Genomic DNA, 72,089 nt, shown 5'->3' with positions numbered 1-72,089 from the left:
TTGGCCTGGCCCGGCCTCGCCTTGCCTTTTAACCTGGGCTTTTGGCCTGACCTTGCCTTTTGGCCTTGCCTGACCTTTTGGCCTGGACTGGACACTTAGACTGGTCTCACATTTTGGCCCAGCCTTTTGGTCTGGCCTGGCATTTTCTCCTGGCTTGGCTTTGCCTTTCGGCCTGGCCTTTTGGCCTTGCCCGGCCTCTTGGCCTGGCCTTTTGGCCTGGCCTGTGCTTTTGGCCTGTGCTGGCCTCTTGGCCTGTCCTTTTCACATGGCCTGGCCTTTTGGCCTGGACTGAACGTTTGGCCTGGCATTTTCTCCTGGTCTGGCCTTTTGGCCTGGCCTCGCCCTTTGGCCTGGTCTTTTGGCTTTGCCTTTTGGCCTGGCTTGGCCTGGCATTTTGGCCTTGCCTGGCCTCTTGGCCTGGAATGGCCTTGTTTTTTGGCCTGGTCTGGCCTGGGCCTGCCCTTTCACCTGGGCTTGCCTTTTGTCCTAGCCTCGTCTTTTGTCCTGGCCTTTTGTCCTAGACTTGCATTTTGGCCTGGCCAAACCTTTTGGCCTGGCCTTTTGACCTGGACTGGACATTTGGCTTGGTCTCAACTTTTGGCCTGGCGCACTAAACATGGAAAAGAACAACCAGTACCAGCCACCTCAAAAACGTACCAAATCGTAAAGACCACTGACACGATAAAGCAACCGAGTCAACTAATGGTCAAAAATTAACTCTAGAGGAATTAAAGTCTTAAACATAAGACCTAAATTCATAAAAACTCTAGAAGAAAACCTAGGCAATACCATTCAGGACACAGGCATGGGCAAAGACTTCCTGACTGAAACATCAAAAGCAATGGCAACAAAAGCCAAATTGACAAATGGGATTAATTAAACTAAAGGGCTTCTGTACAGAAAAAGAAACTATCATCAGGCAACCTACAGAATGGGTGAAAAATTTTGCAATCTATCCATCCAACAAAGGGCTAATATCCAGAATCTACAAAGAACTCAAACAAGTTTACAAGAGAAAAACAAACAACCTCATCAAAAAGTGGACGAAGGATATGAATGGACACTTCTCAAAAGAAGAAATTTATACAGCCAACAAACATGAAAAAAAGCTCATCATCACTGATCAACAGAGAAATGCAAATCAAAACCACAATGAGATACCATCTCATGCCAGTTAGAATGGTGATCATTAAAAAGTCAGGAAACAACAGATGCCGGAGAGGATGTGGAGAAATAGGAATGCTTTTACACTGTTGGTGGAAGTGTAAATTAGTTCAACCATTGTGAAAGACAGTGTGTTGATTCCTCAAGGATCTAGAACCAGAAATACCATTTGACCCAGTAACCCCATTATTGGGTATATACCCAAAGGATTATAAATCATTCTATTATAAAGTCACATATGCATGTATGTTTATTGCAGCACTCTTCCAGTAGTAAAGACTTAGAACCAACCCAAATGCCCATCCATTTTCTTCAATGGATGAAGAAAATGTGGCACATATACACCATGAAAAACTATGCAGACATAAAAAAGGATGAGTTCGTGTCCTTTGCAGGGACATGGAGGAAGCTGGAAACCATCATTCCCAGAAAACAAACACAGGAACAGAAAGCCAAACGCAGCATGTTCTCACTCCTAAGTGGGAGTTGAACAATGAGAACATATTGGTCACAGGGAGGAGAGCATCACACCCTGGGGCTGCCAGGGGGTGGGAGGGCAATGGGAGAGATAGCATTAGGAGAATCACCTAATGTAGATAACATGTTAACCATCTGGCTTACCAAAAATGTCTGAATAATTCTGGAATGAGAGGAAGCGCTTACCCATTTCTTACCATTAATTGGTAAAGGATAGTCATCAGTATGGAAGGATTTTTTTTCCCATTATTTCTATTTGTACAAACACCCCAGCTGATGATGTATGTGTTTGTGTAGGGGCAGGAATTGGGGCAGATGTCCGCAAACTTTTTACACAGGGGGCCAGTTCACTGTCCCTGAGACCACTGGAGGGCCGCCACATACTGTGCTCCTCTCACTGACCACCAGTGAAAGAGGTGCCCCTTCCTGAAGTGCGGTGGGGGGCCGGATAAATGGCTTCAGGAGCCCACAGGGGACGCCTGCCCTAAACCCTAACCGATAACCCCTAACTCTATCCCTAACCGTACATTAGTTTCTATGTTTGCACTGACACATCAGTGTCATTGAGTGCTGTATTGGCAGGGCTGCAGAGGTAGCCAGATTTTATATTAACATTTTTCGTACTGAGGCTGCCTGGCCTTGCGTGGGGAAAACGAGGCACGCAGGACTCAGAGCGGCTTTTGGTGTCCAGTTTTCAACACCGAGACCTTCTTACCAGTCTCTGTGACTAGTAGTCGGGACTGCAAACAGGAAAAATTTTACTCACGTGGACACGTCCCGGAGTTGTCCCAAAGAGAGGTGGTGTCCCCAGGTCTGTGCTGAAAACGCTGATCTGCCTTCAAGATGCCTGCAGGGTCGGTGCTGAGGAAAACGCAGCTCCGCCACCGCAGTGCCCCCAACCACTCCATCCTAGGGTCTGTGCTGAGGAAGACTCAGCTCCACCCACGCAGTGCCCCCAATATGGGTACTAAAGAGAAAGGGGCGCACGCACACCGGCGCGGGAGCCTCAGGAATCTGAGAAGATGGCTTCGGGCGCCCCCTGCTGGTGCCTGGGCACTGCAGGGCCCTCTTGCTCACACGCCCTCTGCTGGCAGCAAGGGACAATGCAGGGCCCTCTTTTTTTTTTTTTTGAGACAGAGTCTTGCTGTGTCGCCAACGCTGGAGCGCAGTGGCAATCTCGGCTTGCCTCCACCTCCCGGGTTCAAGCGATTCTTCTGCCTCAGCCTCCCAAGTAGCTGGGACTGCAGGCGTGTGCCAAACGCCCAGCTAATTTTTGTATTTTTAGTAGAGACAGGGTTTCACCATGTTGGCCAGGATGTTCTCGATCTCTTGACCTCGTGATCCACCTGCCTCGGTCTCCCAAGGTGCTGGGATTACAGGCGTGAGCCTCTGCGCCTGACTCCAGGTCCTCTTAATAACAATGTAGTGGTGGTATTCCCCCTGCTGGCTGCTGGGGGGCACTGTAGGGCCCTGCTGCTCACAGTATATTGGCAGCATGCCCCCTGCTGACAGCTGTGGACACTACAGGGCCCTCTTGCTCCTTGTTTGATGGCTTGCGCCCCCTATTGGCCTCCTTTTTTTTTTTTTGAGACGGAGTTTCGCTCTTGTTGCCCAGGCTGGAGTGCAATGGCGCGATCTCAGCTCACTGCAACCTCCGCCTCCTGGGTTCAGGCAATTCTCCTGCCTCAGCCTCCTGAGTAGCTGGGATTACAGGCACGCACCACCATGCCCAGCTAATTTTTTGTATTTTTAGTAGAGATGGGATTTCACCATGTTGACCAGGATGGTCTCAATCTCTTGACCTTGTGATCCATCCACCTTGGCCTCCCAAAGTGCTAGGATTACAGGCTTGAGCCACCACGTCTGGCCCTATTGGCCTCCTTCTACACCACTTAAAGTCAAAGCACCAATTATTCAGCACCCACAGATGTGGAAATTCAAACTGAAACAGAGATATTACTGGAGAAAACTGATGTCCCAGTTCTTGTCTAACTTGGAAGAACATCTCACCAAGAGGCAGTACAAAGAGAGCAGATAACTTTACTGAAAATAAATACAGTGTAGGCTGGGCACGGTGGCTCACAACTGTAATGCCAGCACGCTGGGAGGCCAAGGTGGGCAGATCATGAGGTCAGATCAAGACCATCTTGGCAAACATGGCCCAACCCCATCTCTACTAAAATACAAAAAAAAATTAGCCAGGCATGGTGGCACAGGCCCATGGTCCCAGCTACCAGCTACTTGGAAGGCTGAGGCAGGAGAATAGCTTCAACTCGGGAGTTGGAGGTTGCTTTGAGCAGAGATCATATGACTGCACTCCATCCTGGTGACAGAGAAAGACTGTCCCAAAATAACTAACTAAATAAATAAATAAAGAAGAAAAGCATGTCTTAGTGTGGACCACACGCTGGAAATACAGAACATCCAGGGCTTAAGAAATGATGATCAGAATAGCAAAACAAGGGAATTGCCTCACGTGTATAGACAATATGTGAAATCAGAAAGCTTACTCATTCTATTTGAGGATAATACTGGAATCTAGGTTGATTTTGATTTTATATATAAAACAATATGAAGTGAGAATGTTTCAAATCTCTGGATTCATATTTTAATGCTTATCACCAATTAAAAAAAAAACATTTCATATGGTTCAAATGCTTCAGATGTTATATTTTATTGCACTATGAATATGGGCCATTAACAAAAAAAAATCACTTAAAAACACACATAATTTGGTCACTATGATTTATTTGGCTACAGAATGTCTATGTGCTTAGGAATCAATCACTTCATTCGGAAATGGTCTCACAATTTTAACTGCAAGGTTTACATTTACTCACTTGGCATAAACAAAAGTCAGAACACATCAGTTTTAGAATATAATTAGAGAATTTGAAAGATCTGCTGAAATGCACACATTGAATACAGTGGTGGTGAAGGCCCCAGCCAGGCAGTGGTTGGCAAACTCACCTATGGCCCAAATCCTGCCCGCAGCCTCATCTCCCCAAAGTTCTGCTGAGACTCAGCCACGTCATCCATTCACGTTTTACCCACAGCTGGGTTGAGTCACTGAGACAGAGCCCCTGTGGTCTGAAAGCCTGAAATACTCACCATCCAGCAGCTCTTTATGGAAACCGTGCTGATCTGCCGTGGAGAACAGGGTGTTGGAGCCAAGTCCCTGAGACAGGGCAGGGACAGGGACACAGACCAGAGCACACACTGGAATCCGGCTGCTTCCAAAGGACCCAGCAGCTGACCATGGTCCCCAGGGTGGGCAGAGGGCACCAGTCAGTGTGGCCCCAGCCTGCTGAGTAGCAGTGTGGCCCCAGCCCCAGGGTAGCAGGCAGGGATGCAGCTTCAGGCCAAATGCCACAGCAGAAATTTAGATTCTGGAATCCTGTGTCCTATGAGCTGGGTGGATGCAGCCTCTCCAAGGGAGCCCGGCCTGGGTTGTGGCCGAGCAAGGCTCAGAGTGACCCCAGGATAGTGGGTGAACCCAGAGTAGTGTAAGGAAAAAGGGTAGTCCATGACTGTCCTGCTAGACTTGCAGGCACAGAGACCTGGAGGCTGCAGTAGGAGGTCCTGACCCCTTGTCCCGTCTTGGACCCAGGATCTAGGGATACAGGGAGGGCCTTGTGATGCCCAGCAAGCATGAGCCACCCCCACCCCCACCAGGAGGCCTAGAGCCATGGCCGGTGCTCCCACACTTGCTGGGTCTTCTAGGGTCTATGTGACGCTGAGGCTGGGATCGGAAATGCCATCTAGGTCCCTGCATTTGCTGGGTCTTATAGGGTCAGCATGATGCCCAGGCCGGGAGCAGAAACACCAGCTGGACCTGCTGAGGGTGGGCATCTGCAGCCAGGACGTTATAGGGTCAGTGTAACTCTGAGGCCAGCCTGGGCAGCATACTGAGACAATGTCTCTACAAAAAATTTTAAAAGTAGCCAGGTGTGCTGACACCAGGCTTTGAGAACAGCCTGGCCAACATGGTGAAAAACTGTCTCTACAAAAAATACAAAAATTAGCCGAGTATGGTGGCAAACACCTATAGTCTCGGCTACTGGGGAGGCTGAGACAGGAGAATCACTTGAACCCAGGAGGTTGCAGTGAGCTGAGATCATGCCACTACACTCCAGCCTGGGTGACAGAGCAACACTCTGTCTCAAAAAATAGCGAGCTGTGGAATAGTAGCCATGCCTGTGGTCCCAGTTACTCGAGAGGCTGAGGCAGGAAGATTGCTTGAGTGTGGAAGGTTGAGGCTTCAGCGAGCCATGTTTGCACCACTGCACTTCAGCTTGGGTGACAGAGCAAAACCCTGTATCAAACAATATATAGATTAAAATATCTATCTAGAGGCTGTCATTAGTCTTGCCATTCGTTTTTCATTCAACACTGAGATTTTGTTTTTCTTTACTAATTATCTCATATATGGACTTTTGTTCTATTAAACTATTATTTCTTTGATCTACAAATTGAGGATGATTCTTGCAGATTATCTAGCAAATAAATACATTTTGTTTTTAGAAAAACCACAATGTTAACTTGTTATATTTCATAACTGCTATGACTTTAAGGATTTGGCTGGACAGTGTCTTAGACATATTTGATAAGGGTGGACATTGGGTAAATGGTTTGGGGGAACATGATAGCAGATGAGACTGTAGGTAGATGAGACCGAGTCCAAATGGAAAGAGACATTTTTTTTCTCCCAGTTGGGGCAGGCAGTGAAGTGAAATGGGTCTGTGGATTGGACTGTCAGGTAGAAACCTTGTATTTCCTGATTTGGGAGTTACGTGGTGGTTAGCTGGGAGGCTGTCTTTCTTTGGTTAAATACATGGGAGTATTTTCTGTGGAGTTGCAGTAACTGCTGGGGAATCTTAAGAGAAGAGATGTTACACTTTACACTGCTATTGCAAGATTCCTAGAAGTATGAAATTACTGGAAAAGAAATTATAAACAACCACATCAATGCCATGTCAGTGACAACATCAAACTTCATTATAGAGGCCAAACCCCATCCAAATCCAGGTCAGTGGAAGCTGTGTACCAAGAGCCCTGGTGAGAATCTGGATGCTATATCAATATTGTAGCTGTCATATCAGCCTTACGGTGTCATCAGTATTACAGGTGTCAGATGAGTCTTAGGGGTGTCTTAGCAGTATTGTGGGTGTCATATCAGTATTGTGTGTATCATATTTGTATTGTAGGTGTCATATTGGTGTTGTAGGTGTCATATCAGTATTGGGGGTGTCCCGTCATTCTTATGGGGATCATATCACTGTTGTGGGTGTCCCATCAGTCTTACGGGCATCATATCAGTCTTACGGGTGTCATATCTGAGTCTCAGGAGTGTTATATGAATTTTGTGGTGCCATATCAGTCTTATGGATGTCATATCTGTATTGCAGGTGTCACATCAGTCATATGGAGGGTCACAGCAGTCTACAGCAGCCTTGCAGGTATCATCAGTATTGTGGGTGTCACATCAGTCTTACAGGTGTCACAGCAGTCTTGTGGGTGTCATATCAGTATTACGATATGCCATGATATGTCCGACCAGTATGAATGTCTTCTAAAAATACCCTCACAGACATACCTAGACATCGTGCTTTAATAGCTGTGTATCCCTTAATCCAGTAAAGTTTACACCTAAAATTAACCATCACAGGCTGGAAGCAGTGGCTCATGCCTGTAATCCTAGCACTTTGGGAGGCCAAGTTGGGTGGATTACCAGGTCAGGAGTTTGAGACCAGCCTGGCCAACATGGTGAAACCATCACTACTAAAAATACAAAAAATAAGGCAGGTGTGGTGGTGCATGCCTGGAATCCCAGCTACCTGGGAGGCTGAGGCAAGAGAATTGCTTGAATCCAGGAGCAGAAGTTTCAGTGAGCCAAGATTGTGCCATTGCACTCCAGCTTGGGTGACAGAGCAAGACTCCCTGAAAAAAAAAAATTAACCATCGCAGTATTTATGCCTAATGTGTGACCAAAATTTTAGAATGAAAGCTGGGCAATATAGCCAGACACCATCCCCACAAAAATATTGAAAAGGTTACTAGTCATGGTGGCATGCTTGTGTAGTTCCAGTTACTCTAGAGCAGGCATCCCCAAACTATGGCCTGCGGGCCACATGCGGCCCCCTGAGGCCATTTATCCGGCCCCCTGCCGCACTTCAGGAAGGGACACCTCTTTCATTGGTGGTCAGTGAGAGGAGCACAGTATGTGGCAGCCCTCCAACAATCTGAGGGAGAGTGAACTGGCCCCCTGTGTAAAAAGTTTGGGGATGCCTGCTCTAGAGGCTGAGGTGGGAGAATCTTTTGAGCCCAGGAGACTGAGACTGCAGAGCTAGGATTGTGCCACTGCATTCCAGCCCAGGTGACAGTGTGAGTCTCTCTCAAAAAACAATCAACAGTAATCATATTCTTGGGAATAAATTTAACCAAGGTACAAGACATGTACATGGAAAATTTTAAAACATTGCTTAAATTCAAGAAAGCATACATGAATGTAAAGATACCTCATGTTCATAAACTAGAAGACTTAACAATTTTTAATATGGTGATATTACACAAAGCCATTGACAAATTCATTGCAATTCCTGTTAAAATCCCAAAGTCCTTTTGGCAGAAATCCACAAGCTGATCCTATCATGTATATGAAATTTCAAGGGCTACAGAATAGCCAAAATAATGTCCAAAAAAAAAATAAAAAAAAAAAACTCATAAGCTCACATTTCCAAATTTCAGATCTTATCACAAAGCAACAATAATAAAAACATGATTCTGGCATAAGGATGCATGCATAGATAAATGGAACTGAATTTTGAGTCCGGAAATAAAACCATATTTATATGAGCAATTTCTTTTTTTGAGACAGGGTCTCATTCTGTTTCCCAGGCTGGAGTGCAGTGGCATGATCATGGTTCACTGCAGCCTCTATCTCCTGGGCTCAAGTGATCCTTCCACCTCAGCCTCCCAAGTAGCTGGGACTACAGGTATGCACCTAATTTTTTGATTTTTTGTACAGTTGGGGTCTTGCTGTCTTGCCTAGGCTGACCTCAAACTGCTGGACTCAAATGATACTCCCCTCTTGGCCTCCCAAAATAATGGGATTACAGGTGTCAGCTATCATGTCCAGCCTGATTTTTAAAAATGGAATTTCTTTTTCTTACCTGTCTTTTTTTGTTTGTTTTTGGAGGCATGATTTCGCTCTGTTGCCCAGGTTGTTGTGCAGTGGTGCGAACGTGGCTTATTGCAGCCTCAACCTCCTGGGCTCAAGCAATACTCCTTCCTCTGTCTCCCAAGTAACTAAGAGTACAGATATGCACCACCACACCTAGCTAATTATTAAATTATTTGTAGAGAGAGGGTTTCCCTGTGTTGCCCATACTGGCCTGAAACTCCTGGGTTCAAAAGATCCTCCCACTTCACCCCCTCAAATTCCTGGTATTACAGCTCCCACCCCCAGCCTGGAATTGTTTTCTTAATTACATTCTCATGTTGTTTGTTGCTCGTGTCTAGAAAAACAGCAGATTATTTTGTATTGACATTTTGTGTTGTAACTTTGCTGAATCTTTTTACTAGTTTTAATATTTTGGTGGGGGGTGGGGGGTTCCTCATGATTTTCTGTACCTAACATGGATCACATGATCTATGACAGTTTTACTGCTCCCTTACATATATGAATGCTCTTTATTTCTTTTTCTTTCCTATTTGTTCTGCATGGAACTTTCAGTACAGTGTCAAATACAGTGATGAAAATGAGCATTGATGCCTTGGTTCTGATCTTGGTAGTAAAGCATTGGGCCCTAACAATGGAGATAGTGCTAAAGGCCCATGGTTGTGTTTTGAAAATTCATATCCCTAGTTTTGGGGTGTTTTTATGATGAAGTTATATTGACTTTGTTGAAAGTACTTCCTGCATCTGTTAAGATTAATATGTGGGCTTTTACTTCATTCTATTTATTTGATGTTAATTTGCAGGGATAGTTTTAGTATGCAAAAACAGCTCGATTTTCTGAGAAAAGGATTTAATTATCATGGCGTGTAATCCTTTAAAAACATGCTAATATGAAATTACAGTTCTTTTATTAAGCATTATTAATTGAATAATTATACTAGACATTGATCTATACACCTTTCTGTTCTTGTGATGTCAAGTCCTAGTGTATTATTAAATTGGGGATGGGATTGGGGATGGGTATGGGTTGGTTTAGTATTTATAGTATTAAGGGTTAGAAGGTTGGAAGATAAAAATTAGCAGAAAGGAAACATACCTGAGGGATTTGCGGGAACAGTATGATGAGGTCAGGGTCAGAGTCAGGGTTTAGGGTTAGCAAGAGAGTGCCTGTAGCCTTCACCAGCAGTAAATATTACTGATTTTTTTTTTTTTTTTGAGACAGGTCCTTGCTCTGTCTCCTAGGCTGGAGTGCAGTGGTGCAGTCTTAGCTCACTGCAACCTCTGATTCATGGGTTCAAGCTATTCTTGTGCTTCAGCCTCCTAAGTAGCTGGGACCACAGGCACCAGCCACCATGCCCAACTAATTTTTTTTTTTTTTGTATTTTTAGACAAGATGGGAAACCCAATAAAAGGGGAGGTAAGGAAGGAGTGGGTAGCAGGGGTGTTTGGTTTGATGAAATGGATCCTCTCCTTCCTCTTCTCTTTGGAGTTACTGACATTTGAAATCAAATGAATGTTGCAGAGGATCAGCTTCACATATTACTGGTTCAAGCTCCATGGAAGGGTTAGGGGTGGGAGGGGATGTGAGTGTGTCCTGGCCATTGAAGTCTGAGGTGAAACACAGAACAGGATTTTACAGACGAGTGTCATAAATAGCATCATGCAGTTGGAAAATGCAAATGTAGATGCCCCAACTCCATCAAGGATGGAGCTTTTGCATACTAGAAAGGAAACCCTAACACTAGGTAGCAACATGACCATTCCAGGGAAAAAAACTCCCACAAGCCATACAGCTGGCATGCTGTCAATCAATTTAGAGTATGCCTGTGTGTGAAACCCTGAGAAAAAAGGCTAAACTCTAGGGATTAACAACTTCTGAGGTTGCAAGATGCCAGGCGGTGTAACCAGCAGAGCCAAGTGACGCAGGTGGGCTGGGTGTGCAGAAGCACCTGGTACAAGGTGGAGTAAGACATACTCAGAACTTAAGACAACTGAGCCTTGGGGTGCTGAGCCTAGGACAGGGAGCAGCAGGCTCCAGGGACTCTTCTCATCTGTGGTTCTCAGTGGATCCACTTGGCAAGCTGTTTAAAAAATCTCCCAGTAAGAGGGATGAACTCACTCCAAACCTATACAATATAGCAATTCATGGGAGGAGGGTGGGGCTGGCAGCCCCTATTTTATAAAGTTCATTCATATCAGAGATTTGTTCAAGTAGGGGGGTCAAACTTTGATGTAGAGAGGTTAAATGACTTGCCCAGTGTCAGAAGCTACTAAGGAAGAGGAGGAGATTGGGTTTGAATCTAGACCACATGTTATTAGCCATTCTACTGCCCTCTGAATGTAAGACAAATCCAGATATGAGTAAGCTCCAAAATAGACAGCACTGATTTGCAATGCCATGTGGGTCAATCAGCAAGAAACCAATGCAGAACAAAACCTGTGCATTCAGTTACCCAATCCTCCTTCCTGGGCTGCTAATAAATACAAAGGGGTGGGCAGTGGGGCACAGACACATGAGCATGGGAAGACCCACAGGAACAAGGGGTATTTCAAACCTTGAAGGATACAATCCATCCATGAGAAATCACTCCATGAGTCTGTAAGCACAACAGGCAAGGTGGTCAGATGGCGTATCCATCTCCCTGTTGTCCCAAACGTTTTTTTTTTTTTTTTGAGACAGTTTCACTCGTGTTGCCCAGGCTGGAGTGCAATGGTGCCATCTTGGCTCACTGCAACCTCTGCCTCTGAGGTTCAAGCGATTCTTGTGCTTCAGCCTCTTGAGTAGCTGGGATTACAGGCATGTGCCAGCACGCCCAGCTAATTTTTGTATTATTAGTAGAGATTGGGTTTATCCATGTTGATCAGGCTAACCTTGAACTCCCGACCTCAGGTGATCCGCCTGCCTCAGCCTCCCAAAGTGCTGAGATTATAGGCATAAGCCACCATGCCTGGCCTATTGTTCCAAACATTATCACTCTAAGGCTGACAACCTGGAAGCCACTTAAGGCTTCCCTTTCCCCTTTCATAATACAATCACAGTTTCCAGGTCAAGTCTGGAACCTAGGAATAAGCATAACAAACCTGTCATAACAAAACAGCACATATCACTAGGATACACAGACACCACCCGTGTGAAGCTCTGAAATCTATTATTTCCATCTCAGCACAATGCTGCACAAACAGTTATTCGTGTTTGCACAGGGAAACACAGACCAGGAAGGCTGTTCCTTCCATTCAAAAGCCATTTCCTGGCCCGGCACATGGCTCACGCCTGTAACCCTAACCCTAACCTCAACCTCAACCCCAACCCTTAAACCCTAACCCTAACCACTAACCCTAACTCTACCCTAACCCTAACCCTAAACATCTAACCCTAACTCCTACCCTAACCATAAACGCAACCCTAACCCTAACTCCTAACCCTAACCCCAACTGCAATTGGCTCTTTAAAAGTATACATCAATCTTTACAATGATTATAGCAAATCATCATTTCTACCCAGTTTTCTCCATCTCAGAGAGTCCCTCCAGAAAGCATCTTAACCACCTTTACCAATCTGTCACGTTTGCATAGTGGACTACTTTTGTCTTCCCATTGCCACTCCCTGCCCTTGTAATCCCTCAGTCCGCATACCACATACCATGTCCTCAATTGTGCCACACCTTCTCACAGGGCTCAGAGGAAACACTCAAATTCCTGTCCTTATGAGCTGCCCCGTCCCTCCAACACACACAATTGTGCAAGTGATTCTCCTCATTCCCCCATGAATATCTGGGCTCCAGCCAAGACTGCTCCTTCACCAGCCCTGAGAAGCCATGTTCCTCTGCCTCTGGAGGCGTTTTTTTTTTTTTTTTTTTTGAGATGGAGTCTCACTCTGTTGCCTAGGCTGGAATGCAGTCATGCAATCTCGGCTCATTGCAACCTCCTGCTTCCCAGGTTCAAGGAATTCTCTTGCCTCAGACTCCCACGTATCTCGGATTATAGGTGTGTGCCACCATGCCCGGCTGATTTTTGTATTTTTTGGTAGAGATGGGGTCTTGCCATGTTGGCCAGGCTGATGGAAGACTTTTTAAATGACCCAGACCCTCTATGGGCCTGGTATTTCTTCCCTAATCTCCCAACATACTTGGATTTGCCCACTGCACTATCTCCCAGGCAGACGATCTTCATGTTGTCATCAGCAACATATTTCACTTGGTCCAGCTCACTGGGTTTGGTTTTGTCTTCTGCCATTGGCTCCTAGCTGTAGAGACGGGTCCAGCCCAGGGTGGTGGTGGGAGGGTCTTGTCTGGGACGATCAACAAGAGGCTGCTGTTAGAGATAAGTCCCCTCAACCAAATCTCTGTCTTTCTCTTCCTGGACAGGAGAGACAATGAGCCAATGAGAGAGGGGCCCAAGAACACAGTGACACCCTTTTCCATTAATATAGGACAAATCCAAATGTGAGTAAGCTCCAAAATATATACTTGCCTGCCACATGCTGAGCCTTAAAGAGTTTTAACCTTGTACACACAAGATTCTCTTAGGGTGGTTTTCCCTATGATATCTTCCTACTGCAGGTATGTTTAAGGTCATACCTCCCAGTCCTACCTGGAGAGACAATATTCTGTATTTGCAAGTTCCTCTTTTATTTTATTTTTTTGAGATGGGGGTCTCTCTTTGTCACCCAGACTGGAGTGCCGTGGCATGATCTCGGCTCACTGCACCACCACCTCCTGGGTTCAAGTGATTCTCCTGCCTCAGCCTCTCCAGTTACTGGGATTACAGGTACCTGCCATCATGCCCAACTAATTTTTATATTTTTAGTAGAGATGGGGTTTTACTGTATTGGCCAGGCTGGTCTCAAACTCCTGACCTCAACTGATCATCTCACCTCAGCCTCCCAAAGTAATGCGATTGCAGGCATGAGTTGCCGTGCTCAGCCTGTATTTACAAGTCAACATGCAAAAGTTTCCTTACTTGTAAAACAGAGACAAAAACAGTGCCATGTCACATGGTTGATGTGAGACACCGTCTATTAGAAAGCCTGAACTCTCATGACTGAATGACACTGACCACACAGCCAAAGATGCCTGCCCCACACTTGTGACCCTTTGCCTTCTTCATGCCTCTTACCTCCCCTTCATTTTCCATCCTACTGTAATCTGTAATTGCCTCTCCCTCCCTCAACACGGGTGGTTCCTTAACCCCCTTCTCTAGGGGTGTTTCAATCTTTACTAGTTTCAAGTGTCTCCTAAATGCTGATCATGCCCCGCTGTACCTCCACCCAGACTGCTTCCCTCAGTGTCGGACTCAGATATGTTATGCAATTGCCTACCAGACTAGGAGTTGAAGAGTATGACACACAGGCATCAATAATATGTTATACACAAATACTTAAGTCCTGTACACTCCAAATGCTGCTCCTCACATTACCCATTTGCATAAGACATTCACCAGGTATCCAGTGCCAACAGCTGTGTGCAACATAATCTCTAGCTCTGTTCTGCTCTCCTCACACCTAAATATGACCTTGCAAACATTCCTGAGAATGTAACCACAGTCCAGACTCTTAGCTAGCTGGGTAAATAGAAATGATATGATGACGAGATAGCAGCAAGAAGTGAACCTTACTGAGCATTCACAATAAACAGACGTTGCACAGGGTTCAGATGATGTAAGACACAATGATGGCAGAATCTACTGTGGTCAGAGTGACGACGGAAGTATGCACACAGGTCAGGGGTAGAAAATACCAAGAGGGCCCCCAAGTTTTACTGACTGTGCCACCACCCAGCTACTGCTTCTGCACAGCCATGCACTTCACCTTGGTTATCCAGAGGCAGAATTCCTGGGAAGTGGCAGATGCTTGGTAAGCATGGTGAGGGATCAGCCTCATCCAGCTGCATGGCTCCATGCACAAGGACCCCAAGGTGGGCTGCCCGGCCTAGGCCTGAGGGACCCCACCAGGTTACGGGCTGCCCAGTGCGGCACCTGACTGGAGGGGAACAGGGAGTGCATCTGCCGCTGAGTGTGAAACTGGGGCTTCTGTTAGTGGGTGTGGTACTAAGGCTTCAGTGGGGGACACCCGCCTAGAGTGGACGGGTGGGCACGTCAGGAGTGGGGGGCACAGTTCCAGATTTCTACAGTTTGTAATTCTTTGATGGAGTAAATTTGAGCAAATTTCTCAACGTTATTTATTTATTTATATTTATTTATTTATTTTTTAATTGCATTTTAGGTTGGGGTACATGTGAAGAACATGCAAGATTGTTGCATAGGTACACACGTGCCAGTGTGATTTGCTGCCTTCCCCATTCTATCTCTCCCCAACTCACCATCCCCCACTGTCCCTCCCCTGTTCCCCGCAACAGACTCCAGTGCGTAGTGCTCCCCTCCCTTTGGCCACGTGCTCTCATTGTTCAACCCCCACCTATGGGTGAGAACATGTGGTGTTTGATTTTCTGCTCTTGTGTCAGTTTGCTGAGAATGATGGTTTCCTGGTTCATCCATATCCCTACAAAGGACACAAATTTCTCAGTTTGTCGACATTTGTTATGAATTCAGAGCTGAGACAGCCATGACTGAGCAGGAATTAGGAGAGGAAGCTGGTCCTCTCCACACAGCCTGGCAAGAACACCGGCCGTGTGCCTGTGGAGAACAGCGGTTCCTGTGGGGCAGACAGGTGTAGACCAAGTAGCTGTGAAATTTATTCTGAAGAAAATGCACAAGGAGGAAGCGAGCTGACCTTAGAGGAGGAGGGATGCCCCCCCAGGGGACGTCACATGCATGGACTTGCGAACCCCGAATATCTGAGACGGTCTCAATTTAGCAAGTTTATTTTAAATTGTTCTACTATAAGGACTCGTGCACACGAATGTTCATTGCAGCACTGTTTATGATAGCAAAGACCTGGAACCAACCCAAATGCCCATCGATGATAGACTGGACAGGGAAAATGTGGCACATATGCACCATGGAAAATTATGCAGCCATCAAAAACGATGAGTTCATGTCCTTTGTAGGGAGGAAGGGATCGAAGTCCAAGAAACTGGTTTCAAGCCAATTCCATAACCTCTATGACTCTCTCAATAAGATATTAGTAAAATTCTTACATAACTTTGTCAAGGTTAATTTATAGGTTAAATTTTTTTTTTTTTTTTTTTTTTTTTTTTTTTTTAGACGGAGTTTTGCTCGTTACCAGGCTGGAGTGCAATGGTGCGATCTTGGCTCACCAGAACCTCTGCTTCCTGGGTTCAGGCAATTTTCCTGCCTCAGCCTCCTGGGTAGCTAGGACTACAGGCACGCACCACCATGCCCAGCTAATTTTTTGTATTTTTAGTAGAGACGGGGTTTCACCATGTTGACCAGGATGGTCTCGATCTCTTGACCTCGTGATCCACCCACCTCGGCCTCCCAAAGTGCTGGGATTACAGGCTTGAGCCACCGCGCCTGGCCTTAAGTTAAATCTTATATGTCTTAATGGCTCATCCAATTCAATTAAGCCTTCAAGATGCTACATCCCCTATTGTAGAACTACTGACCTTCTATGACCACACTCTTATACTTATTTTCATAATTAGTTCTCCGGTCCTGTATATTATCTCCCTAATACTGACAACAAAACATACTAGCACCATAGATACCCAAGAAATTGAGACTGTATAAACTGTTTTTTCCATTACCCTAATTTTAATTGCCCTTCCATATCTATGTATTATGTATATAACTGATGACAACCTTTCTCTCACTGTCAAAGCAATTGGCCACCAATGATATTGAGGTTATTAGGATACCGACTAAGAAGAGTTAGGCTTCGATACTTGCATAATTCCAACAGCAGACTAAAACCAGGAGAACTTCAATTCATCGAAGTTGGTAACGTGACAATCCTCTCAATAGAAATCCTTATCCACATATTAATCTCATCTGAAAATTTCCTGCACTCATAAACTATCTGATTAGGCCTCAAAACAGATGCAGTCCCTGGACACTTACATCAAACTACCTTATCTGCCGCACAACCAGGCCTTTACAATGGACAATACTCAAAAATTTGTGGATTTAACCAGTTTTATACTTACTGTTCTAGAATTAACTCCCTGAGAATGGGGTGAAACGTGATCCATGTCTATTCTACACTGTAATATCACTATTAAGCTAATCTAGCGTTAGATACCTTTTAAATTAAAGACTGAGGGGGTCTGCAACTTTCTGTAGTGAATACCTCAACTAGATGCTTCCACATGAGCCACTGTCATTCTGCCAATAATTATAACTTTATTTTTCATTATTCAGTTAAATTATCAAATTTCATTTATTACATTCCTCCTGTACCAAAAACAATAAAAATGCAAAAACATAAAACCCCCTGAGAATTAAAATGAACAAAAATCTATTCACCTCTTTTATTACCCCCAAAATCTAAGCCTACCCATAGTAATATTAATCATTTTATTCCCCACCATACTATTTCCAACCTCCAGTCATTTAATCAGTAACCGGTTAACTTCCACTCAACAATGACTAATACAACTTGTGCTAAAACAAATAATAATTCATAATGTTAACAGGCAAACCTGATCCCTTATACTGATCTCCCTAATTCTCTCTACTGCTTCAACCAGCCTCCTCAGGCTCCTACCCCATCCATCTTCACCAACTACCCAAGTATCAATAAATCTCGGTATAGCAATCCCCCTACGAGCTGGCGCAGTAATTACAGGCTTCTGATTTAAGACAAAAGCTTCCTGAGCTCTCCTTCTGCCACAAGGCACACCCATTCCACTTATCCCTATGTTAGTGATCACTGAAACTAGTAGCCTGCTCATTCAACCAATGACACTAGCTGTGTGATTAACTGCCAACATTACAGCCAGACACCTACTAGTGCATTTAATTGGGAGAAGCCACAATAGTACTATCAACCATCAGTTTTCCCACAGTTTCAGTCACTTTCATTATTCGAATCCTACTGACCATTCTCAAATTCACTGTAACCCTTATTCAGGCTTATGTTTTTACACTACTAGTAAGCCTTTACATACACGAAAATACATAATGAGGCACCAAACACATGCCTACCGTATAGCCGACCCCAGCCCCTGACCACTAACAGGAGCTCTCTCAGCCCTCCTCATAACATCTGGCCTGGCCATGTGATTTCACTTTAACTCTATCATCCTTTTAACCCTAGGCTGACTGACCAACACACTGACAATATACCAATGATGACGTGACATTATCGGAGAAAGTACATTCCGAGGCCACCACACATTCATCATCCAAAAAGGCCTCCAATATGGAATAATTCTATTTATTACCTAAGAAGTATTCTTTTTTTGCTGGCTTCTTCTGAGCATTCTACCTCTCTAGACTAGCCCTGACTCCAAAATTAGGAGGGTATTGACCCCCAACAGGAACTTTTCCCCTCAATCCCTTAGAAGTCCCCCTCCTAAATACATCTGTATTACTCCCATCAGGAATTTCAATTATTTGAGTCCACCACAGCTTAACGCAAGGTAATTGAAAACAAATACGTCAAGCACTACCAATCACAATTGCTTTAAATATTTACTTTGCCCTCCTACAAACCTCAGAATATTCTGAGGCCCCCTTTACTATCTCTGAGGGGATCAACAGCTGAACATTTCTTTATAACCACAGGCTTTCACGGATGTCACATTATTGGATCGACATTTCTCACTATCTGCCTCCTCCGCCAATTAAAATTCCACTTTACAGATCACCACTTTGGTTTTGAAGCTGCTGCCAGCACCTTCTACTTCGTAGATGTAATATGACTATTCTTACAGGTCTCTATCTATTGATGAGGTTCATACTCTTTTAGTATAAACAGTGCCACTGACTTGTGGTCAATTAGTCTCAGTAATGCCCTAAAGAGATTGATTAACCTAACACTAGCCCTAGTGACCGACACCTTACTGGCCTTCCTACTAATAATAATTGCCTCTTGACTCCCACAATTTAATCCAATCCCTATGAATGAGGATTTGACCCAATAGCCTCTGCCCGCCTCCCTTTTTCCATGAAATTCTTTCTAGTGGCCATCACGTTCCTACTCTTTGACTTAGAAACTGCTCTACTACTGCCTCTGCCATGAGCCCTTTAAACAATCAACCTAAAACTAATCATCAGTACAGCTCTTATACTAGTGACCATTGTATTCCTAGACTTGACCTATGAATAAGCCCAAAAAGGATTAGACTGAATTGGATTTTAAGTCAAAATAAATGATTTTGACTCATTAGATTAAGGTAGACCATAATTATCAAATGCCTTCTATTTATATCAACATTAGCATACACCATATCATTGCTAGGAGTATTGGTCTATCGATCCCACCTAATATCATCCCTGGTATGCCTAGAAGGCACAATACTATCAATGTTTACCATAAATACTCTTATAACTTTAAACATACATTTTGCTCTAGCATCCATAATACCCATTATCCTCCTACTATTTGCTGCCTGTGAGGCTGCAGTGGGCCTCACATTACTAGTTTCAATATCCAATATATATGGCCCAGATTACATACAAGATCAAAATTACTTCAATGCTAAAATTTATTATTCCAATAATTATACTATTACCAATGACATGATGCTCTAAAAATTCTGTAATCTGAATCCACATGGTTACCCAGTCTATTCATCAGCCTACTATTTTTTAATAAATTCAACAATAACTCACCCAACTTCTCATTAATCTTCTCTTCTGACCCACTGATGTCGCCCCTCCTAATTTTAATAGTCTTATTGCTGCCTCTTATAATCCTAGCAAGCCAATTTCAGCTGTCCAATGAATCACTCCCTAGAAAAAGCTCTGTATTTCTGTACTGATCTTCCTACAGACTTTTTAAATATAACATTTATAGCCACAGAACTATATTTTATATCCTCTTTGAAGCCTATGTGTCAGGATACTCCTCAGTAGCCATTGCTGTAGTATAGCCAAAAACAACCATTATGCCACCCAAATAAATCAAAAAGATTATCGGCCCCACAAAACAACCACCAAAATTCAACATAATACTACAACCTACAGCACCACTAATAATTAGTCCCAGACCTCCGTAGATAGGAGAAAGTTTCAAAGAGAAACCTACAAACTCTACAACCAAAATAATACTTAATAAAAACATAGTATATGCCACTATAGTCCTACATGGACTATAACGATAACTAATGACATGAAAAATCATCATTGTATGTCAATTGTAAGAACATTAATGACCAATGCTTTCAAAACACACCAATAAAAATTATTAATCAATCATTCATTGACCTTCCCACACCATCTAACATTGCTACATGATGAAATTTTGGGTCACTTCTTGGTGCCTGCCTAACCTTCTAGATTATTACAGGGTTATTTTTAGCCAGGCACTACACATCAGAAACTTCAACTGCCTTCCTTTCAGTCACTCATATCTGCCAAGATGTAAACTATGGTTGATTGTTCAACTATCTTCATGCTAGCAGCACTTCAATATTTTTCATCTGCCTATTCTTACAAATCGGCCAAGTCTCGTACTACAGATCATTTGCATTCCTAGAGACCTGAAACTTGGCCATAGGGACAACATTCATAGGCTATATGCTCCCATGAGGCCAGATATCATTCTGAGGTGCTACAGTAATTACAAATTTACTGTCAACCATCCCATATATTAGAACTGACCTTATACAATGAATCCAATAAGAATTCTCAGTTGACAAAGCCACGCTTACACAATTTTTCCCTTTCCCTTTCATCTTTACCTTCATTATCACAGCTCTAGTAGCTGTTCACCTCTTATTCCTACATGAAACAGGACCTAACAACCCTTCAGGAGTTTCACCAGATGCTAACAAAATTATTTTCCACTCTTACTATACAACTAAACATATCTTAGGTTTAACTTTTCTCTTCCTCTTAATAATTCTATTACTATTATTGCCTGACGTTCTGGGTGACCCAGAAAACTACACCTCAGCTAACTCCCCGAACACCCCACCCCACATTATGGTACTTTTGAATGGTACTTTTTGTTTGCCTACGAAATCTTATGATCCATCCCTAATAAACTGGGAGGTGTACTAGCCGTTGTATTCTCCATTCTCATTGTGGCAGTTATTCCTGTACTTCACACGTCCAAACAACAAGGCATAATATTCCAACCATTGAGTCAATGTTTATGCCGAATCTTAATAAGCGACCTATTTACACTCACATGAACTGGGGGACAGCCAATTGAATACACTTTTATTATCCTTGGCCAAACAGCATCTATCATATACTTATCTACTATCCTCACCCTTATACTACTCACCAGCCTAATTGAAAACAAGCCACACAAATGAAGATGCCATTGTAATATAATTAATTATTCTGGTCTTGTAAACCAGAAATGGAAGGTCCCTCCCCAGGACAACTCAGAGAAAAAGCATCACACTTCACCGTCAGTACCCAAAGCTGAAATTCTAATTAAACTATTCCCTGAATTCTTTCTCAGCACAGACCTTGACTACCATGTCAGTATTAGTTAATTAGCACTAGTCACCACCAGCAACTGTCACTGGCAAAAGCTGTCATAGTGGGAGATGCTACCACCAGCCCCATTGCCATATATGGGTGGATTGATTACAGAAACAAAGTTGTAGTTAGTTGGGACAAATACATTCTTGTGCTCTATACCACAGCTGGATGACTCTGGTTAACAAAACACTGTATTTTTTAAAAAGCTAGAAAGCAATTCGAATGTTTTCACAACAGAGAAATAATACCTATATGAGGGAACAGATAGGCTAAGTACCCTGATTTGATCATTACTAAAAACATACATCTATCAAAATGTTACAGAGGAAAAAAAGGCCAAGCATGCTCTCTAATTATATATTTTATTATACATGGAAATGTAAGAAATGTAAATATATAATGCTAATGTTCACATGGAACCACAAATGGCCCTGAGTATCTAAGGAATCCTGAGAAACCACACTTAACATGTTAAGCCCTTTACTCCCTGTATATGCTAATCACAACACAACGTGGGGCACTTACATACTCTGTCAACAGTATCAAACTTCCTTTATATGAGTAACCACATTATACTAATACATCTAGAGCCTGTCCTCCTGTTAACCAGAGACCCTAAAATTATTTTGGGGTTTGCACACTGTAGCTATAGTTTAACCAAAACATTAGATTTGAGGATCTAACAATATAAGCCTGCAACTTCTTATCTAATGAGAAAGTATTCGAGAGCTGCTAACTCATGCCCCCATGTTTAACAAGATGGCTTTCTCAACTTTTAAAGGGTAAGAGTCATCCACCGGTCTTAGGAACCAAAAACATTGGTGCAACTCCAAATAAAAGTAACACACATGTATTCTTCCACTACTACAATAGCCCTAGTCTCCTTAATCTTACCAATTACTGTTAACCAACACCTACAAAAAAGTCTCATACCCAAATTACGTAAAAGCATCTGTCGCATGTGCCTTCATCATTAGCCCCACAACATTTATATGCACAGACCAAGAAGTCATTATCTCCAGCTGACACTGAATGACAATCCAGACCCTCAAACTCTCGCTAAACTTTAAACTAGACTACTCCTAGTGACCAAAACTAAGTTGGAGGACTCACAATCCATGATATGCGACTGTACTCCAGCCTGGGTGAGAGAATGAGACTGTCTCAAAAGAAGTTTAGAAAATTTGAGGGAATCATAAAAGTGATAACTGGTTGTTACCAAACATGTATACAGAAAAAAAGCAATACTAAGTAGCATAAAAATACATATCCAAACTAATATTGAGTAAAGAACTTGAATAGAAATATCTGTGAAGAGGACATAAAATTGACCTACAGATAAAGGTCCTCAATGTTACTATTCATCAAAAAATATGTACTTCAAAACCACACTCAGATGTCATTTCACTCTTATTGAAATGAATGTTACTAAAAAGATTTTTAAAGATTTTTGAGACAGGGACTCTGTCACTCAGGCTTGAGTGCATGATCATGGCTCCCTGCAGCCTTGACCTCCTCAGCACAAGTGATCCTCTTACTTCTGCCTCCTGAATAGCTGGCACTAAAGGCACACACTGCCACACCTGGCTAATTTTTTGTATTTTTTGTACAGATAAGGTTTTGTCACGTTGCATAGGCTGGTCTCAAATTCTTTGGCTCAAGTGCTCTGCCCACCTCAGCCTCCCAAAGTGCTTGTATTATAGGCATAAACCACCATGCCTGGACATAAAAAGTCAGGCATGGCTACATCAAAGAGAAAAGTTTTTGCAAGACAAAAAAGAAAAAAAAAATGAATGAAGGAGAATGGTTGGGAGAACGTTTTGGGGAATCACATATTGGCTAAGAGGGTATTATGGAAAATGTGCTACACGTTAACGGTATTAAGTAGCAACAACAACAACAACAAAAATGCAAACGATCCACCCAAAACTGAGCAGAGACCCTGAATAGACTTTTCTGCATAGAGGACATTAAACCACACAGAAGCTCCCTTCCCCCAGTCAGGTGGCCATGACTGGAGGGACAGAATTAGACACACACTGTGGTGGATGGAGAAAAGTGGTCTCTATATCCTGATGGCTTGTAATCTCAGCAGTTTTGGAAGCCAAGGTGGGAGAATTGCTTTCAGCTCAGGAGTTCGAGATTAGCATGGACAACATGACGAAACCCCAGCTCTACAAAAAATACAAAAAACAATAGCTGGACATGGTGGCACAGGCCCAGCTACTTGGCAGACAGACTGGAGAATCCCTTGAGCCCAGAAAGTGGAGGCTGGAAAGAATTGAGTTCTGCCCCTGTGCTCCAGCCTGGGCAACAGGGCCAGACCGTATCTCCAAAAACACTGTAAAAGGTTAAAAAAAAATCACCAGGCCGGGCGCGGTGGCTCAAGCCTGTAATCCCAGCACTTTGGGAGGCCGAGGCGGGTGGATCACGAGGTCAAGAGATCGAGACCATCCTGGTCAACATGGTGAAACCCCGTTTCTACTAAAAATACAAAAATTAGCTGGGCATGGTGGCGCACGCCTGTAGTCCCAGCTACTAGGGAGGCTGAGGCAGGAGAATTGCTTGAACCCAGGGGGCGGAGGTTGCGGTGAGCCGAGATCGCGCCATTGCACTCCAGCCTGGGTAACAAGAGCAAAACCCCGTCTCAAAAACAAACAAACAAACAAACAAACAAACAAACAAAAATCACCAAACCCTGGAGGTGGCTGGGATCCTTTCCTTGCACCTGAGGCTTGGATGCAAGGCCGGCCCCAACAGCCCACCTGGGCCGCACTTGCCCTTCCCCCCACAGCCAGGGCTTTCGTCCCTCTCCATCTACACGGGGAGTTTCCCTCAGAAACAGCCCTAAAGCCTCCTACACTTTCCAACCTTGAAAGCTCTCGGGGAATGAGCCCTACTGTAAAATTAATACTAAGATGGCAAGAGACAAGAAAAGGAGAACCTAACAGGAATACATAGAACATTCCAGAAACGAAAGCTTCTGTACTCACCATGAAGGAAAAACGCCCCAAAGAAGCCACACTGAGGCCCTGTCCTCACTCAGGACCAGCTACAGGTTTTTCATCCTGAGGGTGCAGCCTCAAGTCATCCCGAAGCTGCCGTGGCGCCCACAGCTCCTGAGGAAACCAGAACTCTTCTCTTCACTGCAGACGCTCCAGACAATGCCAGACTAGGTCAGGCCACGCACGCCACGTTGCGGCTGCAGGGAGAACACGCATGCGCACGCTGTGGGGGCAGAAAAGTCGGTTTGGTGCCCCCTGTCCGTCACAGTGCTCAGCACAGGAGCAGCCACCTCCCGAGAGCAGCCACCACTGGTAGTCAACACCTCCAGCAGATGCTGCCAGCCAGAGCCGCCACCTTGGGAGCAGCCCCAGCCGGGAGCCACCACCTCTGGAGCCACCACTGCAGGAGCAGCAGGAGCAGCGGCAGCTCTGACATGAGCTGGGCTGCCTGGGACCCTTGGCTCTGTGCCTGGCTAGACCCTGGAGGCACCGAGGGAGCCCACGTGGCCAGCGGGACAGCCGGGACGTGCTGGCTCTTTCTGCAGGGGGGGTCGCTGGAGGGTAGGGCATGGGAGTGGAGCCAGGAGCACAGACAGCGTGGAAAGACAGGCTAAATCTGTGCAGGATCTCACTGTTCACTCTCTCTCAAGCCACTCACACGGGAAATACAGCTGTCATGGTCAGGGCCAGCACTGTGGAGATGACCCCATGATGAGGAATCAAGAAGGCTAGCAACATTGTAAATTTGGAAGTGGATCCCACCAAGTCCCAGTCAGATCTTCCAATGAGACTGCAGCCCCTGTCCATGAATTTACATGTACTTCTTGTGATCTTGAGCAAAACGCATCCAGCTAAGCCATGCCTGCATCCCTGCCTCACACTAACCTGTAAGATAATTTTCATTGCTTTAAGGTGCAAAACTTTGGGGTAACATTTTATACAATATACAGATTTGTTTATTCTACATATGTAGGCATAGATTCTCAACTCAATGAAATTATTCTTAAAATCTCAATTTGTATATTCAAAAAAGTGTTTTCAAATTTAACAATATTCCCTTTATTATATGCCATTTAAACTCATAACTTATATAAATAACAGTATGAGTATTTTTATCAGGTTACTTTAAATTACCACTTTGGAAGGACATGTAAATAAAAGTTTCTTTTGTCGCCAAGATATAAACCATGCAAATGTGATTTAACATGTAAAATCGTAGAAAATATGCTAAATTACAAATTGAACAACTGTAATCAAAGGAGATAAGACTTTCCTTTCCTATAGTATCTACTTTCACCTACAGTTAATATCTCACAAGCAGAAAAGCCTCTCAACCACCAAAAGACTCTGAAACTTAATGAACAATTTTCAACTATTGGACATCATTGGGCTTAGCTGAAAATTTTTAAGTGTTTCATGAAATATTAACATTCATGTTCACTAGAAAATGAGAAATGGAGTTTGGTAAATTGTTAGTAGGTGTCCTCTAATATCCTTGCCTATATTTATGTGTTGGAGAAGGGGATATATTTATGGTTATGCTAGCCTAATATTAATAGTATCAATGATAAGAATAAAACTATGTATTATTGAGCTGCTATATTGTTCCAGATATGACAGTAGAACCTTTATGAATAATTTACTATAAAACCCATGAAGTAACCCTGATACATTGGAAATATCTGTATTTTAGGCATAGTAAAAACCAGGCTAAGAGATATGCAATGACTTAGCCAAAGTTGGACACTTGCTGCGTGTCAGACAAATGGTTCAATTAGTTCACTCTGACTTCGAATTCATTACTCTCATGATTTTTTTTCTCTTCACAGTTGATGGTGATTTTTATATTAATATCAATTTATATTATAATGTATTTAGTATAGTAAAATGTATATTAAAATATAAACTAATACAATATAATATATTATTAAAATATTTATATTATAATGTAGCATATATGTATTATATGATAATAAATTTTATATTATAAATATAACAAATTACAAATATAAACTATATATTATAAGTGATATTTATACAAACTATATATTGTAATTTATTTAATATATCAAAATGCATAATTAATAAATTCATAGAAATGTACATTAATGCCATAAACTTCTATTATCAATAGTATGTTATTAATAATGTTTATTAATATAAGCATCTATTATTAACATAAATTTCACCAGCATCTGTGAAGAGAAGACATCATAAGACAGCAATGGTAAGGAGGGTCCATGACCCTCGTTTTCCCCAGTGATGACAGGCATGAGGATGAGAGGTCCTGGACTGAGTGTTCGAGTGCCCACATTACCCCTGTGTGTGGAGATGTAACTGGGTGTATGGGAGGCAGCCCCTCCCCACCAAGCTTCCTTCTAAACATCACAGTGTGCTGAGTGCTGCAAGGGAACATGAAATAAATTGGGAATTAATTGCAAAGGAACTTGGAGGATGTTGGACCATGATTTCCAGGGGGAGGGACCCCACCGGTCATTTTTAAGGTTATGAAATTCTTTCTGTTTGGCCCAGTGTTAGACACTGGTTCAGTTTGGGTAAGGATCAGGAATGCTGCACATTTTGTTCCATATGGTATAGCTACAGTCAGCTTCTGGGTGTTTAAATAGATAGTTTTATAGGTTAAAATACTGTATATACATGAATCTAGACCTTCTGTCTATTCACTTATGTGTGTGCATGTGTACATGCACACACACTATGTATGCAATACTATATACATATGTGTATGTGTGTGTGTGTAAATAGATAATATTTGAACTGCGAAGTGTAAAAGATATGTGTAGCAGTTATAAATTTAGTAACTCTAGGCCTTAAATTGATGCTTCATTCTCTGATCCATAAAACTGGAGCTGGACAAGTTTGAAATACGTTTCTTTTGCCAGCTGGCATAATATTTAGCTTTGTCAGTAGCATGCTCTGAAGAGATCGGGTCGGGGAAAGAGGTTTTTTCTTCGTGGATCCTGTGTGCTTATTCACCAGGCTCATGGAGAATATGATTTTTCTCCAGCACTAGCTGCACAGTTTTCTCCAGTGCTCAATGCTTTCAGAATGTAGTTTTCTCAGTGTGTTGCTTTCAAGCCTTGACTCAGGCAGAAGCTGAATGGCAGAAAGGTCAGAAAGTTGAGGACTGTCCCAGCTAGGGACATTACTCTCCTGTGTTCTTTTCTCAGTCAGGGACCACACCAGGCTGTCCTTTCAGCAAACTAGCCACCTGACCTCTGGGCACAGATGTCCAGAGCCACAGTGACCTAAGCCATAAACAGAATTTTGTTTTCTGAAGAGGAAGGCCAATATAACTTCAAATTTCAAAAATTCTAGTAGCAGTGCCCAACTCTTTCTGCCTGCCTACCTACAATCTTTAGCTCACTTGTGCCCAAGGTGTGTTCATGCTGTCCAGGGATGGTGGGTCAGCTTCAGTTTGTGCAACCCAGAAAACTCCTCTGCCACATGGTGATCTGTACCCATACCTTGTACAGCAAGGCCTGAAGTTCCCTTCCAAATTTTACCTGCCTGAGGTACTGTCCCTAAACCCTAAGGTTCAGTTTGGAGTATATCTTCCATTTCTAGAGTTCCTTACCAACATAGTTTAATGATTCATTTTTTCTTCTTCTCTTTTTTTTCCTTGTTGAGTCAGGGTCTCCCTCTGTCACCCAGGCTGGAATGCACTGGCACAATCTTGGCTCACTGTAACCTCCACCTCCTGAACTCAAGCAATTCTCACCTGTCAACCTCCCAAGTGCATGCTGTAACCACAGGCATGCACCATCTCACCCAGTTAATTTTTTGCATTTTTGGTAGAGGTGGGATTTTGCCATTTTACCCAGGCTGGTTTCAAACTCCTGAGCACAAGTGATCTATTGGCCTTGAGCTCCCAAAGTTCTGGGATTAAAAGTGTGAGCAGCCACACTTGGTTGATTCTTTATGTAACAGATTCTACCCATGAAAATAATTGTTGTTTCTGTCCCTGATTAGACCCAACTTTATACCAAGAGTGGTCCCAGAAGACAAACCTATAAGTATGGGCTTTGAGGTTTAGTTTGCTCATATCATTGCTCATGGTCATGGCTCAGAGCTCCTGCCTAATGGAAGATGAGATACTGGTCGTTCAGATTGTGCAGTGGCATCTCATTTAATCAAGCCATGTGAATCACCTGTGGTTGATTGTGGGGATGTGCCACCCTGTATCATGGGCTTTGGGGTCATCTGGGGGCTACACTTGATCGTATGTCAGTGATGATGGCCACGGAGCCAGCTGGTTTACTCTGAGTGTGACTTATGTAGTGATAATAGCAAGCTTAGCCCTCTCTCAGCTTAGATGATGGTCTAAAACCAAAGGCTTCCATGAATCCCCAAATATCTCATTTTTCAAAGCCAAAGGATGGATATTGGATATTGCTGACAATTAAACAGCGGTTTTCTGAATTGCAAAATAATTTAATTCACAGTCTCAATGTGGAGTCCTCAAAGGACAGGTATTGCCTCGTTCCTCATCTTGGGGTAAAAGCATCAACTCTTTCATCATTAAATGTGATGCTAGCTGCATATTTCTTTAAAGATGTTCTTTATCAGGTTGAGTAAGTTACATTCTGTTCCTAGTTGGCTGAGAGCTTGTATCATGAATGGGTATTGAATATCGTCAAATGATGGTTCTGTATCAACTGATATAATTATTCCATTTTCTTTAAATTATTAACACAGTAGATGGCATTGATTGGTTTTCAAATATGAGACTAGCTTTACATAACTGGCATGAGGGTAAGTTGTTAGCTTTTAATAGAGTAAAATCAAATTCCTGACCTCACACACAAATTATAGAAGACTGTTGTGGAGACAAACCCAAAACACTGAAGATGAGTTTGAATTAAAAATGAAAAGCAATGGAGGGACCTATGAAGAGAGAGGTGTTAAAGGACTCTGCATACAAGAACACTAGAAAACTAAGAGTTTATTTAAAAATTATTAACTTGAGGAAGACCATAATATAAATATGTTAAAACAATAAATGAAGGTCTAGAGATGATCACAAATCAATTAAATGGTTTACAAAAATAAAAAGATAAGAGCCAAATGATAATGAATATCTAGTTAATAAAATGAAAAACACAGCTGAAATTGAAAAAACAATAAATGTACCTGAAAATAAACAGTTGTAGAAAATTTGCCAAAGAAGTAAACTTTATAAAAGAATAAAATGGGAACTTTAGCACTTACAAATGTCACTATTGAAATTCAGAACTCAGTGGATGGGTTAAATATTAATGAGTACATTAGACAGAACTTGATATAATGGACATGTACAGAAAGAAAAGTGTACCCATTCCTTGCCAAATGCATATCCTTTCTGTGTATATGTAGAACATATACAAAAATTGGACTAATGCTGGGCTAGAAATTTAGCCTCCACATTTCAAAGAAATAAAAACATAAAGTGTATTTTCTATAAAAGCTAGACTTCATTACAAAGAGGCACCTAAAAACATCCATATGCTTGAAATTTGTGAAACACCAATCTAACTAATCCAATGTTGAAAAATAAAAACAACAGATATTAGAAAACATGAATTGAAAGTTAAATAATAATAAATCAAGGTTTGTGAGATTATTTAGAGGGATATTAAAAAGAACAATAGCTGAAAAACGCAATCTAAGCATCCAACTGTGTAAGTGAGAAAGAGAAAAGCTAAACAAGGAAGAAAAGATTAAGAAAAAATGTTAAGAGCAGAAACTAATTAAGTAGAAAGCGGTTCTGACACTGACACAAAGTGCTTCTTGGAAAGACTCCAAAATTAATAACATAGTAGCATTTTGAAAATTCTCCTTATGACCTAAAAACCTTCTATCAAGGGGCATGGCAGGTCTAGGCAGGAAGGAAGAGAACCTGACCTGCACCCCATCATACATGGGGTCACACACCCTCACCTCATTCTGTTTTCCATCCAAAGCATTTATTTTCAAGTTCCTTATTAAGAGATAAAGATGATGTACCCAATTATTTGTGAGGTTGTAAACTTATGAGTTAGAACACTTCCCCAATTTAAAATAACTAGTTGTATGAACATCTACTTCATTCCTCTAACATTAAGGAGCAGACACTACAGGACTGAAGACATTTTCTTAGCCCACAGTCTATGCCCAGAGCACTTTTCATACTCCTGGTTTCAGAAGCTATAAAGTAAAACTTTTTAAAACTATCTCTAGTCATTGTATCATTCAATAGCATGACTTCAACCACCACCAAAACAAAAGAGCTAAGGGAAAATATGAAATCAGTACATTAATAAAGCTTATAGGAATAAAAATATTCTATTTTTTCAAACCTGATAAGTGATGATGTTCAAATTAGTATAATTTTTAAAACAAAGGGAACTTTTCTGAAGCCGCTTAACTGATATACAGCTAAGAAAAGCTGATATTCAATTCCACAGAAGCTGTCAACAAATGAATATTGTTAGTAAGATGTACAAACCAGATCATTCGGGGTTTTGTAGCTTTAGGTCTTCCAATAGACTGTGCAGAAAGTTAGGATTATGGTGTTCTGAAAATGTAACCACTATAAACTTTAATGTAACCCCTATGAACTTGTAGATCTTGTGGTAGCTGTGACATTTGTCGCATCTGTGACATTTAGGTGCATATGCTGCAGACAAAAAAGTATCATATGCCCATTAATACACACCCACTTACACACATAGATCCACGTATATAAATATGCAAATGAACATGCACGTAATTACAAACAAGAGCTTCCACAGAAACATTCACATACATGCATGTAAACATAGACATACATACACACCGACTTACACATATATCCATGCATGTGTACACATACCTATACTTAATCATACATGCACATACTCATACACATGAGTAAGCACACACATGTATACACATACATGTGCATACTCAACCACTCGCATACTCCATAGATGTTCAATAAATAATTTTTAAAATTGAGTTTTTGAAAATGCAAAAACGTCTAAAGAAATAAAAATCAAATGCAATACATAAATGTTCATATAGATGACTAAGATTTTTGCAAAATAAATGTTCTTGAACATATTGTAATTGTTACAAACAGCACACCAATATAAACCTCAGGTGTTCTCCTTCATGAATATGTTCTATTTCATCCCTGCCTCTTTTTCTAACCTCCTGCTGCCCCGATTCTCTTGTCTCTCCTCTTGTGATACCTCAGTCTGAACTGAAAGTAGCAGAAGTTTAATGCTGAAAATCGCTATCACATTATAGACTCATTGAAATTTTCACCCTTTCACAGCCTTTGAAAGCCTGAAACTCTCCTAGGAATTTTGGTTATTTTCTAAGGATTTTTACTTAAGAACCTCTTTCATCCTCATAATTTTCACATATAATAACTTTTCTACTCTCATTAACCCAGAAGTAGAACTTTATTTTATACTTAATTTTGTGAAATTTTAATATTTTAGTTGTTTTGACTTCCATTAACTTTTACTATCTTTCCACAGGGAATGACACAAAATGTCAAACATATTATTTAAAATTCATAAAACTATGTTTAGCAATAATACAAATAATCACACCTCTAAATGTTACTTCTATATTAGAATCATAATTCTGAGTTATGAAAGATACACAAAGACTTATAAAGCTTGCTATCACACACACACGCATACACACACACACACACACACACACACACACACTCAAAAACACTTTGACAAACTTTCATTATTTTCCAGTCCAAGAATTCAGCATTTCCTCATTTTAGTGGTCTTGATACTACTTCTTCTTATTCTGCCCAAAATACAGTCCCTGCTTCTCTGAGTTTTAAAATATGTGTGCCTCACCTGTGAGGCTGGAGTCAGTGGGACTGAGCTGATGACCAGCTGCTTGTGGTGGAGAGCAGAACTAAGCACCCCATGCCTGGCTTCTTTCTAAGAGGTGCTGAAAATGGGTTGCTGGCGACACAGGAGACTAACAGGACTAACCCTTGGAGAGCTCAGGACTAGCTCTAGCTCTCCAAGGGCTAACGGGAGCCAGGTAACATCTGTGTTCCATGGGGAAAGAATAGAAAATGGACCCAGGTGTGTCTTTGACAGGTTGCACAGGGGCAGTTGGAAGCAGGGATCTGGAAGGCCAGGAGAATGCAGGGATCCAGGGATGAGTGTTTGCGGAGGGGCTGCGCTTCAGCATCCTCCTCCCACACTGCCCCCACCCCCACCCAGCTCAGGAGCCCTTCCTGAGGAGAAGGCTACAGCTCTGTGCTGCTGGCCTGGGCCCCCAGTCCCTAGTCCCAGAGGGGATGCCCAGGGCTCAGTTACACAAGGCCAGCAGTGTCATTCAATAAAGAACCTCCTGTCTCCTCCGAAAAGCTTTACTGACCCATGGCTGAGCCCCAACTTTACTACCTCCATGATGAATTTCATCCTCATCCTCTGCGTAGCCTGGAACTCCTCACTCTGTTAGTCCCCTGCACCGAATAATCCACCCTCACCACCTCCTCTCTGAAGAAGAACAGCAGGAAGGTAAGGAGTCTTATGGAGAATGGCTCAGAGAATAATTCTTAGGGAGAATAATTATTTTATTCTTGCTCTCATTTTCACTTTTCCAAATCAACTAGATTTCTAGTTGAAATCACATCATCCCTCTAGGGACAGGCAGGGAAGGCAAAGGTTAGAGTGAGCATAGGATTTTCATCTCAAGCTCTCAGACCATCTGTGGGTCAGGGGAAAATGAAGCACTGGGACTTGGTAGGGTGAGGTCTCTGTGGGAGGACAGGGTCTGAGCCCAGGCGCATCAGTCACCTTCCCAGGGCAGGTGCCTTAGGGCCCAGCCTGTGTGTGGGATGATCTTGGGGCTGTGCTGAGCCCAAGACCCTCCCAGCAGAGACTGGAGCTGTCTCTGGCTTCCTCGGAAACAGAACCCTCCCTGCCATCTCAGCAGAGCCTGCAGGCCTGAGTCTGCATGTTTCTTGAGCAGAGGAACAGGGACTGAGGACATCCAGAGTGGACTTTATGTAGAAAATCCCTGTTTGCATTTTTCAAAGAAGGAAAACATAAACTATGATTCAGTTTTAATATGAGTAGAAAGAGCTACAAGAAGACAGAGCTCCAAGGGCTAGATAGAGACAATCGTGTCATTCATGAGCACCGCCTGTCTGGAGCTTGTCTAGGAAGACAGGAGGAAGAACTGGTCTCAGCCCCTCATTCTTTCTTGTTTCTCAAGTTCAAATGGAGCTCAGATCAAGGGTCAGGATCAGAAATAATAGCAGCATGCTGAAAGGTAAGGCTCTGCCCATCGCAGGCCCCCCAAGATGTGACATAGCTTTGCCTGTTGCTAGGGAGTCATGTTGAGAGGCCTGAGTAGGAAGCTCGCAGGAAGCAAAAAACATGGGATCTTTCTCAGATTCCCTGCTGTAATGAAGCCATGGGTAGACAGGGCAGAAAATGGGTGTAGCACAGTGGGGAGGCAGGGGAGGTGGGCAGGAGGGGACCAATGACAACCTGAGTGTGCAGCAGTGGCCTCCGGCTCCACGTGGACAGCTGTCTCTCTCAGCTAAGGCTGACTCCACTTTGCAATCGCCCATCCTTTCTCTCCATGAGGTGGTTGTGAGGACCATGAGGGGTGTCTGTGGAAGACCTTTGTCAGTGACATAGTGCTTCCCACTGCCTGCCTGGCCATCACTGTCCAGACCATGTGGCCTTGGACACAGCTGTGTGAACTCCAGGGTGAAATCCCCCATGAGCTGCACCGAGGTGATGTCTGCTCAGCCTCTGTGAGACCTCCAGGCCCCTCCCTCACCACCACAGCCCAGTCTTCTGCTTTCTACCAGCAGAAATATCCTGAGGGTGCTGGAGGAAGTTCAGAACCTGACTCCCCTCTGCAAAGGTGAGGCGCCTTCTCCTTCCATCCCATGTTCTCCTTCTTACCAGGGGCTAGGACGCAACTCGTGGCCTAGGCCTGACCTGGGAGTGAGGGACCATGGAAAAGGACACATGTGACTAAAGCCCTGGGGCCAGGGATAGGCAGAGCTCTGTGAAGTCAGCAGTGGAGGATTTGGAGTCCATGGGCAGCAGGTGCCCAGCCCTCCTGGCCTCCCAGACCCGCTGCTCATGGCTGCAGCTTGCACCTCCTGTCTCCTTTCTTGAGTGTCTTGAAGCCCTGGTGAGAGCAGCTTTCATCAGCCCTTAAGACCCCCGATGTGAGGAGTAAAAACCAGTGCCTGCCAGAGCCCAGCAGCCACGTGAGGAGTGTGTGAGAGATGCTTCTCCAGCCCGCGTGACCTCATAGACTTCCCCGGTCCTCTGGCCTCCACACTGTCTGCAGGTCCCGTTGGGTGCTGTCATCCCTGGATGCCTCTTGGACAGAAGAGCCTCTGCTTTCCCTAGAACACCTTCAACCTGGCCACGTATGCTTTCCCCCTTGACAGGCCCCCAGTCCTGTGGTCTCGCTTCTACCTGCCTCCACCCAACTCTAGCCTGACTGGTCCTCACAGTGACAGGATGGCACACCCACTGGGTACTGTCCCTCAGAGCTTGTCTCCACACAACAGCCGGCCATTGCCTTCTCCGGTCCCAGTGATCCTGGGCCTCCATTGCTCCAGTGACCCTATCTCAAACCTCTCCTGGTGGCAAGAGGTTGCCGGAGCCAGGTGCATCTCTGCCTTTGTGACAGTGACAATCCCAGCTGCAGCGTATTTCTCTGGGGAGACCGCACACACAGGCAGATGAGGTGGTTGCCCTACTTTCCTCAACCCTGATTTCCAGGAGACACACATCACCAAGACAGCAGGGATGAAGATGTGGAAGGAGAAGGAGAGAAGCGGTCAGACAGGCCCTGGTGTTCTCTGAGAAATACGATGAAGACAGTGGGTGATGAGGGGCCACCACAGTCCCACAACCTTTCAGGAGCACAACAGCCCAGCTAGAGCCACTGGCTGGTCCTCAGCAGCTGTCTGATGCCACTGCCTTGGGGGACCATTTACAGGTAGCTGGCTATTCTAGGGCCACCCCTCTCTGCACAGTGAGTCCCTGAGGCTATGGCCTGGGTTTCTAGGAAGGCTTCATCCCCCAAATCACACTCTGTTTCATTCAATGAATCCTCTAATTTTTTTCCAGTTCAGACTCTAAAGTACCTGCAGAGCCTTCCCAGGCCTGGCCCTGGCCCCACATGTAGCCCAACCCCAACCTTTGACTCCAACCTGGCCCTGGACTCTGGCACAGAGTTCTCTCTCCCAAATCTACTCTACTCTTCCCTATCCTGGGTTAGGGGCGGTGGAGTACCTTGCCCTACATCCCAGGAGAAGCCACAGTCTCTCATCCTCACTGAAAATCAACATCTGGAATGGCCTTTGCTCAAGCCACTACAGTGGAGCCATGTTTTCCCCTCTCTAAACCTCTCGGGTGGTCTTTAGACATCCCACTCCCCACCTTCCTCAGACAGTCCGCTTCCCAGAGCCCAAATTCAGCTCCATCCTTCTCGGGGATGCCATCAAGCTGAACACAGGAGCAACAGCAGCAGTCAAAGGAATTTCACCAAAGACGCACAGCTGTGCAGCCCTCCCTGCAGAGTCCAGGCACTGGCACCTGATGCAGCCTCAGGGGGAAGTCCCAGAGAGGTGGCAGCATCAGGAAGATGTCTTTCCCTCCAAGCCTTCTGAATTTTCCAGGGAGAGAAACAAGGATGTGCAGAAGATGGGGTCCAGGAGCTCTGAAATGTTCTCTGGGGAGGGCTCCGTAAGCTTCAAACTAGAACAGGGGAAGAGTCAGGATGGAGGGCTGGAGAGGGTCCCAGAAGATCCAAGGGGAAGCTTAGGAAGGACATTAGTGACGGTTCTGCAGAATGACGATGAGAAGTCAGAAGGGGACTTCAGCAGGCCCTGAAGTATTAGCAAGTTTCTCATTCAGGGGCCCAAACTAGAAGCATCTGGAAAGCAACCTGCAAGTCCATTTGGGCGGGAAGGTGAGGAGGTCAGTGAAGGTGTGGTTCCCATGAGTGTGCCTCTCTCCTGGCTCACTGCCAGCCATGCTGCTCCCAAGCCTTACAGTCACGGCAGACCCAGAAACCCAGCATCCGGGAGGGCTCAGAAATCTCATGTGGATGCCTCACAGCAGCTGTATTTCCTCCATCCCTATACCTAACAGATGCTGGAAGCCCATATTAAAAGGTTTCAAGCAATGCACAGGTGGGGTCCAAGCCGCCAGTCCCTGGAGCCCCTAATTCTTCAGGCAGGTGAGGCTCAACCCCCACCCCCCCACACTCCATGTTTCCCTCCTTGGCTATCTGCCAATCTGGGGCTGACTCCTTCACAGCCCAGGTTGCCAAATTTCTGGGAGAACAGCCTTAGAAACTAGAACAAGAGAAAGGCCAGAATGGAGGGCTCCTAGTCTAGGAGGGAAAGAATGACAAAAATGTCAGTCCCCACCCTAGACAGTCCTCTTCTTGTCCCCTCACCTATGAGAGGGACCCTACCTGGTGACAATCGCAGGTGCTCAGTTGCTCCTCGGACTGGACAGGAGGTCAGGTGGCCTTCTCAGTTCCTCACATGCAGCCCTGCAGGGGGAATTTGGAGAGCCAGCCTAGAGCTGCATCTGAGTCCAGCAATGGCCAGGAACCAGCTATGGGAGGAGACTGAAACCCGTGTGGTGGCAGAGCTGTGCTGGAGTTCAGCCCAGGGTCCTGATCTGCAAGGGATGAAGACACCATGAAGCCAGTGGAGGCCAAGGAGGAGAAACTCTCTCCCTGGGAGGTTACCTCGGGATCCAGTGTGATCACAATTGCCCAAAGTGTTCATATGAATCTGAGGAGTATGGGGTCTGTAGAGACCAGCAAGTCTCCAACTCTCTAGAACTTCTGTTGCTTTGGTTCCAGGAAAGCAATGCCAGAAAGCACAGCTTGTTCCTAAGTGTGAGCTCACAGTGGAGGCAAGAGTCAGGGAAGTAGCCTCCAGGCTGTGCCTCTGGCATCCTCCTCCAGGACTGTGCCAGGATTTGGCTCACTCTGGCCTCCTTGGTTTCCACTACCTTGACCTTTATGCAGCTGTAGGAGATGGTCTGCAGGGGCCTCACAGGGCTGAATTCCTCTTGGGCTCGTGAAGCCACCGGCCTGTGGCTTCAAAGTCTGCTACAGAGACCTGCTCCCATGGAAGTGAGGGACCAACGTGGGACAGCTGGAACTTACGGGACCAAAAGGGAAGGCCCCACAGAAGAGTCAGACCAAGGTGCTTGGCCCTACTGATGGCAGTTCCCCTGGCAGGAGGCCCAGACCAAGGGAGTTGGGACATAGGTGTGCAGGACTCAGGACAGCCCCTGCCAGAGAACAGAGGGGCACCTCCAGAAAGCCACTTCTAGAAACACATCAGTCATAACCTGGAGTCTCTTAACCCCAAGAAAAAAGGCACAGAGCAGAAAGGTCCCCTGCAAAAAGGCAAGCCCTGCTCAGCCACTGCCCAGAGCCAGGGCCCAGACACAGGAAGACTGTGCACACTAGGGCTGCTGAAGCCCAGGCAGCCATCACCCTTGCTGGACAAATCCTGGAGGATGAATTGAGGCCTTGGCATGGATGTGGTCCTTCACTGTTAAATTGGCTCAAAAGGAACTCCAAGCCCAGGCAGATGGGTGTTCTTGCTACCATAGAGCCCATCCCATCCAGAACAAAAGAGAAACCTCAGAGAGATGGCCTGCAGTCACCAAGACACCCCCATGGGCCACAGCTATTCTGTTAAAAGGAGGATCAGGGACAGCGACAGCAATTGTGCTTTGCTGCCAGGGAGGCTGTTTGCCTGGCCAGCGCCTGACAGCCTAGGCCATGGGTGGCAAATGTCCCAGGCCACCTTCACCATTATACAGAACACTGCTCCAAAGCTGATGCACATCTGGGCAACCCGATCATGATTCTAATGCCTTTCCTGGTGGGAAAAGTTTTCTCCCAGACAATATTGGTCTGTCCTGTGCAGAGAAAATCTGTTTTGTCTCAGGTTAGCACGTCCTCTTTGTGCTCAAAGCTTATTCTTACCAATTCATGTTTTCTTTCCAAATATATCTCTTTTTCCTGAGGAGAAATGGTAGCTTCCAACTGTGCTGTGCTGGGGCTTAGGGAAAGGGTCAGCATCCCCTTTTCATTCTGGAAGTGCGGCTTCCAGAAGCTCCAGGGCATGGAAGAGGCTGACAGGGTGTCACAGACGCACCCTACCCCAGGTTCACTCACGGCACCTGGTTTCTAAGTGAGTCATGACAGAGAGCCTTCTGGACATATCAGGACACAAGCCCTAAGGGACCAACCCAGGGATTTGGCTTACCCTGGCCTCTTTGGTTTTCACTACCCTGACCTTTGTGCAGCTGTAGGGCATGGTCTGCAGGGACCTCACAGGGCTGAATTTCTCTTGGGCTCAGGAAGGTCCCAGCCAAGCAGCCTCACAGTCCTCAAATAACCTTGGAAGTTTGGGGTGTGTCCTGTGCTGGCCCTGGTTCAGAAGTGGGAGAAACCGTGCCCTCTGAAACTCAAGGTGGGAACAGAGGAGGCTGCCATGGACCCTTCTCTGCCTGCTGAGGTCTGGGATGGACATGCACCCCACCAACCCTCTTGGCTCAGCCTTGATGACACCACAGCGTCCCCTCCAGCCTCTCTTACGTCACTCTCCAGGACAGGACTTTTCACCCTGCAGTGGAGGGGCACCCAGGGACTGATACCCACCCTGTGCAGAAGCCATCTGAACAGGCCCAAGGGCTGTCAGGGTGGGGTGTAGGAGAAGAATCAGGGAAGATGAAGCCAGGGCCAAGGCCAGCGGCAGAAGCAGGAAAGAAATGGGCCCAAGGCCCCCCATCCCTGCAGATAGAGGGTGGAGGTGGGGCTCCTCTCTCCCAGAGCAACCCCAGGCCTCCCGCTGTGGTCCCCTGTCCCGGCTGCTGTGGCTGCTTTTCCTCAGCACAGAGGCCACCACAGAGGGCTAGTGCCTCACTCCTGAAGGTTCACTTCCTCAGGGAGGATCCACAGCCACCCGCCTGGGCTTGGGAGCCTTGGAGAGGATGCAGGGCGAGGGGAGACAGTTGTCACCAGGGTCCTGTGGCCTGGTGACCATTCCAGGTGTGTGGGGCCAGCAGGGGATGAGTTCTCGAGGAACCTATAGGTGCATGTGGCCTTTTCCTTCTGGATTCTCTAGAAGCCCGTAATAGATCCTTGGGGCATACTCTCTTGTCTGCTTCAGACGTAGGAAATGCCAGAGGCAATCAGTGAGGGAAATGTCGGTCATTTCAAAGACCCCAGCGAAAGCCAGCCTGGAAATGAGGCATAAATGAAAGACAAATTAGAAAGAAAGATTTCTCATCTCCATTTTTAAGTATATGCTAAGAAAAACACATTAGGGCTTATTATATAAAAGGCTACACTTCAGAAAATCTTGGATATGTGACCGAAATCCCATTGTCTAAAACAATTGATATAAGTTGTAGCATAGTTAGGAGCACTAAATGTAAATGTTCAGGAAGATCTCTTCAAGGACATTCAATTTTATTCTTTGAGCATGGATTGGGATGTCAATTTGTTGACACATTTAGCAGATTAGTATAGAATTTTGTTTACTTGTTTAAGTTGCACTCTCTCTCTCTCGCTCGCTCTCTCTATATGTGTATGTGTATATACATATACACATACACATATATCTCTTTCTGACTATCCTTGGAACTTAGAAGAATGGCTAAGAACTGTAACTTGTGGTGACCAGTGCAGTAAGCAGCATAGCATCAGGTTACAATGTAATTGAATCAGTTGATCTTCCACAATAATTTAGGAGACAGACCATTTCATTTGAATATTAAAGGATAGGTAACTTCAAAAAGACCTATTATTTATTTCTAAGTTATTTTCTTTACATACCCTCTACTCTAGCTGAGATGGTAAGAGCTATTTATTTATTTATTTATTCACCTCTTACTGTATTTATTATTATTATTATTATTATTATTATTATTATTATACTTTAAGTTCTGGGGTACATGTGCAGAATGTGCAGGTTTGTTACATAGGGTATACACGTGCCATGGTGGTTTGCTGCATCCATCACCCCATCCTCTACATTAGGTATTTCTCCTAATGCTATCCCTCCCCTCTCCCCCAAATCCCTGCTATTCTTCCTCTAGCCCCTGACTTACAAATCAAAACCACATTGAGATACCATCTCACACCAGTTAGAATGGTGATCATTAAAAAATCTGGAGACAACAGATGCTGGAGAGGATGTGGAGAAATAGGAACACTTTTACATTGTTGGTGGGAGTGTAAATTAGTTCAACCATTGTGGAAGACAGGGTGGCAATTCCTCAAGGATCTGGAAATAGAAATTCCATTTGACCCAGCAGTCCCATTGCTGACTATATTTTTAATGCCAAGTCACTGAGATTGAGTCCTCTTAATTAAATCATGTCGATACTACCCATGGTTCCGTGTTGTCGGAGCTGAGTCCTGAGCTGCATTATTTCAGCTGCCTGAGAGTGTGAGTCACTGCAAACTTTCAGTGAAAAGGGCCATCACTGTGCTTTTGAAGGCTCATGTAGACTTAGGCACTGATAGCATCTCTTTGGCTTTTGCAAAGTTTGGTTCTTCAACTCCAAATGCACCTTCTCCTCTACAGAAAGAACTAGTAAATATTGACACTATGAATCTCAGCACCATTTTGACCCTGTTTACCCCCAAGTTTATCTTCTCTAGGAAGCTAAAACAGTGAATAAGTTATTGACAAATTATGTTACTGCATCAATATAAGGATTGAAAAAAATAGAAGAGCTTCCTATAATTTTTGTAACAAGAACTTTTTCTTGCTCTCTGCCTCTTCTTGCCCTAGTTCTTATTTTTACTCTGCTTCAAGAACCACCTACTGATAAGGATAATGACCACACCACTGGAAGAAGGGTAAACAGCATGTGGCTTCATTCTAGAACTCTTTGATGTTTCTTGAAATAAGTTTGTTCTGATATGAACTAATAGTCAACGTGTCAAATGGGCCTGCTATCACACAGATGATCTCAACTGCTAACTGTACCTCTAAGAGCCAAGTTATGATGTGGATTCTCTGATCATCTCTAAAAATAAAGCATTCAAGAGACAAACATTGTTTTCCACTTATCTTCCTGGAACAGAATTTTCACCAACACCTACTGATCCACACTATACTTATCCTTACTCCCACTTTATAGTTAAAACAAAAGCAGATCTAAGACTTCTGTTTCTGGGAAGATAAACAGACTTTCAACCTTATTCATCTTGCTAAGTCTAAATAAAATCCCTGAAAATTGTATATAAATAAAGCATAAGAAAAATCTGAAAGGTAGAAAGAAGACAGACCACCTATGATTGGCATCCTAGAAATAACATAATAGCTGTTCCTCTCAGTTTTTTTTTTCTTTACATGTCCAGACTTAGAGCTGAAGAAACTGGCATCCTCTAAACACAAACAGGTGCAGACGAAAATGTTCCAATAAAAGCCTGCCCTGTCTAGATGAAAGTTGAGGACAAAGATAGTCCAGCAGTACAGAAAACTTCTAGATAATAACCATTCTACTCCAACCAAACACTACAGTAAGAAGTGTGACTCTACATCCACCCAGCATAGCACAGATTGGGTAGAAAGCCTAGCCTGCAACTTTCACAAGTATACAACAGAGACACACACACACACGAGCATTCCCATACACCAATAAAAGACTTGGAGAGAGCCAAATCAAAAATAAACTGCCATTCACAATTGCTACAAAGAGAATAAAATACCTAGGAATACAACTAACAAAGGATGTAAAGGACCTCTTCAAGGCAAACTGCAAACCACTGCTCAAGGAAATAAGAAAGGACACAAACAGATGGAGAAACATTCCATGCTCACGGTTAGGAAGGATCAGTATGGTGAAAATGGTCATACTGCCCAAAGTAATTTACAGATTCAACACTATCCCCATCAAGCAACCTGTGACCCTCTTCACAGAACTGGAAAAAATCACCTTAAACTTCATATGGAACCAAAAGAGAGCCCACATAGCCAAGACAATACTAAGCAAAAAGAATAAAGCTGGAGGCATCATGCTACCTGACTTCAAACTATGCTACAAGTCTACAGTAATCAAAACAGCATGGTACTGGTACAAAAACAGAGATATAGACCAACGGAACAGAACAGACACCTCAGAAGTAATGCCACACATCTACAACCAGCTGCTCTTTGACAACCTGACAAAAACAAGCAATAGGGAAAGCATTCCCTATTTAATAAATGGTGTTGGGAAAACTGGCTAGCCATATGCAGAAAGCTGAAATTGGACCCTTCCTTAACACCTTATATAAAAAAAATTAACTCCAGGTGGATTAAAGATTTAAACATAAGATCTAACATCATAAAAAGCCTAGAAGAAAACTGAGGCAATACCATTTAGGACATAGGCATAGACAAGATCTTCATGACTGAAACACCAAAAGCAATGGCAACAAAAGCCAAAATAGAAAAAATGGGATCTAATTAAACTTAAGAGCTTCTGCACAGCAAAAGAAACTATTATTAGAATGAACCAGCAACCAAAGAATGGGAAAAACGGACAAAGGGCTAATATCCAGAATCTACACAGAACTTAAACAAATTTACAAGAAAAAAACAACCCCATTAAAAAGTGGGTGAAGGATATGAACAGACCCTTTTCAAAAGAAGACATTTATGCAGCTAACAAATATATGAAATGATCTTTGGAAAAAGGCAAGGGAAGTAGGGGGGGAAACTATCAACCAAATATTGCATAACTGGTAAAACTGTCCTTCAAGAATGGATAATTTGAAACATCTCCAGATACAGAAACGCTATTGAAAACATGCAAATTAATCCACAATAAAATACCATTCCACATCTACCAGGATGCTTATAAGTTAAAATACAATAACAATAATAAATACAATAAGAATTATAGAAGATGTAGAGAACTGGAACCCCTGTACATTGCTAGTAGGAATGTCAAATGTTGCAACCACTGTGGAAATCAATACGTGGTTGCAAAGAAAGTCATGCATAGGATTACTACAGAAACTAACAATTCCACTCATAGAAATATACTTAAAAGGATTTTAAACAGGAACTCAAACAAATGCTTATGTATGCTCATAAGAGCATTATTAAAAATAGCCGAAGGTAAGAAACACTCATAAACAGATGAATTAATAAATGAAATATGGTATAAAGAAACAGTGAAATATTATTCGGCCAAAAAAGAAAAGAAATCTGATCAAAGCTACAACATGAGTAAGCCTTAAAAACATTATGCTAATAGAAATAAGCCAGACTCAGACAAATATTGTATGTTTATACATATAGGAAAAACCTGAAATAGGCAAATTCATAGTGACAGAAGGTAATTTAGAGGTCTCCAAGGGATGGGGATAAGGATAGGGAGTTACTGCTTAATGGGTAGAGATGACATTTGGGGCAATTTTTCTAAAGTTTCAGAAGTAATAGTCATTATTGCACAACAATGCAAATGTATCTAATACCAGTGAAATGTTCATTTATCTCCAAAAAGCAATGTGTACCAAAAGACACAGTCAACAGCACTATAGGTAAATCCAGAGAGAATTTAAGAAATGTTAAAGTTGTCCGGAAATGGTAGTAAAAATGAAAAGGAGGAAAAAAGTAGAAAGAATAAACAGAAAATAAAATAAAAATGGCAGAAGTAAGTCTTAACACCACAACAATGATTTACAAGTGGGTTTAAAAACATAATTCAGCTATATGAAGCTCAACTAAGGAAAAATCACTTCCAATGTAATGATTCAGGTAGCTTAAAAGCTAAAAAAAGAAAAAATATGTATACAAACATTAATCAAAAGAAATCAGGAGTGACTATATTAAATCAGATAAAGAAAACATGCAATTGATGAAAATTGTCAGAGACATAGAGTGGCAATACGCAATTATGAAAAAGATCAGTCCACTAAAATGTATAACATTCATAATTCTGTATGCATTAAATAACATAGCTATTACATATATAAGGCAAAAATAATAATAAACCTGAAAAAAGAGTCAATGCCACTAAATTGGAAACTTCAACATTCAACAACTGAAAGAAAAAGTAGACAGAAAATTAGCAAGATACAGAAAAACTCAACAACACTCTCAACCAACCATATTTAATTAATATATACAGAAAACATTCTATCTTACAACAGCAGAATACACATTATTTTCAAGTGCCCGTGAAACATACACTAAGATACACAACATCCAGAGCCATACAGCAAACCTACCAAAAACTTAAAAAAGAGCTTATCTTTCAACTGCAAAAAACTTAATGTAGAAAATAATAGAAATACAAAAGAAAAATCTCTAAACACTTGGTGTAGAAGTTACCTTCTATGGCAAAAAGAAACTTATGGATGTAATTAGCCTAATGATATTGAGATGATAATATTTTTACTTATTATATAGGTGAAGCATAAATGTAACTACAGGTGTTGTTATAAAAAGGGAGCAGAGAGAGAGTTAACTCTGTAAGAAGAACAATGTAACAACAGGAGCAAAGTCTGAAGTTATGTGGCCATAAATACATGCCAGCAGACACCAAAAAAGTGTATGAAGAAAGGAAAAAATTCTTCCATGGAAACTTCAGGTCTGCTCACATGTTGAATTTAGTCCCAAAGACAGTTCGGATTTCTGGACTCCAGCATTATAAGATAATACATTTCTGTGGTAAGCTACTAAGATTTGGAATTTTTTGCAGCAAGAAACAGAAACTAATATACAAGAAAATGTAAACAAATGAAAAACACTCTAAGTAAGCTATGAGTGAAAGAGCAAGTCTCAAGAAAAATTTTAACAATGCATTGAATGAAAATAAAAATACAGCATAAAATTTGTGAGACAAAACTAAAGCAGTGCTGAGATGGAAAATGATAGCATTGCATGCATGCAATGGGAAGAAAAGTCTCAAGTCAACAATCTAAGGCTCCACCTCAAGAACCTAGAAAAAATAGGTCAAAATTTTTTTGTCTAGATTTTGATTAGATTTATCTAATGTAGGCAGAATAATGGAAATAATGAATATAAAGGGCAGAAATCAGTTAAATTAAAAACAGAAAAACAGTAACAAAAATAAATAAAGCAAAAAGCTGGTTCCTTGAAAATGTCAATAAAATTAACAAAACTGTAGCAAAATTGACAAGAAAGAAAATGGGACACACAAATTTACAAGACTAAGAATGAAGTGAGAAAACACTACAGAATGCGTAGACATCAAAATTATGATAGAAAATGCTGCAATCTACTCTAAACACATAAATTTGGCAACTTAGATAAAATGGGCAAATTTCTTAAAAAACACAAATTGTCACATCTCATCCAATTTGAAATTTAAATAGATATTTTAAGCATTCTTACAATTATTAAATAATTTGAATTGAAAATAAACTGTCAATAAAGAAATCTCCAGACCCATATTGCCTTATTGGAGAATTGTATGAAATGTTCAGAAACAGTTAACACCATTTTGTACTATCACTTCCCTAAAATGGAATAGAATGGGGTATATTACAATTCATTTTATGGAGCTAGTATTTAAAATCAGAAAAAAACACAAAAGAAACAAAAAGCCCTACAAACGAATATCTCTCATGACTATAGTTCCCAATTATGGTTAATAAAATATTAGCAAGTGAAATTCAGTATTATATATAAAGAATAATACTGTACCATGACCAAGTGGGTTTTCGTTCCAGGGATACACAGGTAATTCTATATTTATATGTCATCCATGTCATCCACAAATGACTAAAAAAAAAAAAATATATATCAACCAATGCAGAATAAACATTTGAAAACATTTAACACCAATTTATAGGAAAAATTCTCAACAAATTAAGTATGAAGGAGAACTTCCTCAACTTAAGAAGGTGTGCTATGGACTAGATTATGTCTCCCCAAAATTTAAATATTGAACTCTTTATCTCCAGTGTGACTGTATGTGAAGATGGAACTTTTATGTGGTAATTAAGGTTAAGTGAGGTCGTACAAGTGGTTCTACTTGGGTAGGACTAGTGTTCTTCCAAGAAAATACACCACAGAGAGCTTCCTTGCTTTCTCTTCACACGCATGCTCCATGGAAAGGCCTTATGAGGATGTGGCAGCAAGATGGCTGTTTGCCAACCAGGAAGAGAGCCCTCCCCAGATTCCAGGCATGCTGCCATTCTGTTCTCAGACTTTCAGCCTCCACAGCTGTAAAAATAAGAATCTGTTGTTGAACTTGCTCAGCTTATGACATTTTCTTCTGGTAGCTCAAGCTGACTAGTACAAAGAGCACTGAGAAAAATAATACAGCTAACATTATAGTTAGTCGTGAAAGACTAAGTGCTTTCCTTTTAAGATTGTGAGCAAGGTAAGAATGTCCAGTCTCACCCTTTTAACATCGTGCTGGAAGTTCTAGCAAGTGCGGTAAAACAAGAAAAGAAAACAAAAGGACTATAGATCGAAATGGTAGAAATAAAACTGTGCCCCTTTGCAGAATTATAAGATTTCTGAGGAAGAAAATTACAATAAATCTACAAAAATGTTTTAAATTATTGAGTTCAGCAAAGTTGAAGTTTTGTTTTTGTTTTTTCATGGCTCCTGTTTTGTTGCCTTGTAGCATCCGGAGCATCTGACTGTCCCGGGGTCTAATAACTTAAGGTGTCGAGAACAGGTCAGGGCAAGGGGCTGCAGAGGAGGGGCTGGGCCCAGTGGCTACGAAATACACCCCCGCCCTGCAACAAGCAGCCCGGAGGAGCCCAGCCCGGGCTGGTGTGGGAGGGGGCGGGCAGGGGGTCTGGGGAAGAGGGCACCCCACCCACCTCGGAGAGACAGAGCCACGGGCAGCACCACCAATGGAAACGGCAGAGACAGGACAAAGAGCCAGGAGGACACACGGAGGGGATGGGGGGAAAAGGGGATGGGGGGATGGGGGCATCAGGGAGAAAAAGGCAGGTGGGGCCGGCCAAGGCACGGAGCCCCCGCTGGGCTGGGCTGGGCTGGGCAGGGCAGGGCACGGCAGGGCCACCAGGGGCCCCAGGTCCGGAAGCCAGGCCCAGCCGAGGTCCTGAGCCACAGGACGCAGCAGCGCGTCTCGCGCGTGTGGGGGTCTCTGAAGCGCAGCCTCTGTTCGGGCCGGCGCTTCTCCAGGTAGGTCAGCTGCTCGCTGTGGATGGCTCCTCGGCGCTTCTGGCGGAGGAGCGGGATGGCGTCCCCGTATTTCGTCCCACGCTCGAGGAGGGCCAGCGCCACCAGGACTGGAGCCCGGCCCGGGCCCCAGCGCAGCGCACAGCCGCGCAGCCGCCGGGGCTCGCGGAGCGCGGCCCTGCCCAGACTCAGCCGTCTCAGCCCGTCTCCCACGACCTCGCCGGGCGGGGGCGCCCCACCGCCAAACGGCCGGTCCGCAACCGCGGCGAGTCCTCCTCCAGCGGCGCTGCGTCCTGGGCCGCTTCGCGCACGCGCACCGCGGTGGGGGCCCCACATTCTTCAGGTCCTCAGTGAGGGCGCTGAGGGGGGCGCTGGGGGGGGGGGGTTGTGGGTGATGAGGAAGCGCGTGTGTTTGTGGCTCACCTCCGCTGGGGCCGGGCAGTTTATCCGAGCCGGGGCGCCTCCCAACGCCGGCCACACAGGGCAGAAAGGGGCTGCAGAGAAGGCTGGGGACACAGACCCGACAAGTCCCCGCGGCCCCCCAAAATAAGGAGAACGAGATCCCTGTGCTTGTCCAAGAGAAAGAGATCTTTTAAAAAACCCGCCCCACACCCCGCAAATATTGTGCAAATAACTTGGGCGTGGGGGAGGAAGCTGCCTGGAGTTTGGATAATCAAAAAAGAAAATCCAACTCTTAAAAAAGCAAAGGAACAAAACAGCCCCCCAAAGTGCTGTGGGCAACTCCAAACTCCTGTTTCTCAGAGCTGGATATCATAAAGGGGCAAAACGTAAAAAGAACTACCAAAAAAGCTCAGCAAAGAAAACTTAAAAACCCAAAGTAAATCCAGCCACCAAGCAGTGTCCAGAGCTGGATCCCACGCTGGGGGCGCCCTCTCCAAGTCCTGCCTTAGTCCTGGGTGGGCTAAAGCATGGACGCTAGTACTAGGTGAGAAGGTCTCCCCCACGCCTGAGGAGCCCTGGTTTCAGCCCTCACAGCTTCATGAATTGCATAGCCTGTTGCCTTTGACTAGGGGCCTGCGTGGCCTCCTTAGCTCTAGGGGCCCCTTTGGGCTCTTGATTCTCCCTGAAGGAGGGATGCATTTCTCTCCCACTCTTCCTGTACCCACATCTGGGGGAAGCTGAGGACGGAGAAACAGCCACAGCTCTCTTCCAGGACTGTCCTCTCTGCCCCAAGCTTTGAGGAAGAGCATCCCCTCCCTCCTTTCCCTGGCCACTGCAAAAAAAAAAAAAAAAAAAAAAAAAAAAAGTTTTTTTTTTAAACCCCTTCTGTTGAATGGTTGCAAACACAAACTTGAGTTCTAATAAAGAATTGCATTTCAAAAAAAAAAAAAAAAAAAAAACTATAGCATACCCATAAATGAAATACCACCAAGAAGTAAAAATGAATGAAGTATTGATACACACAACTATGTGAATGAATCTCAAAAAAAAATTCTGAATGAAATAAGTCAAACAACAACAAGAAGAAAGGTTACACTGTGTAGTTCATTTATACAAAATTCTAGGAAACATAAACTAATAGATAAGACCAGGAAGTCAATCAGTGGTTTATTTGGGATGGGAGAGTCAGTATCCATTTTAGGGGAGCAAACATACACCAAAACCTATTAAATGGCACATTTTAAACATGTAAAGTTTATTTTGTATCGATTTTTTCTTAATATAGCAGTTAACAAAAAGATAATAAGATTAGCAATAAGATAATAATAATAAAACATTCTTAAAATGATATCAACAGAGAAATGTAAAGATCCTAGTGGCTTTGAAGGGTCGAGTACAAGGGAAGTGGGTGTGCCTATGAAAGGGTGGAATGAGAGGTCCTCATGATGTCGCAAATGTTCTGCGCCTTTACTATGTCAGTGGCATTCTGCTGGTGGGGATACTGCACTACAGGTTGTCAAGTTTTTCACATTGGGGAAGCTGCATAGGAGTAAAAGGATCTCTCCATATTGCTTCTTTCAACTAGATGTGATTCAATAATTCCCTCAATATAAACACTTTAATTTAAAAAAAATCCAGCTTCAGTTATGTAAGATGCATAAGTCCTAGAGATCTAATATAATAGCATGAGGACTATAGTTAATAATACTGTGCTGTATGCTTAAAATTTTCTGAGAGTGGATGCTAAGTGTTTTCACCACACAGAGAAACAGTAACTATATGAAGAGATGGATATGTTGATCAGTTTGACTGTAGTGATGAACTCACTAGGAATATGTCAGGGTCCTCCAGAGAACCAATAGTGTAGTGTGAATATGAGGAGATTTATTATAGAAATTGGCTTACATAATTATGGGGGCCAAGGAGTGCCACAATATGCTCTCTGCTACTTGGAGACCCAGGAAAGCTGTTGTGTAATTCAACCAAAGCTTTCTTTAAAAAAAAAATAATAATAATTATATAGATATGTATTTTTAAAATTTATTTATTTTACTTTAAGTGCATACTATATCTGGCATTCCTCCCCATGTTATCCCTCCCCACCCTCCCCTTCTCCCCACCCCCCACTGTCTCTTCCCTACCACCCCCAGCTGCCCCAAGTGTGTGAAGCTCTTCTCCCTGAGTCTACGTGTTCTCGTTCAACACCCACTTATGAGTGAGAACATATGGTGTTTGGCTTTCTGTTCTTGTGTCAGTTTGCTGAGAATGATGGTTTCCTCAACCCAAGCTTTCTAATTGTTGGGGGAAAATCTGGGAGTCAATCATACACCAAGCTGGGGGCCAATGCTAAGGGTAATTTGCAGCCTGGCTACTGTGCATGCCCCTCATGGAGACCTGTCCCATTTTGAAAAAATTTTGATTTTCTAACTCTGCATTCACTCTCTTTTCTCCTCCCTGGCTCCTGGATTTATTCATAGGGATTGAACTGCAGAGGCAAGAAGCAGCAGTTCTTTGGCGATCAGTGAGATCTATTGAAATTCTAAAACTTCAAGGGAGTTTGAGTGGGCCAACCCTCACACACTCACTATACGCTCACACCTGCTTGCACCTGTACACTCTTCCTGGCCTGTTGCTGGGTCAGCTAACCAAACTTCACCTCTGGGCAGGCCTCACTGGTACCATCCCTATCCCTGGTCTCAGACCTTCTGGCCTGGGTGGGCCTGACCTCACTGGGCCACACCCTCCACCCTAGGCCTGAGGTTAGAGCAGGGGCCTCCATCTGGAGGGCTAATCTGAGTCCTCACAGCTTGAGCCTGCGCCAGTGGTCTCTGATTCTGGTTGTGGCCAGGGGGGTCCACCTCTTGTCACTGTCTGGCTGGCTGTGTCGTCACTGCACTCTGAGAGTCAGTCCTCACTGCAGTCCCCACTGTTCCCTGCCTCCTAGTCTGGGAGCCTTCTCTCTGTCAGAACCATCTGCAGCCACAGGGAGAAAACGTGTGAAGGTGTGGGGAAAAGACGGTAAACTTCTGTCCTAACTGCTGTTCTAGTACCTGCCTAAAGTCACTGGAGCCCAAATTACTTCATACATTTTAAAACCAATTTTGAGCTAGCCGAGTAATTATTGTAATGCATTGTTCAATTAGTCAGGAGGGCTGGGTCCTCCTTTCCCCCCAAAAAGACAAAAACAAGAACCTCAAACACTACAAAGTGTATCTTCATAACTATCTGTTGTTTCCTGCAGACGATCAGCTGTCACTGAATTCTCAACTTTATTTTGTTGTGTTGCTAAGACTAATTTTCTTTGTCTTTTTTTTTTTCTTTCCTTCTTTCTTTTTCTTTCTTTTTTTCTTTTTTTGTGAGACAGTCTCACTCTGTTTCCCAGGAAGGGGTACAGTGGTACAATCTCAGCTCACTGCAACCTCCGCCTCCTGTGTTCAAGCAATTCTCCTGCCTCAGCCTCCCAAGTACCTGGGACTATAGGCACCCACCACCACGGACCTGGCTAATTTTTGCATTTTTAGTAGAGAAAGGGTTTCATTATATTGGTCAGGCTGGTCTGGAACTCCTGACCTTGTGATCCACCGGACTTGGCCTCTCAATGTGCTGGAATTACAGGCATGAGCCACCGTCCTGGGCAAGACTAATTTTCTAATTAAGGCACATGTGTGACGCCAAGCAGGCTTGCCTGACTTTGTGGAAGTCTCTGGTCCTGCTTTGTCTAACAATCTTGAATGTGCTGGACAAGCAACTGTCAGAAGTGACAGCTGACAGGATTGTGGAATAGGCATGTGGGGAGCCAGTGAACTCAATCCTACCTCTGCAGGAAGGGTCCAGCCCACCAGGACCCCTGCCTGCATGCCGGAATCTGGCCCTTCCTCCCCAACCTGGTGCAGCTCTGACACCCCAGGGAGAAGGCTGCAGAGAGAGCGCTGGTGGCTCCTGTCCTGCTCTGCCAGGGAGGCTGCCCAGGAGACAGTAGCAGGCTCAGTGGTGGGTGCTCCAGGTTCTGGGCCAGGTGGAAGCTGGGACTGCAGGGAGCAAGGGTGAGGAAGGTGGTGGTGCTCGTGTAAGTGTACAGGTGCACACGTGTGTGTGTGTGTGTGTGTGTGTGTGTGTGTGTGTGCAGGTGTTGGTTTCTCTGCATTTACTCTCGCATGCTAACTTTCAACCTCCCCAAACAAAAACTGTAACTCTCTGCAAAGTGATATACCTGGGGGTCTTCACTAAAGATGCAGGCTCAGACCCGGCCTCCTCGCCTGGGCTCCAGGTGCAAATGGGGAGGGGCAGTGCTGAGATGCTGGGGGAGTTCACTTAGAGAGGCTGGGCTGGTGGAGAGGGAATGTTCTCACATTTTAAACAGCGAGGGAGGACACTTCACACTGAACTTCCTTCCTGAGCTTCCTCTTGTTTTTCCTGTGGCTCACACACATCTCACAGACTATGCCTTTAGGAATTAAGACATCCCTCAGGTCCTTAAACTATCAATGCTGCTGTGTGTGCACATGTGTGCATGTTTGTACACAAGTGAGTGTGTGCTTGTGAAAGTGTTCATGTGCATGCATGTGTGTGTGACCTGTGCCTAGGTGCTGGTTTCTTCTTTACCCTTTATGCTCCCATGCTAATTTTCCACCTCCAAAAATAAAAACTGTAACTCTCTGCAAAGTGATAGACCCGGTCATTGTATAAGCTATGTCTTTATTTTTCTTTTGCTAATTATGTGTTTTAGAAACATCTAATGACCACCTAGAATCTGCCTAAAATGGTGCTAGGTAGTGGTAATTAAGTCATACACAGTACATTCACTCAACATGTTTTTTACAATCTTGTTGGGGAGCCATACATATATATATATATATATATATATATATACACAATACAAATATAAATGAGCATTTCCAATTATAAATGCTCATTTATATTTGTATTATATATGTTTCTTTGATGAAGAGAACCAGGTGCTGAGCAAAAGAGAGGATTACAGGGCAGATCTAAATTAGTCTATGGGAAGAAGTTGGTCAGGGAAAGCCCTTTCTGAAGAAGTAATATCTTACCCACTGAGTTAGCCAACATTGAATAAATATTTATTAAGCATTCACTGCTCTTGGTGTTGTGTTGCAGGCACAACATTAAACTAAAAGCACAAAATTACGTGTCCTCATGGACTTGCATTTTAATTAGGAGAGACAGATAATAAACCAAATAGATAAGTCATCTATGACACATAGCAGATGGTGGCCAGTGCTAAAGAGATTGTGATATGTTTATCAATGTTATCATTTCTTGTTCTTCCATTATTAAAAAAATCCCTCATTTGTAGTGTTTGTCAATTTCTGTGGTGTAAATGTCCCTACTGTGGTCAAACTGAAACTGCCAACATATATTAAAAGAAAAAAACTCAGAGTCTAAAATTTTCAGAAAATGCTAACAATTACCTCTTGTGCGGTGGTGGGAGCTGGCTTCAGCACTCCACTAGAGAGAACAGACAGTGACTAGGGAGGGCAATAGAAATTTTGGATACTTTGACTAGCATTTTCACATTTTCCCCTCACCCCAGGTGCTTAAACATGTTAGTATTCTCTGATTTTATGATTTCAACTTTTCTAGACTCCACATATAAGTGAGATCATACAGTATCTGCCTTTCTGTGCCTGGCCTATTTCACTTTGTAAAATATTCCCTAGGTTCATTCATGTTGTAGCAAATGTCAGCATGTCTTTCTCTTTTAAGAAAAACTATTGCATATGCTGTGTATAGAGGCCACATGTTTTCATCCACTCATTCTCTGAGAAACACTTAGACTGTTCCTTCATCTTGGCTACTGTGAATAGTGCTTCAATGGTCATTGGGGGCAGATGTCTATTTGACAGACTAATTTCATTTCTTTTAGAGACATACACAGTAGTGACATGCTGGATCTAATGATTATTCTATTTTTAATTTTTTGAAAAACTTTCACACTGCTTTATATAATGATTGTATTAATTTCCATTCCCACCAACAGTGTCTGAAGTTTCCCTCTTTTCACATGGTTCCTCACACTTGCTACCTTTTGTCTTTTTCATCACAGCCACTCTAACAGGTGTGAGGTTATATTCTACTTTGACTTTCATTTGTATTTTTCTGATGATTAGTGATGTTTAGCGATTTTTCATGTATTTGGTGTCATTTTATGTTTTCATTTGAGAAATAAAACTGCAAATTTAATGAGGTGGTCAGGGAAAGCATCACTGCACAGGTAAGAGGTGAGCCACAATTGGAAGGAGATAAAGGAGCAAGTCCTGAGGGCACCTGAGGAAAATGTGTTCTGGGCGTTCTCAAGCAGATGTGACCTCCAGCACCACACACTGTAAAGCCACTTTCCCTTGAAAGTGTGATGGGTATAGTGACTTGCTTTTAACCAAATGGATGTGGCAAAAGCCATGGGATGTCCCTTTTATGATTAGGTTAAAATAGATTTGACATTTTTCTTTCTAGCAGACTCTCTCACTTTCACACTTTGGTAAAGAAAATTTACACATTGGAAAGGTCCTGTGACAAGTAATGGAGAGGAGTCTCTGGCCAACACTCAGTAAGGACATGAAGCCCTAAGCCCTACATTCAGCCCACAAGGAACTGAGTCCTGCCCACAACAACATGAGCCTGAAAGTATATCCTTCCCCAACTGGGCCTTCAAATGAGCCCCAACATGTTGGGACTTTGACTGCAGGCTTGGGAGAGACCCTGAGTCAGAGAGTCAAAGTAAACCATTCTCAGGTTCCTTACCTGGGGAAGCTGTGAGTTAAGAAATGTGTGCAATGTGAAGCTGCTACATTTGCTGTGATTTCTCACTGGTGATAGGAAGGCATGCACAGTCTGCAGAAAGAGCAAAGGCAAAGACCCCAAGGCATGACTGTGCTGGTTACTTTAGCATGGTTGGAGCAGAGCAATGGAGAGAAGAGAGAGAAGGGATGAGATGGGAGAGGGAACCAAGCTGACATTTGAGAGTAGTCAAAGCATCCAGGGAATTGTGAGGGAAAGGGGCACAAGGCATGTGCTTTCTTCTCCTCACACCATTTATGCCTCTAGTCCTGAGCTCCAGGGCTGGGAGGGGAGAGTTAGGATCCCCTGTGCATTCCGCACTGTGAGACTGGAAGACTGGAATCAGCAGTCAAGTGCCGCAGAGCCAGACCCAAGCCTGTGCTGACAGGCTCGACATCTTGAATCCATGGATGGGGATGGCCTTCACAGTGGAGGAAGCAGACCGACTGTAGAGCACAATGCCTGCACTGCTGCCTCAGCTGCTCTGGTCACCAGCCGTGTGACTCTGGTCAAATGGCTGTCTCTGTGAAGCACAGACGACCCCACAGTAAATGTGAACAGCAATGCCAGCCTTCTTCCGCATTTCTTAAGAGGATCAAATGGAATTGATGCAAACATATTTAAGCACTCCAAAGGGCTAAAACATTCTAAAATCTTCTCATTTTCAAGTCCCAGGACCCTGAAATCCAAACATGAAAGTCTCCTTGGGCTGCCCAAAGCAGAGAAGACATTTCTGAAAAGTATCTGGGTTGAGGGAGAAGCTGGGTGTCGCTGGGGGCTCTCCGCATGAGGCAGTTGGCTCATGAGGTTCTGTGTGTGAATTCATACTCAACAGCTGCTTTTAGATTCCACTGAGGATGGAGCCGGAGAGAACAGATTGAAATGACAGCAAGTAAAGTGTCGGTGAAACAACCACAAGAAGGCAGGGGACCTGGGAGAGACCAGCAGGAGCACTCCTAAGAGGGAGAAAGCAACTTTCTTTGAAGCAGAGAAAGAGGTAAAAAATAGCCAAATGCCACGTCTTAGCCAAGGATTCCTGAAGCAAGAGAAGAAAACAAAAGGAAGAATTTAGTTTTTTAAGGCTCATTTTAATTTGATTATATTTTGCTATCGATTTAATGACAATTTATGGATTACTTTTATGGATTATCAGAATTAACTCAAGTTGGAGAGAAAGATGCAGTTGGAATGGGGTTTTGAAAAGTGTTCACTTCCAAGGGCAGGGAAGGTGCGAGCCTTGTCTGACAGGCATATTCTGTGACATCCTGAGAGCAGGAGAGTGCCTTCCCTCCACAAACTCTCTCTGTGCTACATAAGCCTTTCCTGGGAGCTGGGCAGCAGGTGGGGAGCTCTCCCTAAACTTCTCCACAGTGTTTCTATGGAAACCATCAGCTCTCTGGCAGATTCCCTAATGGCCTGGGGGGTCATTAGAGCCTCTCAATATTGTGTTTTCTACAAACCTTACATCCCTCTCCCTGGAAGGAGGGGCCCATGGATGATTTTCCAGGTGGTGCTTTTCCCTACTGTAAAGTGGAAGCTGCACCTCAGCAGCCTCGCTCTGCACATGCTAGGCTCTGCCAGAATTTTGAGAAATGGTTTGCAGAGATCCCCTAACCCAAACCCAGGGATGACAGAGTTAGTTTCCAGCCTACTCCAGAGGACAATGCACTCAAAGCAAGAACGCCAGTGAGGAACCCAGCCTGGAGGCCAGAGAAATGTACTATCAGGGGCAGACTGGATAACAAGATCAAGAATCTGAGCTGCATATTGTACTGTAGAAACTCTGCATGGTTTACAAGAGAGCAGAAGTAGCCGATGAAAACACTCTTAGGTTTAAGCAATTCAGGAGGCGAGTGGAAGAGAAATCAAAGAAAAGGTTGTAGATTATATTGGTGTGATGATGGGTGGGGTGCCCAAGATTGTGACTCAGATATCTTACAGTATGACAATTTTGTGACTGCCCCAAATCAAATGAAATAGACTGAAGTCAGTTCATACCTTGTGCAGGGTTCAACTCTCATCCAAATAACCTTGGAATGAAAACAACAACAAAAAATTATCAACCAAAAGAGCAGGCACTAGAAACCTGGCTTTACCCTCTCTCACTGAAAACCAAAACTAGTGATTATCTAGTCACAAGCGATTACCAGAAATATCTCAGAATACAAAACTGAGGCTATGCCCATCCCTGAGACAACAGAGAGGTAAAATCTCTCAAGCAGAGAGTGGCAGAAGAGACCTCTAGACAGGTTGCTGCTCCCACAGGCTGACAGGCATTGCATAGAACGGTCCCCTGGACTCACAGTTTCTGCACTGGAAAAAATGGAATCCAGCTGGTAGCCAGCTTCCTCACCTTCTTGGGTTCCTATGCAGGAAAGCCACTCCTTTCTCAACCTGCAGGAAGCACCCTCAATGCCTGTAGGGCGAGAATTTCTGATGGCAGCTAGAGAAGAACAGCAGGCGTGGGCTATCACCACCAGGGCAGAGCTCTCTGGCTGCTCCTCATCTCGCCCACAGGCCAGAGAGGCTGGCAGTGGCCCTGTACCGCAGGAGACACACCGCCAGGGTGGGCGCTTTCAGCAGGAAGCCCTGGCCAGCCTCCCCCCACTGCCCAGAAATCCCCTAGGGGACCGCCCCTCTCCATCTGGAAAAGGCTATGCTGAGCCTCAGCAAGCCTGGGCTTCGGGCTCCATCTAGTGCTGAGAGGAAGGCAGCAGTCTTGGTGTGAGGGAGCTTAAAAATCAGGACCCCTAGACAGACATACTACAGCAAAATCAACACAAATCGGACAGGGAAGACCGAAAGAGACAACAAAGGCCAATGAAATATCCAGTGCAAATACACAGACGCACATCTGTAAGAAATCAGAATAGACATGAAACGGACAAGGCAAGGTGTCAGCGACAGCCTAACTAGGTGGTGATACGCGAGCTCTTAAAGTATCAGAAAAGCTATTAAAAAAACTCGGCAAGCTCCAAGACAATACATAAAGCAAATGAAGCAATTTGTCAGAGAAATTTAAGGAAGAGATTACAATAATAATAATATTCAGCAGCAATTGTGGAGCTAAGAAAGACACTGGATAGGGCTGGGTACGGTGGCTCATGCCTGTGATACCAGCACTTTGGGAGGCCGAGGCGGGAGGATCTCGAGGTCAAGAGATTAAGACCAACCTGGTCAACATGGTGAAACTCTGTCTCTACTAAAAATGCAAAATTAGCTGGGCTTGGTGGCATGTGCCTGTAGTCCCGGCTACTCGGGAGGCTGAGGCAGGAGAATTGTCTGAACCAGGGAGGTGGAGGTTGCAGTGAGCCAAGATTGTGCCACTGCACTCCAGCCTGGTACCTGGCAACAGACCGAGGTTCTATCTCAAAAAAAAAAAAAAAAAAAAAAAAAAGGAAGACACTGGGCAAACTGAAAAATGCGTTATAGGGTCAACCGCATAACTGGTCAAGCAGAAGAATCAGTGAACTTAAAGGCACCCTATGTGACAATACACAGAGGATTAAAAAGAATGAAAAGGAGTGAGAAATGTTTATGAGATTTAGAGAATAGCCTCAAAAAGGCCAATCTAGGAGTCATTGGCCTTTAAAGGGGCTGAAGAAATGGCAAAGCTTAAAAAGCTGATTCAAAGAAATAGTAACAGAAAACTTCCCAAACTAGAGAAACATAAGCAGCCAGGTACAGGAAGGTCAACATCATCAAACAGATTAAGCCCAAATAAGACTACACTAAGATAAAGAATAATAAAACTACCCCCTTAGCACAGTGAGCAGCTCTGTGCAAACCTACCCACAAAGGCCTAGCAGCTGAGACACTGAAAGAGAAGGCTGACAAATTCAGTTTCTCAGAAAGAAATGTTTAATACAAACTTGACAAAAGAAGTAATGTCTCAGGCAGTCACAGAATGGTGGATCCCTGGACCCAGCCTCCAGAATTATCCTCTGTATAGCAAACTTTCAGTGCGCAACATGTGTGGCTAGCCATGCTTCAGACTTTCTTACTGAAATGCATAATCACGGAGGAGGTTACAAAAAAACCTTTAAGAGAGTCATTTATGCTACAGGCAGTGTTTTTCTAGAGGGGGTACCTATGCTAAAGGCAGTGTTTCTTTGGAGGGATATCTATGCTACAGGAAGTTTTTCTAGGAGATAATTATGCTACGGGAAGAGTTTTTCTGGGGGTATTTATGTTATAGGCAGTGTTTCTCTAGAGGGGGTATCTATGCTATGGGAAGAGTTTTTCTGGGGGTATTTATGCTACAGGAGAAATTTTTCTTGGGGGTGTTTATGTGACAGGCAGTGTTTCTCTCAGGAGGGTGTCTATGCTACCAGCAGTGTTTCTTTTGGAAGGTCATCTCTGCTGCAGGCATTGCTTGAAGACATTTGTGGGGAACACCTGGGTTTGCCAGAGTCAAACATTGGTCATCACATTGGTTTTATTTATCACTTTCCATTGCACATCAGGTAACCAAGGAAGGGCTCTCTCAACAAGGGAAACCTAAGCAGATAGCAGAAATAAAATGAGGCCAGGTCTACACCTGTAATCCCAGCACTTTGGGAGGCCAAAGCAGGTGGATCATTTGAGGTCAGGAGTTCAAGACAAACCTGACCAACATGGCAAAACCTTGTCTCTACTAAAAAAAATACAAACTGTAAGCCAGGCCTGGTGGCATACTCTTGTAATCAGGAAGCTGAGAAGAGAAATTGCTTGAACCCAGGAAGTGAATATTGCAGTGAGCTGAGATCAGGCCATTGTACTCCAGCTTGGGCAACAGAGTGAGATTTTGTCTCAGTAAATTAGTAAATAAATAAATAATAAAAATAAAATGAGAATGAGGGTGAGCTTTGCAGATACCTGGGAGAAGAGAGTCCCAGGCAGAAAGGACCATAAAGTACAAAAGCCCTGATATGTTTTGTCTTGTTGCTTCATAACGGATTGATGGGTGGGAAATGGGAGAGACACAGGTGCACAGTGAAAACACAGGTGTGGGACTGTGCAGGCATAAACTCTGCTAGTTACATGAGCATGCACCTCCCAGATCCCAGCAGGCAGGGCTCAGCAGACAGCCTCTTCAGTGACCGCATGAAGACGCATTTCCTAAGAGCTTATCTGCTCACTAGTTCCTTCCGAACAGAGTCTGAAGAAAGGCAGGGTTTCCCCTCCCTGGAGGCTGCATGATCAAGATCCTCCCTATCTGGAGGACCAGAACTCAGCTGCCTCATCCCTAGCAGGCTCACTCTCCTAACATTTCTGGTGTGCTTCCTGGAGCCTGAAGGTGCAAGACCTGGGGCCTTGGGCAGGGTCCTGCTCTGCAGACTGAAGCAGGCTCAGCCCTCCTTCTCTGGTCTTCTCCACTCAGCTCTGCACCAACCCCTCCCCATGCTTAAGAAGGTAGGGACCTGCTTCCCTCAAGCAGGCAAGGGCATTTGAGAGGTGGTGTTGCATTATATACAGTCCAAGCACACCTCAGGAGAGCAGCCGGGAACTGTAAGGAGAAGAGAAGTGGGTTTTTGTCCTGGCATTTTTGTTGACATGTGAGCATGGAGTTAGCTCAGAGAGTGAGGAGCATGTGGAGCAGCAATGCTGGCTGAACCAGTGGGGATTCCAAGTGCTGGCCTGTGGTCACCTCCCTGGGGACCAGCTCCCACACATGTAAGAAGACTGCAGGGTTTGTGGCAAAGGCTTTGCTTCCCAGCTCTGCCTCATGCCAGGGTTTGGAAGTGGGCATAGTCAGAGACAATTTCCCACACACACGCAGGGCTAGCGGTCAGTGTGGGTGGCATCTGACAGGATAGGCTGATGAACCTGCCTCGAGAGGATGTGACCTGCCTGGTGCCATGTAGTTGCAGCCAGGCCTTGGCATCAGAGCACTGATCAAGGGCTGGAATCTGCCCCTCCTGAGGAAGAGCCCAGCTGAGCTCAGTGATGGTCAAGGTGGGTGGGAGTGGGTTCTCAGTCTACTCATTGTCTCTGGGGCTTTCTGCTTGCTGTGTTGTGATGGTGCACGCTTGTGGTCCCAGCTCCTCAGGTGGCTGAGGTGGGAGGACTGCTTGAGCCTGGGAGGTCGAGGCTGCGGTGAGCTAAGATTGCCCCACTGCACTCCAGCCTGGGTGACAGAGCAAGACCCTGTGTCAGCATAAAGAAAACCAACAAATAAAAAAAGAAAAACAAATTGTACCTGCTTTGACTTGGATTCATTATTTTTGACCATTTTTTTTTACCATATTGATTATATTCATGTCCCTCCTTCTTGCATCCTCCCTAATAGGGCTTGAAGAAACTTACTATAGCACCTATAATACACTTGATGGAAACAGAAAAAGGAAGAAAAACTCAGCACCATGGAAAAAAGGAGAGAGCATTACCATATCTTCTGTCTGTGAGGACAGCTCCACTCTACCAGATGCCAGTTGTCTCTGAGCTCCCTAAATATTTACAAGCACCAAGATTCATGTGCGGTGCCCACCTGAGGGAACTCCCGAGGCAGTATCTGGAGGTTTTAGAGGTTTCTGAACTAGACTCTTGTTCTCTTTCTTCACAATAAGTAGGAAAGATTAGTTCAAGCCATACCTGCTAAAGCAGAATGTAATCATGGATATAATCATGACTTCATCACAATCACAATTTACAGCCAATTTCGGTAAATTTTCAGAAATAATGAGAACAGCCATTGTGACACCAGCTTCCAATGGCAGTCAGTGTAGTGCCCGGAGCTGGCTAGTGAGGGTAAGGGAGCTGCCCCTCACTGCATGGGCTTGAGGGAGAGTCTCACACTCACAGTGTCAGACTGTGACAATGAGTTTGCCCACTGGCTCAGTCCCTGTGAGGCTACTGGGCCAGCCAGGCCATCCAGGGGCATCTCCCTCCTTCCCTAGTGCCTCATGAATCTCCTAAAGAGAAAAAACAGGCTGTTTCCCATGGGAGGCTTTCCTGCAGGGCAGGGAGCTCTTCATCTCCTTCCTCTATTGTGGAAGGCCATCTACTGGCAGAATTCCCTCTTCTTTATGAAACTCATCTTTTCTCTTAAGGCCTTCAACTGATTGGATGAGGCCCACCCAAATTGCAAAAGCTAGTCTACTTTACTCAAATATAGTGATTTAAAGCTTACTCTTATGTAAAATATCTCTTCACCATGACATATAGTGAAGTGCTGACAAAATATTTGGTTATGATGACCTGGCCAAGTAGACACATCAAAGTAATCATCGTGATGAGACACACAGAATTCAAGAAAAGATAGAGAATGTACATGGACACAGGGAGGGGAGCATCACACACTGGGGTCTGTCAGGGGAAATAGGGGAGGGACGGTGGGGGATGGGGAGTTGGGGAGAGATAGCATGGGGAGAAATGCCAGATACAGGTGATGGGGAGGAAGGCAGCAAATCACACTGCCATGTGTGTATGTATGCAACAATCTTGCCTGCTCTTCACAGGTACCCCAAAACCTAAAATGCAATTTAAAAAAATAGAGAACGTAAAAGAATCTATAGATCACAGCAAAACTTGATAGGAGCCAAATAGAAAAAGGCAAATGGGGGAAACACAGAGAAGGAGAATTTTTATTACATGGTGGTGACAATGTTGGAAACAAAAAATTAACACAAGAAAAATCTGTTCAATACTTAGGAAGGAAGAAAAATGGTAAGATTTCACAAGGAATGAAAATCACCATTCCTGGTTTGTTTCTGTTTTCTCCTTCTCTCTAGCCTGGCCATTTGATCACTTCCTTCTTCCACGATAAATTCCTTTCCCCACTCTAACCCTCAGCTGTGCCCCCTACATGACTCTGCACACCCTCACCCTGTCCCTGCTGGCTGCTGCCCAGTGATAAAACGGCCCTTGGCCAGCCCCAATCAGCCAGCTGGTACGGCTAACCTGGCATAAAGTGACAAGTAGGACAGGACTCTCAGCTTCACACATTTTATTTTTCACTCTGTTTTAAATCGCCAGTGTTCCTTCCACACCTATAAATAATAATATTATTTTGAAGACAATAATAATATTATCATTATTTTAAAAATTATAAAGAGGCAAGGCTATGAACAGCGTTTCAAATTTCCTTGTTCCGGGTTGACAGATGACCCCTGCAGCTGGGCTAGAGGAAATGGGTCCACACTAGAGAAAGAACCAAGATCTCGGCTGTGTCGGGAATCCAGTCTCCCGGGCACCTGCCAGGGTGATGCCTTCTACCTCAGTCGTGCCCTGAGTGGGTCAGGTCACGTTAGACCTCTTAGTAGATGTTGCTTCTTTACTTCTCCCCACTCGAATAGTGCTCTTCGAGGGACCTTACTCACCATCTGCTCCAGTGGCTGAAATCCCACATACTCAACGTGCATTTTGGGGAACCCTAAAGGTTTTCTGGCCTCTACTCAAATGCATATATGCTGGGTAGAAATTACGTTTTACACCTTAATCAGCCCGAACCTGAAACATGAAAGCATGATGGAGAATAGGACGAAATTGTGTCCTGCAGCTTGGAGTAAGTTACTTTTTGAAGAAAGTGCAAAAAAGAAGCACCTAAATAGGCTTCGGGGAATGTTGGAAGGGGGACCTAGAACCTCACTGCCCAGTGTGACTGTCACCACTCATCTGTCACTATCGAGCACTGAAAGTGTTCAGTCTAAATTGAGACATCCTGTCAGTGGAAAACATATGTGGGGTTTTGAAGATTTAGAAGAAAAAATATATAAAACAGTGCATTAATGATTTTTGTGTTGATTACCTGTTTAAATATCAGTTTGGATATATTAGATTAAATAAAACACTTTAAAATCAATTTCACCTATTTCTTTATACCTTTTAGAGTATGGCTACTAGAAAATTTAGAATTATGTAAAAAGTTCTTATTATATATATATGTCTTTCTATATATGTGTGCGTGTGTGTGTGTGTGTATATATATATATATATATACTCTCTCTTTCTATATATATGTGTGTGTGTGTGTATATACATATATATATACACATATATATATATATATATATATATATATATATATATACACATATATATATATATGGAGAGAGAGAGAGAGAGAGAGAGAGTCTCACACTGTCACCCAGGCTGGAGTGCAATGGTGTGATCTCCACACATTGCAACCTCCGCCTCCCGGGTTCAAGCAATTCTCCTCCCTCAACCTCCTGAATAGCTGGGATTACAGGCACTGGCCATCACACTTGGATAATTTTTTGTATTTTTAGTAGAGACAGGTTTTCACTATGTTGGCCAGGCTGGTCTCGAACTCCTGACCTTATGAACTGCCCACCTTGGCCTCTCAAAATGCTGGGATTATAGGCTTGAGTCACCACGCCGGATCAACATTTTTGTATTTCTACTAGACAATGTAGTTCTAGAAAATACAATGACCAAATTCCATGAAAATTTCATCTGGCTAGCCATTTGGCAGTAAATATAGAAAGGTTTTTATTCATCCATCTGTCCTCCTATTCATTTATCTATCCGTCCATCCAACATCCATCCATTCATTCATCTGTCTATGCATCGAAGTTTATAAGCCACCTTCAAATATGTCCAGGGAAGACATTGCAGCTGAATTTGGCATTAACAAGGTTTCAATACCTCAAGAAGGAAAAGGAGATGGAGAAAAAAGTGACAGTGGGGGTAGCAAAGGAGGCAGTAAGAAAGAGTGGTAATGAACAAGGGTAAGATAAATAAAGATAAGATCCATTGAGATTCTCACGGATGTCAGCCTTTGCTGCATTCTTCCATGTCTTCTCAGTTCATTATTTTCAGATCCTAATTGGTTATAACATATTTTATAACCTTTTACAGCTCAGTGATAATTGGTGGTATATCCTTTCCTCAATGGCACCAAAGGTTTCTAACAGTTATATACGCATTTGGCAGCATGTAAAGAAAACTTTGCTTACGGAGACTTGGGAAATAAGGTTTTGTTTTTCCAAGCAGCTGCTGGTGTTGGATCTAATGTTAGGGATAAATAGCTCTGTGACTTGATTAGCATTTTTCTGATTTCTTCAGCCTGATGTTTACAAGATGGCAGCTGCTGCTCCAACCTTACCTTCCTGGAAGAAATCAGGAGGAGTGGCATGTGTTTCAACTCTTTATTTGATTAGAAACAGCCAACCAAATGTGCACTTTTATTTCATTGTCTAGACTGTGAAAGAGGTGGCTTTGTTTTTATTCTCCACAGTGGATTGCAGAGGATAAAATGTACATGGGAATCCCAGCTGGGTCAGGCAATGACAGTGTTTCCCAGAATGGCAGGGTAGGATAACTGGAGCTCAGGACTTCTCCAACTCCGCTTCTTTCCTCACGCAGTGTCCTGCTGTGAGCTCATGAATGTGTTCTCTGCAGTGGTGTCTGTTACTGCCCACAGATTTTACTCCATTGAAGAAGACTGTAGACCTTAGGTTTAATTATGTCACTGAGAAGCAGCATGGTCAATAATAGCCATATTGAGTTGAGAATCAGGAGACCTAGTTTTTTTGTTGTTGTTTTTTTTTTTTTTTTTTTTTTTTTTTAGATGAAGTCTGGCTCTGTCACCAGGCTGAAGTGCAGTGGCACAATCTCAGCTCACTGCAACCTCTACCTCCTGAGCTCAAGTGATTCTTCCACCTCAGCCTCCCAAGTAGCTGGGACCACAGGTGCGTGCCACCATGCCCAGCTAATTTTTGTATTTTTAGTAGAGACAGGGTTTCATCATTTTGGCCAGGATGGTCTCGATCTCTTGACCTCGTGATCCACCCACCTCAGCCTCCCAAAGTGCTGGGATTACAGGTGAGAGCCACCGCACCTGACCGAGACCTAGTTTTAAGTCAGAATCAGATGTATAAATGTTTTGTCTTATCTTAGCTTTTCCTGTAAAATTGGAACAATTATGGCTACTCTTATCACAGAGAATTTTGTGAGATGTACCCTGTCATTGGTGAAATTCAGTATGAGTTCTATTAATTGAAATAAGACTAATATCACTAATATATCAAATGCAAATATTTGAATAGCATATTGGGGATTAAAAACAGCTTTAACAAACACTACCTAACTTCAACCTTGTTATAGGCATATTCAGCTCATTATAGAACAAAATTATCTTGCTATTAAGCTGCACACTATGTGACAAAAGTTTGCCAAAGTTATCAAAATTTCCTCATGCATATTTAAATAACTTCAGTTACATATATATATGTATGTATATATATATTCTCTTTTACGGCAGCATAATATATATTCTCTTTTTTCCCCAGATTTTAAAATTTTTATTATATTTTTATTGCATTTTAAGTTTTGGGGTACATGTGAAGAACATGCAAGATTGTTGCATAGGTACACATGTGGCAGTGTGATTTGCTGCCTTCCTCTCCATCACGTATATCTGGCATTTCTCCCCATGCTATTTCTCCCCAACTGCCCACTCCCACTGTCCCTCCCCTATTCTCCCCTCCACAGACTCCATGTAGCCATAAAAAATGATGAGTTCATGTCTTTTGTAGGGACATGGATAAACCTGGAAACCATCATTCTCAGCAAACTGACACGAGAACAGAAAATCAAACACCCCAAGTTCTCACTCATAGGCAGGTGTTGAACAATGAGAACACATGGACACAGGGAAGGGAGTATATATTCTCTTTTACAGAAATTTGCCTCTCACTCACAGCATCCACAGAGTTCCCAATTATAGTTCCTTTCTCTCTATTAAACCCTCCGGCCACAGTTCCCACAGTAAAATGTGGCCTCCTACTCCCGTCCCTCCCCTCACCAGCCTCTGCCTGTGCAGTAAATGGGGAAGGTCTGCAGTGGAAGGGATGAGAGCCAGTGAGACAGGAGACCCGCGCCTCCTCCTGGGTGGGCCGGGACTGAGTTCGTGAGCTGGTCAGAGGCCGCAGCTCAAAGGCTGGGCTCTGGTCACAGGCCACCTTCCAGGTGCCCAGGAGGAAGCTGTGGGCTTGTGTGTGCCGAGGAGGGACCTAAAACAGAGAAGAGAGGTCGCCTTGACAGTGCTATGGCACACATGACAGAGTCTGGGACAGACCTTACAGATATTGTGTTTATTGCAAAATTAAATAATACAGACTTTTAAAAAATTCTTTTAAATATGCGAAGCACATTATTCCATTCCCAAGCTGGAAGCCAAAGTGAATTCAAAAACAAATACCCTGTTCTTAACACACGATTAGTCATGTGGAATGACATTCCAAGCCAGAGCCAGGAAACTATTCCTCCAGTGATGACAGAATGTCTTTGTAAAGAGTTACTTATTTCAGACTCAAGTATTATAAGTATTTTCAGAATGTGTCTCAAACAAGGACACTGGGGATGGGCCTCAGAGAGTGCAAGAGGGAACTGTGCCAGGCCTGGGAGGAGCTGCTCATGAACACAGGAAGGGTGTGGGGTGGGGGTAGGCAGCGGACCCAGAGTTCTCACTGGTAGCATATTTTATGGCACAGCTGGGCACAGAAATAAAGAACGTGTATTATTTTCTTCTCTCTAATTCTCACATCTTTTCTGCTCCACTCTCTCTCTCTCTTTTTAAGCTTTCTCCTCTTCCTCTTTATTTCTCTTTCTTTATTCTCTGTCTCTCCCATATTCTCTTTTTAGTCTCTCTTTTCTCCCTTTTCTCTCATCATATAGAGAAAGAGATGTTGGAAAGGTGGCTCATGCCTATTATTCCAACGATTTGGGAGGCTGAGGTCAGAGAATAACTTGAGCCCAGGGGTTGGAGACCAGCTTGGGCAACAAAGCAAGACCTTGTCTTTGCATACAATAATTTTTAAATGTTAGCTGGGCATGGTGGTACACACCTGTAATTTCAGCTACTTGGGATGCTGAGGCAGGAGGATGGCTTGAGTCCAAGAATTCAAGGCTGCAGTGAGCTATGACCGTGCCACTGTACTTCAGCCTGTGTGAAAGAGAGAGGCCCTGTCTCAAAACATAAATAAAACATGAAACAAAGGGCTTCCTGCTGTCGTGTGTGTTTCCCTGTCACCGAATGGTATACCTGTGTTGGAGTCCAGCAAGAGCAGCTGAGAATGTCTGAAATGCTTCAAACAGAAGAGAAGGTTAGAAAGAAAACGTCACGAGCTTAGTTCTATGGAGACCTTATTGGATCCTCCAAGATGGCGAACTGTTTCTCTGTGAAATGATAACTGTGTCTGGAGGAGTGAAGGCGGGAGTGACTGGTCCATGTCCCCATCTTGTCAGCAGGCAATAGCTCAGGCAGCATCAGAATGGGGCAAGCTTCTGGTTTACCATGACTTCTCTATGTGTGTAGCCTCATTTGGAGAATCAGAAGGAACTTAAGTGCTAACATCCCATGTGCTGAGAACCTTGTGAGGACACACACTACTGCTGGAACCTGGTGGCAGCCAGCCTCCAAGGTGACACCAGTGACCCTCCTTCCTGACCCCCATGCCCTGGTGTCTCTCCTTCCTCATCAAATGGGACTCAACCCTGTGAATAATAGAATACCGTGGAGAGGACTCTAAGGCTGGGTCATAACAGGCACTGCCATCTTCCCTTGACCTTTCTTGGGTTGGTGGCTCAGGGGAGCTGTCTGCCATGCCCTGGTGGGAATGAGTCAACACTGCCTCACTAGCCATGTAAGAAACCACATTGAGGGAGGTTCCTACAGCCCCAGTCAGACTCAAAGCACCCCTCCCAGGAAGGGGAAACTCTTATAATTTCACAATTCAGAATATTTCCCATATGGAACCTAGAGAGAAATATTTGCCTAAAGTCTTTCAGTGAGTTGGTGGCTAAGACTTAGTATACCCATGGAGGGGGTTTCTCTAGAGTAAAGAGGACATTCATCCATTCAGCATATATTTTAGGAGCCCATTATGTACCAGGCACTGCAGTAGGCACCTGAGTTTTCCAGATAATAGAAATGGAGACAGTCTCTTCCATTGTGGAACTTACAGTCTAGTGGCAGAGGCATACTGTAAATAAGTGAATAAAAACATCATTTCTAACTGTGGGAAGTGTGGCAAGAGAGGTCAGCGAATGGAGAGAGAATACAGGGAGACCTGTTTTAAGCAGGTGGGCAGGATGGCCTTTGGTAAGGTGACTCACCGTGGCCACACTGAATGGTGAGGAAAAGACTTGTAGGGAGAGGGTGCCATGTTTACATTCCTGAGGGAGGGTGGAGCATACTTGAAGATGCTGAGGCAGGAGAGCTGGAGATTTCAAGGAGCTGAATGGTCCCTTCTGCTGGACGTCAGTGACCTGTGGAAGAAAGCTTATGTCATGAGGTCAGAGTGAAAGCGAGAGGCCTCTGCAATGCCTCACATGCCAGGTATATCAGTCAGGTTCTGCAGAGGAACAGAACCAACAGGATATATACAAACATGTTGTACTCAAGTGTATAACATGCACATATGTTCACATATACATAATCTATTTCTCTATCATCTACCTATTTATGTAGATAGAGAGATTGATTCAAGAAGTTGAATCACGTGATTGTGGAGGCTGGAAATTCCAAGTTTTGCAGGGCTGACAGGCAGGCTGGAATCTCAGGCAGGAGTGATGCTACGGTCTTGAGGCAATTTACTTCATCTCAGAAAATCTAGGATTCTGCTCTTAAGAACATGACACTGATTGTACGAGGCATACCCACACGGCCAATGGCAGACTCCCTTTGTTAAAGTCAGCTGATTATAGATATTAAACACGTCTACAAAATATCTTTGCAACAATACCAAGATTAGTGTTTTTTCAAATAACTAGGTATGATAGCCTGACCAGTTCACACATAAAACTAATCATCACACCAGATTAAACAGTTTAAACTTAATTTGAATGCAATAAGCTACTTATCTGTCTTAAGCAGAAAAGAATGCTATGGGTCTAAATTGTTATTTGAGTGTAAGTTTGAAATGAACCAGAGAGAACATTTAGAAGGCTACTGTAAAATCTTTGCATAATAACTAGAGTTATTATGGAAAAGGTGTCTGTTGCTTAGAGGTGTGAAGACATTTAAAATATGTCTTGGAAGCAAGTTGGACAGAAATTGATAGATTTCAAGTAAGGGAAAGAAAAAAGAGGGTGTCAATAATGTCCTATTATTTATGACTCAAGCAACTGGTTGGATAGTGGTGCCGTTTACTGAGATAACAAAGACTTAAGTGAGGACAGAATGGTGAGAGAAGAAGGCATTTGAGACACCTTCACTGGGAGTGCCTGTGAGCTCCTCCAGCAGATCTGTGTGGTGAGCCATCTAAAGAGGGCTGGGTCTGGGCTGGAGGCCAGGTTCTGGGCACTGTTGGCAGGTGGATGATTTAAATGTCATGGTAGGGATGGCATCGCCCAGGGAAAGGCATGGGGTGGAATGTGGATCCTGGGCTGTCCTCACAGAATGTCCCACAGAGGCCAAGCTTTCCTTTCAGAGCCTGCTGCCCACGCTGACCCTTCAAAAAGGATGGCAGTATTTACCATGCTGCTGTTGGTCTCCCGGATGGAGATAGACTGCTCTGGCCTAGCCTTTAGTCTGCAGCAGAGAAACAAGATGGAGTTCACAGGAGGAAACCATTGCTTACCAATGCCAGTGGCCTACAGATAGCTCCAACATTATTTTATTTAAAGCAAATTATTTCTCAGAGCATCTTGACAATTGTATGTATTAATTGCATTTGCATACCACGTTCCCTTCAGATCAGAGCAATCTTTATGATTTGGAAATTGCTCACTGAATAATTGCACATGTAAGTCACTTTTATTTCCTCGCTTTTATTAAGTCATTATGTTATTGCCTGTAATTAGCAGTGAGAGGAAATAAAATTATTTTACCAATTAAATAAAATGACGTATGAATACAGCTAAGGCTTGTTACCTCTTCAGCTTTCTGTCTTGGCTCTCACTGCTGATCAGTGCATGTGGTGTCCCTGAGCCAGAGCACCCACAAACGTCCCTCTCTGTAAGTCCAAGGCATCCCTGAGAGCAGAGAGTGTGCAGGCCTTCTTACTGTGTGTTCCCTCTCCATGGAGCCCAACTATCCCGAGTTTGCTCAGAAGCAACCTGCCAGCCTACACTCTTGCCTGACTTCTACACACAACATGTCTTGTCCTTGGGGTACGGTTTCCCCAATCACAACATCAAAAACCATCTAATTCTGTTGTGAATTGTGTGTTATTGTTGTTATGAACAACAGTTTTTAAATGAACCTATTTGCTTTCCCATTTCTTACCCTTTAGATCTTCACAAACTCAACAGTAAAAGCATATTAAAAATGAGCTTCAATTCAACTCACCAAGCAAATCTGACAGACAGAGTGGGCCAGCTGCTGGCGCTGCAGCAAGCTTGCGTCTCCAGGCTCCTCATTAGCACAGCTCAAGGCTGCATGTCTTATATTTCCTCACACTCAGGGGACTTGATGCTGAAAAGTGATTTAGTGAAAACTTCTACCTGGCTGTCTTTCTCACAAGGTAACTAGATTTGCTAATGATCAGTTTTGATATTTCACCTTTCAGAATCTACTTCCTTATTAGTAAAATAAAGTATTTTGCCTGAAGTTCTGGCTCTTCTCCAAGAATGTCCATTAGAATCCCTTGCGATGTTTTGTAAATGTACCACTGCCCTGAAATCACCACCAGAAATTGGAATTTTGTACAATTTGAGCGGGGACTGGCCCCTGCATATGTGTAAGTTTCCATGGTGATGCTCATACTTACCCAGGTTAAAAAACATTAGTCCAGGTCAGTGGCTTTTCACTCTGCTGCTCACTGTGATTACTTAAAGAGTTTTTTAAAACTGTAATTCACAGGTATCACCACAGACTAATTAAATCAAAATGTTTGAAGAGACCCTTATGTTAACACTTGGAAGACCTCTCCAGGTAATCCTAACATGTAGTTAAAGTTGAGAACTGGTGGTCAAGACCAGTGAAGTTATCATCCTTAGACCAGATACATACAGAAGGTGGGATAAGCTTTGAGAAACTTTTACAGCAATTTGACATTGCCGCTACCTCCAACTAATCAAGAGATTGTTTTTCTCTTATTAGCTCTTGTTTTTCAAATATTTCTTTACATTTAATTTTACTTTGGCTTTACTTTTTTCTAATTACTCTTTCTTTTTTGTCTTATCTTTCTTTTTCATTATCATGATATTTTGCAGTCTATGATAGATTGGAAATTGAGATAAATATACAAACAACTGAACAACAAAACTTGGTCCCCGGCCTGCTGTCAATAAACCTGGAGCTCCCATACAACTCTTGGGCCTGTGGCTGCAGTCAGGCCTGATGGCTGGCTGCAGGTACCAAGACAATCAAGGAGGAGAAGGCCCCTGGGGTACCCAGAAGCAGGCATTGCTGGCTCAGCCTCCCTTTCAATGTGTAACCTGCCAAAAAGGCTCCTGGTTTTCTGTTGGGTAAAGAACCATC

General features: G+C 43.7%; 1 long non-coding RNA gene and 1 pseudogene across 1 annotated transcript; both read right to left on the bottom strand.

Moving 5' to 3' along the window:
* Positions 1–29,376: 29,376 nt before the first annotated feature.
* LOC141580459 (protein tyrosine phosphatase type IVA 3 pseudogene) lies at positions 29,377–47,854 on the bottom strand (annotated as a pseudogene).
* Positions 47,855–50,061: 2,207 nt separating this feature from the next.
* Positions 50,062–57,289, bottom strand: LOC141580301 (uncharacterized). The gene is made up of 3 exons (XR_012512494.1): positions 57,072–57,289; positions 56,717–56,748; positions 50,062–55,754 (listed from the first exon to the last, which is right to left on the bottom strand). It is a non-coding gene; the product is annotated as an uncharacterized LOC141580301 (long non-coding RNA).
* Between the last annotated feature and the right edge of the window lie 14,800 nt (positions 57,290–72,089).

Source organism: Saimiri boliviensis, chromosome 11 (assembly GCF_048565385.1).
Source record: "Saimiri boliviensis isolate mSaiBol1 chromosome 11, mSaiBol1.pri, whole genome shotgun sequence".
Classification (NCBI taxonomy): Eukaryota; Metazoa; Chordata; class Mammalia; order Primates; family Cebidae; genus Saimiri; species Saimiri boliviensis.
This window is presented reverse-complemented; position numbering and strand designations above follow the sequence as displayed.